Below are 72,089 nucleotides of genomic sequence, written 5' to 3'. Positions count from 1 at the left end.
TCACTATGGTGAAACATTTAGGCGGTGGCAGTGAGGACACTCTCAGCAAAAGAACCTGTCGAAGTAGGGAGTGCCAAGCCAAGTTGCCCCCCCCCGGCGGTTCGCTACAATAACTGCTATTTTGTGAAAGTGCGGTGTAGTGCTTCTGAGAGGGAAAACGTAAATTATTTTATACATAGATTGATATTGAGCATTGAAACTATTTCACAAATCCAGGAAGTCATGTGTCACACTTGAGGAACTCTGGATGTATTTTTACTATTTACTATATCAAACATCTTATGAACTCTCGCTGAATTAACTGCAAACAAAGCAATGTTACGTTAAAAGAGTTTTGCTCAAAAACACTGACTTTGACAAGGCAATAACCCATTGTAAACACAATGTGACTTTTTTCCGCATTATTTCTCGCAGTAGCCCTAAAACAACAGGTCAAAACAAAAAAATGAAGAATCAACTTGTCTCTAGAAGTAATCTTGTCCCGTGATATCATGTTTTGAGAACTGCAAAATAGGCAATTTAAAACTGATTCAACAATGTGGTGTGGCATAGACAGAAAATACTGTAGGTATAATATCTGTGGCGACATTGATCTTCATTTTCAAAGCAGAATCACTCATCAATAAGAACTAGGAGCACATGTTTACCATTGCTAGATGTTAACAGAGCAACGCTAACTGAGCTGAGCTGCTCCGTATCGCTCCTCTGAGGTTGTAGATGATGGAACTTCAATGAGATTGAGGTTCATTCTGTGGTCTAGTACTGAAATTAGTAGGACGTACGGAAGCAACAGTCACCAGTACAAATGATGACGGTGAGTAATACTGCGTCCTTTAGAAAGCACATACTATGTCATTTTACCAATAACTCATGGTGACAACTTATTGTCTTAAAATGGAGCAGTGTTTACATTGTGTTTATAATTGGAATCTGCCACGTGTAGAGTTGATGTGCAGCACCAGACCCTGTGATGCGCGGACATCCTTCTTCATCCGCAACAGTAACATGACATTTTTAACACTGACACTGTCTTTTCTTATATACCTTTTTTGGACACTGGGGCACACAACACCACACTAATAATCTTGGTCCGCAACATGGAATTTTCATACCGTTACATCCGAAGTCAGGCGTCGGTTACTTGATCCAGACCCAGCTCCATTTTCGTCTGCTGCATCTGGGGAGGTTTGTATGACGCACTATTTAAGAGAATAAACAGATTGTCATTTTCACTTTTGCCACAATTGCCCAGCCATAAATGTGACACGATGATGTCTCTTTTCTGATGCTGTGTTTAATATTTGTCACAAACCTTCCTTGATGTTGATACGTGAAGTGGACGTACCCGCAAACAGAGTTCAAGATAGTCAACTATAACGTCTCCGTCATAACACGTAACCTCTGACAAAGAAACTTTTCTGAATCTTCGCTACTAAAATAATCTCACCAATTTCTGGTTTGCCGATCCACACAAATGAGCAGGATGCTATTCACGCACTGCAAATTAGAGCTGATTTGTTCAGGGATTTTGTGTGTGTGTGTGCGTGTGTGTGTGTGTTTTGTTTATGGTCCTTTGCAGCGTACGGTGAGCCAAACTTTGCAAAAGCAGCCTTTACACCGGATCAGAAACATGTGTCCTGACCTTTCCAACGAGACCTTTCATTTATTTTCTAATACAGTTTCCCTCGTGAGTTGCTCTGTTCTCATAGTCATAGAAAAGGTCAAAGCAGCACTCGTGTCTGATGTCTGCCCGGTAAATTAGCTGTGTCACCTTCGATTTCCACACAATCACATGGCACTATTTCTCATTCCACTACTTTCAAATCTTGTTTTTTTTTTGGTCCTGACAAAAGAGTGTGGTGTAGTGAAACATGACCAGCAAAACAAAATTCAGAAACATATATGGACATAAATTAGAAAGCAAAAGAAAAAGCTACAAATCGTGAGATGGTCTGATGACTGAGAAAAGAAAAGTAAAGTCGGTGAAGATATGTCAAGATGCATTGTACACTGCTGAAAGGCTGAAGGCAATGACGGTCACATTTCAGGTGATCGCAATGACAATGAGGTGTTGCCATGACTGTCAGGCTTTAAGAACGCTGTAGTAAAAACAGGCTTAAATGAACAAAGACAGCATTTCCTCTGTCTACCATAATATGGTCGGACTTGCTGACATCTTGTAACAGTGCAGTGATTGATGGAAAGGACAAAAATGCAAGAACAAGAAACATTTCTTGATATTCTAGAATTTGCAGCGTTTACAGTGGAGAGTACAAGTGTGGGCATTATTTATATGTACTACTTCCATTGTCGCCTGGAAAGATTCCATTTCCTCCTTCTATCAGGACTCAACTCGTCTCCTGCGAGAGAGCAGGGGTCACCTTTTCCATCATGCACACCGTCTATCCCCTCAACAATATCTGTTCTCTCCGTCAAAGAGAGACAGAGATATTGGGTTTGTACCACCCTCTTGTTGTCGCTATGTTTATAAGCTCTCCAAACTATGAGCGCCAGGGATGAGTCTTTCTTGCACAGATAGACCCCTTGTGGTGCTCAGGCACCATTCCTTTATCCTTGCATGGGAAAATTTCATTCCATTTTTCAATTGTTATGAAATGTATTTTGGCACCTGACTGCATGTCGGGAGTGAGCGCTGCAGACCCTGCCACCACCACTAGGCCACGGCACGTCACATGGGCTACAACAATGCCGTGATGTCTCTTTAAGCTGCTTTCAGTGATTCAGTCAAATGTCGTGTTTCACAAAGTGAATTAGAAATAATTAAATAATAATGTTTAGTAATAGTAATAATAATAACAACAACAAAAATACTAGTAATAATAATAATAATATCAATAATAAAGCCCATCAATAAAACATTAAACAAATTGAAAATGGCAATGTGCTGTTATTATGTCCAAAGGCAACAACATCATTTCACATCATCTTTCATGGCTGCATGAGACACTTATTTCTCTGCATCTAAGGTGCATTTGTTTGAGCTCTGCGAACAGTTCGACTGTTTGCTGCTCCAAAATGCCATCCATGAATTTTCTTGGTTGGAGGTCTGATACAAAGATAAGTAAAGAAATATATGAGGCTGAGTTTTAAAATTGGGGTGAAGACATCACACTACTTCATGACAAAAACGTGTCACAAAGGATATAATAACATCTATTGTTTTCTCGGTCCACGTCTTCTTTGGAAATTGAAGTGCAATAGTTTCATTTTGGATGAACCAGAATCCCTGACACGAAATGTTCTATTGTAATGTCAAAAAAAAAGGGTATCAGGCAGCCATAAATCAAGAAGTGCAGTGCAAGCTCAATTGTATTGTTGCAGAGTAACACTCTGATTTCAGTACAATGTGATGAAATGACCCCCTTATGTTGGAAAACAGCGTCTAAGAGGAGAGGCTGGCGTTTAGGTGGGGAGGGGGGACGCCAGAGTGACGTTGATAGATGATGCTACCTCAGATTATGAACACAGAATTAGCACATTAGAACATGTATGATAAATAGAGCAGCTACCAGTCAGCGCCCGAATCACCTCAGAGAACAGCGAGACAAATCGACCCCGCTCATTTCAGTTAGACAGAATATGTTTACGGGCTCCGAGGGAACATCCGACGACCGAGTGGCTGTCGTCACAAATTAAAATAAATACATGCAATGTCATGGCAAGGTAACGGCATTCTTAGTAAGTATAGCTGCTGAGACTGAACTGCTCTTCTCTCAAGCATGACAAATTCTATCGGGTCAAAAAGAAAAAAATACTTGTAATTACAGGTTTCACTTGGTACTGTGGAAATGAAGAGAGAAAAAAGGATTTTCAAAGCAAAATGCCACAGCCTGGTCTGGGTATATTTTGGCTTCAAACTTAAGGTGCGAGGTGAGTTATTTAAAATGTAAAAGACATTTCGACTACAATGGTAAAAATCCAGACCACAAATATAAAGTTTATATGTTAAAGGATTCACTTGCCTTATTTTTATTATTATCATGTTTTATCAGGTTTTGATCCCAAAATAATGGTGACGATAATAGCATTGATCTGCAATAATTTGTGGGACAATTTTGCTTTTTTTTTTTTTTTTTTTTTTTATCGTGACAGGCTTATTACCCTTACTGCAGCAGTAATATGAATTTGAACCGCTAAGTCATATCATAATGCAATGGAAAGACCTTGCAAACCCAAAAAAATCACATTACCTTGTCTTGCCTTGAAGTTTCCTCAGAGTTTCCTATAACATGAATGATAACATGAATTAGAGTAGAGGTAGACAACTTCAGTACAAGGGTTACAAATTCCACCTCAATTCCTGTTCAGCTCATCTTCATGCTTTTAACAGTTATGGGACTGTAGCAGTACCGGATGTATCATGTTGCATATGCAATAGATACATAGATTTATCGGGCTATGAATAGTAGATGATCCGATCATTTAATCTCTAACATTTGTCAAGTGTCATTTGAACGTTCAATCTTATAGTCGGTGATGAAATGTGAAATGACGGCTTGCCTGAATAACTAGCATCACTCCCATTTGTCACAGGTTTCCTTCCTTCTCATTTCATTCAAACCGTACTCACCATTGTTCAAGAGTAAAGCTGTAATTTGACTGTACACTTGACCTCATGGCACTACTTTCCTACCGCGACTGCAGCACAAAAGCGCTGTTATGAAAACAAGATCGTAGTGTTGAGTGCTCAGTGCAGGGTCAGTTTTCTGATTAAAAGCAGGCTCAACCCTACTGACTGTTTTAATTTGAATCTGTTTGCCATTTGAATCTCTCCATTGATTTTCCACTACTGGTGATTCACTGACTCTGGAACATCACCAAGAGCTAGTAGACAGAACCAGAGGTTCGCAAAGAGACATATGAGCAATCGGAACATGTGAGCTAGTTAATGCGTCAAAGTAAAACAATAAATCCGACTCCCAATACTACATTATTGTGTTGAATGTAACTTGAATATCTAATGAAAATTGTGTTCACATATGATAGCGAGTGAGTGAGTGAAACGGATGTCAAAATGACTCCAATACATCATAATACACAATACAAACTGCAGACTTTATATTGATACTGAAAGATCTAAAGGAAGTTGTTGTGTATGTGGTGACTCTGGGATCACTTTAAGACAAAAAGCCTTGTAGAGGGACGTGTACTTCCACCTGTTCATCGTCCCCACACATTCTCAAGACATTAAAATAAGCTAAATAAGCCACAATGAGGATAAAAGCAGTGTGAAAACTTTGACCAGTGCTCCCACTTGTTGAAGTGTTAGACCAGCACGCTGTTGGTGAACTGTTGGTGTGTGACCCACTTCATAGCTCACGTCCACTTACTTCTACGTGTCATCCTTTGCCTCCATGAATCAACAAACAGATAAGGGAAAAGAGAGAGTCCTCTCTTTTAATACCCATGGATTGAAAATTAGAAATTCTTGAAAAGGCATGTATTGAGCAGATACATAAATAAAATAATGACAAAATAAAATAAAAAGGAAATTTAAGAAAAGCAACCATGTTCATACTTTGTGCAATGAAATCCAAATGAGACTGAGGATTATATTTTTGTTGTTTTTCAAACAACACTGGTTGCCTCTCTTATTGCGTGTCTTACTGAAGGTTGACTTCTCTGCATCAGTCTGTATCTTTAACAGAAGAAAACACATTTGAGTCCCACTGGTGACTTGAAGGGAGCTAGCTGGAGCAACGGGCAAACAAAACCAGCATTAATTGAGCATCAGGGTAAGGACAGCTAGCACAGACAAGAGTAACACTAGCCACAGCTAATGACAAAACAACCAACATTAACTACCTCATCTGGTCCGCCTGCCCGATGTAGTGTGTGTAGAGTGTTACCATCTGACGTTGTCTTTTCAGAAGCGCTCACTCGTGCTCCTGTTAAATCTATGTGAAACAAATGTAAGGAGAGATTCCCATACACTCTGTACAATTCCCAGATTGCAACATGAAATGTAGACTATATTAAAAATACAGTGGGACCTCGGTTTTCGAACGTCCCAGAAAATTTCGCTATTTTTTTGTTTCTGATTTCGAACAAAAATCCAGAACTGGAACGCCCCTGAAAAAATCTGGAAAAAACATAAGGTGCGCGGACCGATCAGCTGACCCACGACGCGCTTTTGTTTTTGTGTATAACGCAGCCTCTGTATGCAGACGTGTCCCATTAGCTACATTTACTGACTGCTTTTTCTTCATATTGGTAGAGTGTCACAGGGGAGGTGCTCGCCCTCCACACCTTCGAGGCTGGAGCGCACACTCCAGGGTTTGATGTCCTGTTGTCGGCTGGAGCTGGGACAGGGATGAGGCGAGTCTGGGACAGAGCGTGACTTGGTTTATGACTTTGTCACAGCCAAACTGCACAGAAGCGCACATTCAGAGCTGGACACGCACCGGGCACCTCTTCACTTCTGGAGAGACGTCACTCACTCGGCAACCCCTCCCACATGCAGCGGCCACACACATAGAGGAACAGCGCACCTGCAGCAGACACTCTACATTCACTCCTACAAAAGCCTATTTTAAGGCTTGGAGCGCATTATTTCTTTTTCCATTCATTGTAATGGGAAAAAATCGATTCAGATTTCGAAGAAATCGCTTCTCAAACGGGCGTCTGGAACGGATTGTGGTATCACTGTAGTTACAAAAATTAAATTCTCAACCATCTGCAATCTAACCATGTGCGCATGCCCTCACCAGGAAATGTCAGGCATGCGCATTATTGCACGCAACAAAGGTTAAAAGTTAACAGTAAGACATTTATGCTGTATGTGAAATTACTGACTAAAAAAGAATTATTTCGGTCGGGCATGAATTTCTATCTTAATGACTCATTGTTGAAAGCTAAAGCTAGTGATATATCTCTGTGAATAGTTGTTTTGTTGGCAGTAGTCACCTGTCCTAAAGCATAACAACATTGAGCATGTTTACTCGAGGGAGGCTGAAGTGGGCTTCTTTAGCTTCAAGTACCGCTCCAGCATGTCTCTGTAAAACAGCATATAGTAAGGTTTCAGGCTCCATGGACCTGTCTTGAGTGCAGCCCCAATTATGTGTGCCAACACGTGAAAAACACTAAGATGTGTGCGAAAGCCTTGTAGGTGAGAACATGTTGAGTGTAGGCGCCGACCCCCGTCACCCAGAGAGACTCCGACTCTTCCCTGTTACTGGCCCCTTCTCTCTCTGCAGGCACTGAACAAAGAGACGACTCAAACAATGGATCACTCTCTCAGAGCTGAATGGCTTTGCGGGTCAAGCACTACACCACCCTCTCCCCCCCACTGACAGAAACATAACACACACTTGCTCAGCTAAAGAGATCCTGAACCTACCAGAGAAGAAATAATGAACACAGCATTGACGTTAAACTGATAAAACTACCGGGATGGCATCAGCTTGGCAGACAACTCACCTTCTAATGGAGCCTGTTGCAGGCCCTCTCTCTCCCCATGTTCATCCAGGTTTACTGTACACTGTTCAGGCTCCTGTTGGTTACAGCGCACATAGCTCAAATGCTAAAGCGCAGCGCCATGTATGTTGATGATTATAAGGACAATAAAACTTTACAACTTAACATTTACAACAAGCAGAGACGACGTAGTGAAAGCAAGTTTCAAATCGAGAAAGGCTCAATTTGTTGAAAAGGTAGACACATGGACGAATGTTTGTCAAAGGACCAAATACTAACAGCACTTTCCGGTGCCTCTGAGAACATGCAGATGCATCATTTTCTTCCTGCAATTGCAGCATGATCCCATTGGCAACGCTTGTTCTGATGAAATACCAGATTATCGAGCAAGTGGACCAGTGTTCCAACCACGACAGCATACATTCACCTGATAGCTTTTCCAGCACTGTGCACAAGTCTGAATCAGCCGACAAGCAAGTCACATTTCTCTGCCTTTCTGTCGACACGTATGCCTGCTGCTGAGTCAGTGGTCTGCCTTGCACAGCTCAGGTTTAAGTGAAGCATTTGTCAGGCGATGCAAACTGAAATTGTATTTGTTAAGCAAATTGACACATCAACTGCCACATGAGATCCTGTTTTTCAATGAATACACTTACTTGCAAGACTTCTCGTGAAGGCCCCGCCCAGAGTTTTGCATATTTCAAAGTCAAATATGTTAAAAATACATTTGCAAATTACCCTCAGCCCTTCTCTAAGCTTTCTTCTAATACCGTACGCATGTTTTATAAACGGTAACCGCTCCTAAACATCTGCTGAAGGCAAAGGGATTATTTAAATGTCATGGAGGACGTGAAAGTGTAGTTAGATTAGGGCTTGTTCAGAGTCAACTTCGATAGAGAGCTAATTGTTCCCACAGGGACAATATAAAAGATCATCACAATAATTCAGTAAAACCTTCCTCCTCTTTTAGTGCAGCTCCCCATTCAACCACTCCATTGTGTGTCAGGTGTATTCGAGATCCCATCAGCGTTGTATATGGCTGCCAAGGCACTTCTATGCGGCTCAAGCGGTGGTTTTACAGCCTGCCGTCTGTATGGGCAGCTGAGGCATGCAAGCTGTTCTGTCTTTCACCTATGCTCATTGCCCCTCCCCCAGGTCAGTGGTCAAACGTGAGATGACGCGAGCCCTCACGGGGTGGGAAGTACTGCCCAACAGAGTACAGTAATGAACGGGTGAGGACGTATCCTTCAATGTCAGTCCATTATTCTGTGATCATTGTTTGCAATTATGTTAATGCGTCCATAAAACGCACCTGCGCCAACCTCATGATTCTTATGTCGAGAAAAAAGCTGACTTAAACTGACAGGCAGAATTGCAAGAATAACTGATAGAAATGTTTATGAGTTATCATACCATATGGACCTATCCTGTCTTATCCACGTCACAAATGTTGAAGCTCTTCCCTCCATGATGCAGTCGCTCATCATGATGCTCACGTTATCGTTTTATAAAGTTCTCCCTCATCTCAAATCTCATGAGCAAGTGGTTACACCAGTGAAGCGCAATTTGATGTCACACTCCAGGTCAGGTTTCAACAGGGACCCATTTCACTGCTGCGCTCCAACACCACACTACAAGCTACTCCCTGGCTCTGAGAAATTTTAGCCTTGCACGGCGGCCAATGAGAGCACTCAAAACAAAGTTCAACAGTGACTATCAATCCTGCTAAAGTGACCGACAGGAGACGGCTTCCACTTAGATTTCAGAGCAGACTATTGCTTGCTTGTTGTGTGCCACTAGACTGGTCAAAACAAGCGCCGATGCTGAGGCGGAAAAGAGAAGGAGAGTTTACCGATACAGACGGCGGTGTCGCATATGAGCTTGAGAGACATTGTGAGAACATCGTGCAATTCAGAGACTACACACATGAAATCTGGAGAAAACGGGGAAAAAAAAGTACCACAGTGTCAAGCCAGGACACATCCATGTCATACTGCAACCCATCTTCGTTCCAGCTTGGGGGATCGTGTGTTGCATGAGGGAATGTGCAAGGTAGACTTTTGGAAGCTCTCTTCACTGAATTACCCTCGATCTCTCGTGCTATATATAAAACCCATTATGTGGCAAGCAAGTCACCAAGACTGAATCGTGCAGCTTTTTGAAGGGCTTCAAATAGCGACTGAGACATTGTTACATGTAGAACGACAGCAGTGCCTTGCCATGGCTTACTTAACAACTTTATTTTTTTGTGCCGAAGGCTTCAGTACACGACCAATAGTTCACTTCCCAACGTCATGGGATTATGTCCGTTTTTTCCACCATATGTAGAGTGGCCTGCAGTTTGAACCACAATGAAAACATGAGTATTTTCAATATGTTAGAAGAGTTATTTTACTGTTATTAATATCTTCGATGTTAAGCAAAATTTACCAAGTGACTAGAATACCCCTAACCAACTTGAAAACATATTGCATCGTGGTATCAAATCCAATCCAATATGAATCAATCCCAGCTGCACAAGTGAGAAACTGAAAGACTCTTGTAAATCATGTCGGCTCTTACTGAGAAATAACACGCTTGGAAGGGTGTGAATCAGCGTATCGTACATACGCAATTGCGAACGTCTACCACAACTTTGTTGAACAGCCTGGTGCTTTCAGCTAAAGAATTAGGCATGATAACAGTAATATTAAAGCTGCACACAAAACAATAAAAGGTTTAGCTATTTGTTATTAGACACACAAAAGAATGACGTGTGAGTGTTGTCACATCATGTAGAATTTGGTGCTCATTGACTCGGTAGGAGAATCACCTTTATCATTTCCACCCGCACCAGTTCCTTGCAAACCGACATGTTCAACCACTTCCTTCCTCAATCCGCTGGACAATGTCCCATTTCCTTGACCATTACCAAAAGCTAATGTTTCCCTTTGCCCTCTCCACTGAGTAATTTTTGCCGTCTAACTTGTCACTAACCTTTTTCCTTCCCTCTTTTGTTTGGCCTTTGTTTGGCAACAGCTGTTATCATGGATTTCTTTTTCTTTTTTTCCTCTTCTTTTTTTTTTTTTGGTCAGCTGTGATTGCCCAGGGCAAAACAGGAGCAGATGGTGTTTTGCTATGCATGAATGGAGCGTTAGAGGAGTTGGATTGAATAGGCCAAGATTTGAATGGTGTCTACACAGCACCTGCCTCTTGTAGCAGCAGGGACATCCTAGTGACATGATCTGTCTTGGCTCCGATGCAGTCGTACGGGGAAGAGAGAAAGACACAGAGGGGGAACCTTGTTGGGCACCGTCCATATTTATTGATTGTCCCGCAAGTCTTGGCATAATGTGGTGTACAGTCCGTTTGAGTTAATTGGATGTGACACAGCGTGCACGTGTAATCTATCACTCCAGTCGCCTGGTGCACTTTATCAGTTTAGTTGCTATAGAAACATGTTGGCTCTGTAATAGCCTATATTAACAGGCTAAGTAAGTTGCAATAAAAGGCAATTTCACCGAACACAAAGCCTGTAAAACACTGAGATCATTCGGGGTGGTGGGGGGAGACTTTATTTTAATTCCTCCTTTCTCGTTCTTGCGCCGAACAAGTCCAAGTAAAAAGGAGCCGTTATTGTTTCCACGCAACGCGGCGACATCTGTCAACCTCTGGGGCATGATGATCTCCCACAATAAAGAAAGCTTTTGCAAATCGCTGACAGCCTGCTGTGTAATTTCTTCCACTGTTTAACCCAGAGAATGAATGCTCCAGATGTGTTTGCTCGGCTAAATACAGACAATGCTCAATAAAATATACACTAATCTGGAGTAAATCTCCTCCTTGTGTTTTCTCTGCCGTTATTCCTTTGCTGACTTTAAGCCCCAAAGAACACTTTGACATTGTTCTTGATGGAATAGAATTGCTGCTTGACAGCATATATTCCGCAATGCTCTGCACTATTGTGTCTCCACCACAGGTTGCATGACATGCAGTAGTACCTGTTTTCAACATTTTCATACTATTGCCTTCAATACAAAAAACGTATCATGGTAGTGACTATAAAGACGGAAGTACCACTGTAGGTGGTGTTGGGTGAGATGGCCTCATATTCAATATTCAGTATGACTCAGTATTTATCATTTTAACCCTTTAGACGCCATAGTTTTTGTCAAAGAAATTTTCAACCTTGATATCACTATTTCAAAAGGCTGCAGGTTAAAAATGGTTAGATGTTGGCGGCCATAGTGAATTACACAGCTTTTACAGATCTGGTGACTCTTCTACATCTCTGAAGCAACAACGACGATTGCTGCACATAATCATTGTCGTTTACAGCAGGACCATGAACACCACGGCGGCCTTGAAGTGTATTTTCTTCCAGGGTTTGTACCACATCTGTTGACATTTCTGCAGTTTCATCACATTCGCACTGAGCAGTGTTTTGTTTCGACAATGTCTCCAACACGTACTAGTGGACTGCTCTAAGTGAAGTTACAGGTTTCCACCATGTACGTAAAGTAGTAACTACATTAGGCTCCATATTTACTGCCAGGCTTGTTTAAATGCTGCAATGTTGCCTGTCAATATAGTAAAAGTTGCCAATAATATACAATAAGATACAACATAATAATAATCGTCTGGGATGTGGAAGCCAGAAGCTGAATTGATGCAGGGTTACAGAAGACTCGAGAGAGAGGGAGAATAATCTATTAATACAATAATATAAACACAAAGACGGACTGGAACTATAAATTGAGGATGTCAACTCCAAATGTTGAGTGAGGAAACACGAGCAGGGACAGGGAGAAACCTGAAACAGAAAACAGGCAATTAATAAGAAGCCTGACTAAGAGGGACAACAGAAGATGCACTCAGAGGTTGCTCATGAGGCTCAAATAACAAAAGGTGAAAGCCAAAAGAAAGTGAGTCAAGGCAAAAAACACGCACCACCGCAGCAGACAGCAATAAACGAAAACAAAGGAGCGAGATAAACTAAGGAGGCAGCTAAGAAAAAAACATCAAGCACGCACAGAATTTAGATGTATGGAAACACGAGAGGAGAAAGGGTCGAGAGAGTTTACCATGAGGACGCAAAGCAACCATCTGGCAACCCGAGCTGGGATCGAGGTGTTGAAATCCATGTGGGTTTGATTCGCAAATGAGTCCCAGCCGTGATGCTCCGGAAGCTGGAAACAAGCAAGGAAAAGGAAACGTAACAAAAAAAAGTTTTGAAAAAGTAACAAAATGTAAGCATGAGAGAAAACACAGGACATGACAATAATCTCAACATCATTTCAAATTTGTGTCATCAACTTTTTTAAGGAACATTGAATATTAACCAACAATCAGTACCAAAATAAAATAAATATCACAATATAGCGCAAAAAGTTGATTAAAATAAATGCATTATGAGGAAAACCTTGCTGTTTGCTAGAAGTTGGAGATGATAAAAGAGATCAAGTGACTGACACTTCTTCATCACACCCAAATCTATCACTTTTGCAAGATTTTGTCTCTCTATGAAATAAAATCGAAATGGTATTGTCGATGTGTTGCACAGTCCAGGACTGAACTCCAGGACTGAGTGATAAGAATAGGCAGTCGCTCCCTCATCATGAGTCTACTTTGCTTGTAAAGGTGGGGTCTTTAGGAGGACCATGGAGCCCAGACAATGCACTCAGCTTTTATGTCGCCCACCGTCAAAATCCAACACACTGCTGGCCCTAGACCTCCAATAGGAGACGCCCCCTATGCTGGGAATAAGTTCTGTAAACGGTTGGTTCACTGTGTGCTATGCAGGGATTGAACAACTGGAAAACTTGTTGATCAATTTTAGAAATTGAATTGATGATGTAATTCATTTACATAATTTAGGTGCATGTAACACCTGGGCCATTCCTGCTGATCTACAATGCTTATTAAGGTCACCAGCATAACCACTTTGCTTCACACTCTTGGGTTTATTCCTGGCACAAGTGAAGATGAGTTACGTTCAACAAAACGTTTCAGAATTGAAAAGGCAATTCAGGGTAAAGCCATTCGTCATCTGTCCTTAGTGACACAAACAGGGCTTAGTTTCATATATTCAATATTTACAAAATGTATATTTGCAAACATCATGGTGGATAATGTGGTGAAACTCCTCTCAATACAGGAGATACTATGGTAATTCATTTCAAAGACATGCTTTGTTTGGAAAAATACATTTTCCATGCGCTAAAACCATTTTCCATTCAAGGATTGGATTTCAAACTTGTCATCATGACATCACTATGACCATTGAGGCCCTCTTCGACATGAATTTTCCATCTAAGTCTTAAACAGTTGTTTGGGGGCAAAAATGTCTTTGAATCTCCAGTACATCTGGGAATCGTGCTTTCTTCGTCGAAGCAATATTTAGAGGTTACTATGTAGATTAATGGATTCAGAAATGAAATTGCAGAGCATGTGGAATGTTTACTGAATTATATACCTTTTTGTTAGCTGTAGGTGAGTGGACGACAAGATGACAAGACAAAATCTGTAACTCTGAACATACTGTGAACCATAATGCTAAACACATGAAATCATCAGGATCTAAGAACAGATTTTCCTGTCTTCAGTTCTTTATACATTTTTATATCTTGGGGCTTGACATTGTTACAGCGCTATAATATGTTGAGAGAAAAAAGGATCAGCTTCAGCAGGCAATGGAGAAGATCAGTAAAGCAGCAAAATAGAAGTCACCAAACAAACATTTTTTTCGTGGATGAAAAATGTGCGCCCATCGGCGCAGCACATTTATTTATTATGTCGCCATTAAAAAAATCCCTCCTGTCTGCTTTAATCTGTTCACATCTCATCCAGCCATATTTTAATAATTGTGTTTGTGGTGCGTTCTGGTCTACAAGTCATGTTCACGTAATGACATTTGTTTTTCTCATTATTCAGAAACAAGACCTTGCAAAGTCCCGTCATGCGAAGAGGACCGTTGTTTGCAAAGTAGTCTGTCAGGGGTTAAGATCTCATTATTTTTCCCATAACAGCACATGCACCAGGGTGTGTTGCGATGAAGTGCTAAAGGATAGGCTGGAATATGTTTGAAGTAGGTTTCTTTTTGTATGCTGTGCGATTTTCCTGGGTAGGAATGGCCAAATATGCCTCTGTTTTCAAATTACGGTTCAATTCGCCCAAACAGCATAAACAAAAGAGTCAGGACAGGGGTTGGATATGAAAGTGAGTGCTTCCTTGATCACACTCTCCAATAACATCATGACTGGTAAACAAAACTGACTTCAGTCGTAGACCACCCTGTAATTGCCTACATTTGTATGATGCATCACAGACTGGTTTAGTATCTTATTTATTTCTGACATTAACATCAACCCTTCAGTTAAACTGCAGGACTTTTACCAAGTCATCTAGTTTGAGGAAGTTTCAGATAAACAGACATAAAAATGCCTGCAATGACCTACAACAAAAGTGACAAAAACCATTTGGTCTTGCCTTGAGATGCTTATGCTTAGTTGTTCGCATGCGTGAGGATGCACTTTTCCCGTAACAGGTTACCATGGAGAGATCCCAGACCACAGGGGAAGTTCTTAGCCAACACTTCACTTGTTCATGACTCCAAACTTCCAATTCTGACAATGGATTTGAATCTACAGTGATCTGCTTCCACTGCTGCTGCACCTCAGGGAGGATGCTAGCACTTAGCCATTCACCTCCAGGCAGCTCTTGAAGGGACACATTGAAACATTGAAAGCCACCAATATTCCGCTGATGCTGCAGTTCTTTGAGAAACATTGGTATTCATCAGTTAATTCACGCATGAAGCGAGTACAACAGTTAATACGGAAGCAATACAGAAAATTACCTGCCGTGGTCATGTGATGCGAGGTTCCCGGTAATGCTTGACCAGTCAGCGTTGAGAATCGATCGTCTCCGCAACAGAGTGTTCCTTAGCCTTTAATAAATAAATAATATGACTCCAAAGCCAAATACTGTTTTTTATTAACATCACAACAGTGAAGAAAAATCGAACTTGATAATTTAGCAAGAACCTTTCACGACAATAAAAAGACGGACAGCAAATTGAATTTAATTGTTTTATTCGAAATACAGTGGTACCTTGGTTTTCGAACGTCCCGGACTTCAAACAAATCGGAGTTCGAACAAAAATTTCGAGATTTTTTGCTTCTGATTTCGAACGAAAATCCAGAACCACGCGGACCGATCAGCTGACCCACGACGTGCTTTGTTATTGTGTATAACGCAGCCTCTGTATGCAGACGTGTCCCGTTAGCTACATTTACTGACGGTTTTTTCTTCATATTGGTAGAGTGTCACAGGGGAGGTGCTCGCTCTCCACATCTCTGAGGCTGGAGCGCACACTCCAGGGTTTGATGTCCTGTTGTGGGCTGGAGCTGGGACAGGGATGAGGCGAGTCTGGGACAGAGCGACACTTGGTTTATGACTTTGTCACAGCCAAACTGCACAGAAGCGCACATTCAGAGCTGGACACGCACCGGGCACCTCTTCACTTCTGGAGAGACGTCACTCACACGGCAACCCCTCCCACATGCAGCGGCCACACACATAGAGGAACAGCGCACCTGCAGCAGACACTCTACATTCACTCCTACAAAAGCCTATTTTAAGGCTTGGAACTCGTTATTTCTTTTTCCATTCATTGTAATGGGAAAAATCGATTCAGATTTTGAACAATTTGCTTCTCGAACGGCTGTCTGGAACGGATTGTGGTCGAGAACCGAGGTTCCACTGTATAGCCTTTTTAGTGCCTTAAATATTGTATGAAAATCGAAAATGATGATTTTGACTTTGCTGTAGAAATAAACACACCAATGATGAATTGCATCTGGATCATCAGTGAGGTAGTGGTAGCGTGTGAAAATATTTCTACTGGCCTCCTTATTTATGCCGTTTGTTTGTTTGGAGGCGTCGTCTTTGGCGCTCCATTAGCCTGGCGGGTCAAAAGTTCTCTAAGCAAATGTTGCAGTCGGTCAGGGAGGTAGGTAATCCATCCCGCCCAGAGCCCCTAAACAAAGTTCAACTGAAAGGTCAGCAGTTGTCTTGACAAAGCTAATCACCACAAGGTGGAGAATTCCTCAAATCACAAGTTGGACTGTCTTGTTTTTCATGGCCGGCTGATGCGTCCAGACTGACCCACCGACTGGCAGCAGCAGCAGCAGCAGCAGCGTGGGTCTGACGGTCAGATGGTCAGTATGAGCGGGGGCTTTTGTTTTGCTCTCATTGTGTCTGTGCGCTGAACAGGAAAACAACAAAAGGAGCAAATAAATCATTAAAATACTGAATCCCTTCCACATCAAGTGTTCAGGCGACTGACCGCAGCGGGGAGGAGGCGCGGGACAATTAGGTCACCTCATGATTGCATTACTCAAATGACATATTAATGTCAGAGCCGCCTTAATGCACGTCATCAGCCGTGCTTAATGGCGGGGGGCAGTAAGAGAACAGAGCGCTGATTTATGTTGGGAATCCAGCGTCATACCTCGCGCTGGAAATGTCTAGCTGTAGTTGTCAAGCTCAACCAATCCCCATTAAGGGAGACGGAGTGCACCGTTCCTGCCAATGATACGTGTGCGTGGCAGTGTTTTGAAAAGATACCTAACCTTTTTATTGCCCAGTCCCATAACTCCAACCCCGACTGTGAGATATTTGTACACACGGTGACCGCTTTACGGAGGGGTTATGGAATAACAAGGAGCTCCATGCATTATTAATGGGCTCTGCTGTGAATCTGTTCAGAATAATAACAGCTATTTCCCAGAGCCTCATTATTGTGTGTTTTTAAAGCATGTGTTTGGTATCCATGGACACGCTCTTTCCAACATTCTCCTCCGCTGTATTAGGATTCAGGTCACGCACGGCACTTGCTGTTTTTAATTTTCATTTCATCATAAGCCCTTTAAGACTGTTGCCAGTGCTTATTTGCAGTTTTCCTGCAGACCTCTTCACTCGCGCCTCTGACAGGACAGATGCTGCAATTAATCATGGCGGAGAAACGGGCATCCAGCTGAAGAGCCGATGGCCGCAGCTGCCGCCGCCCGAATTACAAATACATTGCTGAAATTAATTGAAGGCAAACCAAAAATTGAAAATTCCATCAGGCAGCTGTCACCGAGGCAAACTCTCTTCTCATTTGTAACTAACATTAACTGAATCTTTAAATGTCTCAGCTGCCTTTGGAGGAAAAAAAAAAAAAAAAAAAAAAGCACGCCACCCCCCAAACCCCTTTCTGGGCCAGTGGATTCACAGCCTATTGTGAAGATATGATAATTATTGTTTGCCTGCCGTCCCTCCCCCGCTCGCCATATTATTCAAGGGAGCTCAACAAACCCCTGGGGATGTCTTGGAAATGAAGCGATTTTGGAGAGAGTAAGAAAGAAGGAGAATCCTGCGCACTGGCGTGTGAGAAGGAGACTGTTATTGAGACAAGTACCAGTTACATGTTGACCTTGTCCTGTATCAACACCCATTTGACACACCCGCACAATGCTCTTGTATTCAGATGACAGCAGGAAGCAGATGACACCAGAAACGGTTACCACCTACACGTACAGACCTTAGTTCTGCGAGTTGATTTGAAATCACTCTCATGCAAATGAGCTGAAAGCATGGCTATGTTGCAGGGGCACTGGAATTAAATGCCCACTTTCAGTTGTTTTACAGAGTCCATTTAGAAGCAGTACATTACACATGATGCTGTTGCAATGACCTTAGCAGCTTAAAGCACTTTTACTTAAGTGACAGCCAAAGGCCTCTACACGACACCTTCTTGTTACGTTGTCACACAGCACTTGTTAGGAAATATTCAAATTCTCAATAGCAAATAAGTAATTGGTTTCCAGCCATCAGGTTAGATACTCTTAAGACAACAGCGGTTAACACCGAAGTCATGCTGGTCTTTCTGGTTTCCTCTGTTTCCTTGTTTTTGATGATTTTCGAAGTAGCATTACGCTGTTTGAATTGGTCCAGGCAGAAGGGGGCTTACACTGGCGAATGCAAAATCATAAAACAGTGAGCATTTTTCATGTAGTAAGACAGGAAAAAAGAAACCAGCAACTATAAATACGGAAGCATTTTATGTTTACACATTGCTAAGGAAGTGAGGTGCCAACTATACGTACTTAATATGGCAGTAACTACAGCACAAATGTATCAGCTCTTAAACAGCTACCAAGTTTTATCTAAGGATTTAATACAACTCAAGTTACAGGGCCAAAACAGTAAAATGAAAGCATTGTTGTTCTTCACTGCTGGATCTTTGGATGAGAAAGTGATCTGCACATTTACTTTACAGTTTGAAATATTTAAATAATTGCTCAGAAGGATGATTCTATCAAATGATACTGAAAGATTTGAATATATGCGGAACGCAGTGTCAAGTTCAAGGAGTCAAAATGTAATGTGTTCACCACTGGCTTTTTCTTTCTCTGGGAAGCGCAAACATACACCCATTTTTCCAGTTAAATTTTTGACATTTATTGTCTCTGCTTGGCTAGAAAACCAGAAAACTTGAAACCCTCAACTTCTCATAGTCTTCTTATGATCTAGGTTTGGTGCACAATAAGTTAGCAGTGGCTTTGTATCCAAACACTTGAGCTGATGTTAACATTGTACATGAAAAAAATCAACAACCGGGTTTGTGATCAATAAGTTTAATTCTGAACAGAGACACAAAGAAATATATAATACTTCATACAAAATTATGGCTGCTATCATATTAGTGATGGAATGTCTCTGGATTCGTCCTCATGACCGAGCAAACATTACTTCCTACAGTGAGGTTCGTACACGCTTAATTCTATCCACAGTTTTCTGAAAGCAGGTGGTTTGTAAGCAAAATACAAACAAAATGAAGCGCTGCTATTGTAACTCATAAAAAAGTATAAAAGAGCAGAAAAGCACTATGTGATATATCAATCCACAGGTCATTGAACAATGATTTCATTAAAGCCTCACATATTAAAACTTTACAACAGGTGATTTATTTTAAAAGAAATGTACAACTTTTTCTTTTTCATGTCTTCTGTACAGCTTTGAAAAAATACCTCCCGTGTGTGTGATGGTTTTTTTTTTTACTTTGGCAGTACAATGGACTCGATGTGATCGTGTTATAGTTGTTTTTTTTTTTTTTTAAACAACGACAGCATCAAGTAGCAGAGTAAAAATACACAAATTCCGCTGTTTTTGATCCTGAAATTTTGCATTTACCATAAAATATCCCCTTTGTTACATAAAATAAAAAAAACATAATTTAATTGTTAAACATCTGCAGTAAAAACAAATATCTTTAACAGTTATTTTGGGGGACAGTTACACAATTTATAGGAGCAAATAACCTGGAGGAAGGTTGGGCCTCAGCTTTCTATAAAACATCGACAGAAAATTACAGCAAAAGTTTGACGTTGTGATGACAAAAATGGCCACAGTCCCATCAATCATTCGCTTCAAAGATCCTTCACTTCCAGCGAGACTTTGTCTGCTTTTGTGACTTTGATAAATGCGTTCAAATATCATTTCTCTTCCATTCTGTGATGATTCCATCCAATATTTCCTGATACAGTGGCAGGTGAAAGAGAAGCAGTGTCTCTCTTGACTGTGGATGAGTGGTGAGTGGTACGTCCAGTTCCCGGATCTGCAGAAAGCATTTCACGTCTCTTTTTCTCGGCGCTGATTTAACAAATGTGGCCTCATAAATAAAGCTTTATCATTAAATAAAAGAGTGAAAGACACCGTTCACCCAGCCAGTTCAAATTGTCAGCTGAAGGACTTCACAAACAATCACTGGGTGCCGAGTCCATAAGGCTTCTGTCTTCACTCGCAGCCTATTTTATAGACACAAACCCAGCAAACGATTACACCTGTACACATGAGTGCATATCCGTCTATAACAATGGACAAGTTCTTTGTATAACATTCTAAAATTTACACACTTCTTAAGTGCAACTTAGAAAAGCAACAGGAGCTGATGCTTTTATTCTATTCCTGTTCTTTGAGATAGGATCTCCATTTGGCTCAGTAGATGCTGACCTGTGACAGGACCTGGGCGTGGGCCTGGATCTGAGAGGGGTGCGGTTGCTGCGGAGGAGCTGGCTGGGGGCTTCCAAGCGATGCCGAGCCTCCTACTGAATGGGGAGTACCAGGAGAGTGCTGGGGCGGCGAACACTGTGACTGATGCTGCTGCTGCTGCTGCTGTTGTTGCTGCTGGAGATGCTGCATTTGCTGCTGATGCATCTGATGCTGCAACTGCATGTGCTGCATCTGCATCTGTTGCTGCTGCTGTTGGTGCTGCTGTTGTTGCTGCTGCTGCTGCTGCTGTTGTTGTTGTTGCTGCTGCTGCTGCTGCATGTGATGCTGCTGGAGCTGCTGCTGGAGGTGATGCTGGAAGTGCTGATGCTGCATCTGCTGCTGGATCTGCTGGTGATGCATCTGCTGCTGCTGCATCTGATGGTGCTGGAGGTGCTGCTGCATCTGTTGCTGCTGCTGGAGCTGCTGCATCGCATGCTGCTGCATCGGCGGGCTCATCTGAGACACTGCCGTGGACTGGGCGCCGGCCACCATCCCTCCTCCAGCACCCATCTGGCTGAGCATCTGCGGTGACATCCCAGAGGGCATGTTCTGGTGAGAAACTGTGACCGAGGTCACGATTTGGCTGCCCCCGAGTCTCATCTGCAGAGGTTTCGGGGCGATGGCCCGTGGTATGGCTTGCTGGAGAGCTTGGGAAGCCGACGGCATGGAGGGGTGCTGGCTAAGTGGCGAGGGCAGCACCAGGCCAGGGGAGAGGCTGGTGGAGGCCAGGGTTTGCTGTACGGAGCGTATGGTTTGAGCCTCTGCTGATTCTGCTGCAGCCTGCAACAGAAATAGATACAGAGGGGGAGGTGACCTCAGTGTTCCGGTTCACCACATTGCTCTGTGCTACACATGTAAAAAACCAAGCTGTTTTTGCACATACTGCATTTATAAAACTCTCATCATTACAGCAGTTGCTGCTGCTATTAAACATTGACGCCATCCGTGTTAGGCACAGTACTAGACAAAGACCCACGTGTGACTGACTCATGAACGTAAGTGGAATTTGATGGGGAAACTCACCTTTGACACCAGGCTCGCACGGTACGCTGCAAGTGCCTTTAAATATTCTTTTTTGGCAGCCTCAGTCTTGCTCTTGTAAACCTGTGAGGAACAAACACGCCTCAGTATTTTTTAAGCAACGCATCCATCATTTTGTGTTTCTTAGTCTTTGGGGTACCTGCTTCTGCTCCTCTCCCAGACCATCCCACATAGACGCCACAATCTTGGACACTTCCCCGAAGGTGGCGTTGGGATTCTGACCCTTGATGGCGGCCTGCGTGTCTCTGAAGAAGAGGGCGTAAGCTGAAACTGGCTTCTGAGGCTCATTGGGGTCCTTCTTCTTCTTCTTCTTTGGGGTCTTGGGTTTCTTGGTGGGATCCATGGGAGCGGGCCGCTTCTCTCCAACCACCTGCTGTGAGACACAACGTTTAGGCGATACAGGGAAACTAGTGTGAGGTTGGGAGGTAACCGTAACCATGTGATCCGCCTTACCCTGTTTCCTTCGTCCTGGTCATCATCGTTGACAGAACTGGAAGGAGACGGAGTGGCCGACTTGCTGGCAGGCGGGGAGGGCGACGTGTGGGTGACATTGGGTCCTCCCATGTTGAGGCTCAGCTGTGCATTAAGTTGAGTTTGATTGATGGTGGTCAGCTGATTCCTGGACATCATCCCGTTGTTGCTGTTCATGCTCATGATGGACTTCATCAGCATGGCAGAGTTAGGGGGGTACTGGTGAAGCTGATGGCCGGCTCCAACATTCTGTAACAAGAAACTGAACATCAATACAATAGAAGCACATTTCAAAAATACGTGTATCCCGGAGACCCTGAGCTGAGTCAAACGCATGTCTTATCCGGGCATCAGGGAGGAAATCAGGTCACTGGATTCTGAGGATTGTTATGTGGCAGATCACATGTCACAACGTCCGGCCTCTTAAATGTCTGTGTCACCAAGCGTGACAAATTATCTTGACACAGGGGCAGCCAATAATAGATGAGTCCACCAAGGACAGCCTATAAAGAGTCTATTGTATGGAAATCTCTGACCCTGCTTATACTAACAGAAGAACGCAACCATACATTCTGATCGGCACACACTTCTTTTTGGACCTCATCACTTTCAGAGATGGATTGTAAAACTACATCTTTTTTTTTCTATTTTTTTAATCGTAAACACATCATCGGAAGATCCAATAATTTGACTGCACATGTCAAATCAGGTCAGCGTCAGCAGGGTGATAACAAAAGTGTGAAATATACAGGGTGCATCCTGTTTCATGAATTAAAGATGTTTGAGAGTGAGCTCAGCTATTGGGGTCATCGTGTAACAAGGTTTGAATAAGAGGTGGCTAAAGCTTGGTCATAAATGAAAAAGATGAGATAAGAAATGTGAGTCACGATTAATAACTTCTTCATGAAAGTAGACTTCCACTGCTATTGAACACCTTTTTAGGTCAGCCGTATTAGCATTTTGTCTTTTGTTTCAATTTTTCAGACTATATTTCGATTAACAATATTTAGAGTAGCAATGTCAAGGTTATTGGTATGTTGCTTAAGTCCCGATGCCATTGTCAGATAATAAACAATCTCACCAGTAACATGTTTGGCTGCAGACAATTGCAGAAAATTGATTCCGCAATCTACTTCAGAAAAGGCGAGAAACCTCCCTTTTACCATCCAGCGTTGGACTTGACGACATTTTCTTTTTAATCTCGACGTTCTCCAGGTCAAATATTTCCAAGCCGTGAACGTGTTTACATTTATTGTGTTGAGGATGAAATTACGCGGACTGCCAGCTCCCCGGAGAGGAGACTGATCAGCGAGCCAGCGGAGTTGACATGGAGCAGAGGAGGGGATCTGAACACAACAGAAAAGGTGATTTGTTCTCCCCGGGTACTTCCATCTGGTATTCAGCAGCGCAAACTCAATCTCTCTCAACATCGACACATCATAAAGCCATGCGCCTGGCGTTATTGAAAGAACCTTATGAAGGCCCGCCTTCCACAGCAACACGGTAACACTGTTTTTACAGAAATATATTACATCTCCAATCCAAGTTCCCTGCCTATCATAAATATAATCTTTGAACTGTTGCTGGATTATTATTGTACATGTGAGGAAGGTGTGCAAAACCACAAGAAGAGGTTGAATTCATGGTCCTTTACAACACAGATTTTATTAGAGAAAAGAGCGACATACTGAAATTGTAAAAGGCCTATTTATAGTCAATGTTGCACACGTATCCGTATCCGGATATCTACTTCTGTTGGTGCTCTGCTTCCATTTCGTCTATATTTCATATACGTTTAGTCAAAGCTTACAGATACTGGTGAAATGGAACGGTATCACCAGAAACCACTGTTGCTGTTGCTACCCGATACGTAGCTCGAATGAGACACAAAGAGGACGTAACAGTGACAGATATCCACCAAAAAGAAAAACACAGAACGCCGCCAACCCAGGGCTGGCGGAATTTTGACATTTGCCGAGTTGGTGACAACAAAAACACTTGTTTTCAATCATGAGAGTTTGACTTCTCTCCAGTCGGCAGGCATCCTCATCCTCACGTGGTCCGTCTCTTTATATGTCCAGAGAGTGCGCAACTAGGGTTCCACCGGAACCAGACTTCAGTCATTCTGATGTTCTTTTTGGGATTTTTCCATTAAAAAACACATCATGTGCTTCTCCATCTCCATGATGCGTTATGTGTTATCTGTTTATTTTTATGTTGCTTTCGTGATCCTGACGCCCTACATCTAGCTCCCAGTTTGTCCAATATTCTTCAGCCATCTTGATGCATCTGTATCATTCTATCGTGAAGTCCACATCAGTTCTTTACTGATCTGATCATTCAGCTCTTGCACAACATATACTGAAGAGCGATCAAAAGTTCCCAGAGAAAATCAGCCTTTTCTGATGAATTTTTGACTGAGAAGCACATCCTCTTTAAGACCAGCACAGAACATAACATCCCTTGACTATCGTGAGGGTTGGCAACATCCTCCACCGTAATACAGGAACCAAATGTGAGGCCAATTGAAGCGTGCTCGGGCAGTACTCTCTTAGACCCCTATATTTACTCTTTAAAAAAAACGAACGGAATCATGTCGGTGTGGTGATAATACACATAGAGGTTAATCTGAAAGGTCACCACAGAGAGAAGGTCATCCTGCCTTTAATATTCTGTATCACAGCTGAAAGAAAAAAAAATGGTTGGATGGCTGTGAACTACAACTGTCCAACACATGCCACACAAGAGATCATGTTTTCTACACCCCAAGTCATTTGAGAGAACATTGCCTGTACATTGACACGGAGAGAAGAGGAGAGAAGTAGACATAAATGTTTTAGACATAAATGAGGTTACTCTCACAACGATCAAAGGATGGCTAAATGATGAAATATTGGAAAGTGTGTTTGATCTGATTCTCATATTACACACCTCTTTGGCCTGGTGCTTTCATTTTTGAAAACAATGCTGCTTCACACACACTGTTGTGATCATACTTTTATGGTTTAACAGTGTTGTTGTTCATTGCAGTCTTCAGCATTTACAGAAAGTATTCTCCAACATATTACGCCTTTCAGATCCAGAGGGGAGATTGTTGTCACGTCCCGGAGCAATAACAAGAGTGAGACCAATTCATATGTCTCTCTCATATGCAAAAGTGTCAATTTTGTCACAGCAGCAGCAGCATTAGCACTTTAACAAAAAGAGAACATGTGAAAATAGCTGCTAATAACGGTGGCTGAAAAAGAAAGGATCTTAGGTAAGAGTTCCCTTTAGTGTGAGTATGAAGCTGTTACAAGGATGTTTATTCCCTCTGCCGCCTCATTTGCATTTTAATTGCAGCATTTTCAAGACTCACCGAGTACGGCCGCCTAGATATTCTGATAGGAGTTGTAAATCTGCAAATAAGTCCTTATCTTAAGCACACACTGGCCAGATGTGTCCCTCTTAGTCCGGCTTTTGTGTGCACGTCGAGGTGTGTTGCTGGACTGTGATTGCATGTTGAACAAGATCAAATCAAATCTTGCATGAACAGAGGATTTAAAAATGGAAATCCTCTAAATTGGGAACCACATTTAACATTTTGTGGTGGAAAATCAAGTAGTATTATACATAAGCGTTATCTGGAATCTGACTCGAAATGAACGCACAAGACGAACGCCTATGGCAAGCACAACCTTCAATTAGAACTAAATAAAACTTTAGCCACTTGTTATATTGACGCCTTGCAGCCAAGTGCTTCTCTTACATCTCAACAGTCATTAGCTCTGAGGAAACACGGCGACCTTCAACAGAACATTTGCAAGATCAACAAGAGCATTTTTAAGAGACTTCTTTCAAAAAGTAAAAGCATTGTTTTAGCTTCCAAAAAGTGAGTGTGAATTAAGACACACTGATTCAAGTGTTACTGAAGAGCAGTGCGTTTTGTTAGCTTATTTACATGCACTTAATAGTGCATCTAACTTTTTTACAGTCACCAGAAATCTAAACAATATCTAACTCTACATGGTTGTTAAATATAGTGTAAACATTGACTGTACCAACCCCAGCCAACCATGAACTTTTACCAAAATATTGATCAGCAGCACTAATGGCCGCATACAATGTTCACTTAAAACTCTTAAAACACAGTATCTCTCCCTGGTCACATCTCTTCATGTCTTCCTTTGTCATCTCAGGGGAAATCGTCCTCTACTTTTTACCTGATATATTATAGGGGTGTACGAAAAGACAGACATGCTCAAATATCACAAAACATAGTTGAGCGATATTGTATTGGTATTTTTGATGAAATCACAATATTTATGTGATACTGTCTTGTTATTTAATTTCAGCTATATCAATATTTAATAGATGGGTACTAAGATATGCTGCTGCATTTACGACATGTCATACTAACAATATCAATCTGGAAATTGGAGATACTTTTTCATGATTCTTTCTTTTGTTGGCATGCAAACAGTAACTAAAAGTCTGATTGGACTGACGTCATAACAATAAACTCCTTTTATTTACATAATATTGTACTGTATTATCAGATTTCCCCCTTAAAACGATGGCTCTTATAACAATATTTTGTTGTCAGTCATCTCCACGACTAGTCTAAACCACCTGGCCTCTCTCACTTGTCTCCAAACGTCTCCACATAACATGTATACGAATCTATACAAGTCTGAAAGTACCATGATTGTTATCAAAGAAACGCACAAAACATTATTCAAGAGAGATTCTGTAGAGCTTCAAATGGAGGCAACCTCTTAAAACACACTTGCTTTCGTCATTATTATTGCTTCAATCCACTCGGCAGAGCAAACAAGACACTCGGTAGCGAGTGAAAATTGCCCAGCAAACACCCCCAACAACGTGTGAAACAGTCTCCACAGTACATAGGGAGTAATAAACACAGCAGGTGAACATTGTGCGCTCACAAAGAGTGTTGATAAAAATCTCCTGTCAATGAAAGCAGTCTCGAGTGTGCTCCTGAAGATATTGGAAATCAGAATTTGGGGAGAATTTGTGAACACTAGGGGCCGTGTACTAAGCTGTTACAAGCTGAAAAGAATGTTAACAAGTTCAATTTCCATTCAATCAATGGAAGAGCTGTTGGAAATGTTCCACGGCAGGAGAAGGGTAAAATCATCTATATGGTAATTATACGGATGAATCCCTCAGTAACTTTCGCCAGCATGAAAGGTCAGTCCTATTAAAGATAGTTTATCAGGGCTCTGCACATATTCCTATACCAGAACATCACTTTATTTTTTTTACCTCTTCCATTTTCAGCAACCTGCAGAAATCTGTTCTTAAGCCAAATGAGAAAAATGGAATTTAGACTGTGGCTATAATAGCAAGAAGATAAATTGTTTTTCTTCACCCTGCCCTGTTGCTGTCAAGCCCTCTCTTTCCCCATCACTTGCGCACAAACTCAGTCCATCAATCTCTCCAACCTTTCACCCCATCTAGGAAAAAAAAAAACCTTTTCCACTGACCTCTATCATTGGCTGCGATGCATTATGGGTATTTAAAACTTGTCCAACATGACATCATTTTATTTTTCGAAGCTCACAGAGAAAAGTAAATTACAGAATCAATCATGCGGAAGGTCAAGTCGAGACTTCATTACCAGTATTGCATGCCTGTGTGAATATCTTTTATTTCTGACTGACCCAATATGTCACCAGGGAGGGAAAAAAAGAAACAGAGTGAAGGGAAAGAAAAAAAAATCCACTCTCTTAAATTGATGTACAGCTCATGTCAGTGCTTCTTGGCTTGGAAGGGAGATAAGAGGAGAGAGCAGAAAAACATGCTTTCTGCAACAGTGCTCACATTTTCCATTTGATTCAGGATATAGTCAAGCAGCCCGGTGAAAAGTGAAAGTGCTGTAGTGAATCTATGTAAGATCAGGGCATATCCAATCATCAGAAGAAACAACAAATGTGCTTCAGTCCTCGCAGCGATCCCAACACTCACGTCATATATATATTAGTGATCACTCGCTGCAATTCTTTTCATTATAGTCACATGCGACGTGCTGAGGTCGTTCCACTGAGAGTGTCTACAGTGGATCGTGAGCTGGAGAAGACTCATGGTCCGGCAGCTAACCAGCTCATATGCGTGCAAAGAAACCGTGACTCTTCCCCAAGTGTTATGCAGATGACTGGCCCAATTCTGCTGCTTCCATGGTTAAGGTTTGGGGGAGTTCTCTTTGCTCTCTGCTTTACCACTGGATAAACGTGAACAACATTTAACATCTCATCGTTTCAGAGAACACCTTTGCCTGGATGTGTTAAAATCGCACCCAAAGCCATATGTGAATAATTGACACTCTGTCATAAACTAAAATGAACAATAGATTTTCAGTGCAAGGATGAAAAGTTAGATAAAGGAAGCGCTCGGCCCAGTTTTCATCACCATTAATTCTCCTTGAGGATGCCACGCCACTTCCAAAGCACATATAAAGTCTTAAACACCAAAACTAACACAATTGTGAGTCAATGTTGACCTAAAATATAGTAAAAAAATGGTTTCTCAGTTAACATATTCCTAGATAGACAAGATAATGCGGGACTGATTGTTGGGTGGGACTATTCATATGTTTTGTGACATTGTGAACCGGAAAATTGCAAGTCTCACTCACTCCAAACTTCTCGTCATGGTACTTTCAACAAACTATGCCAACTCAAAAATGCACATTTTGGTCACATCTTTCCCATCTTTGAATGTAGCCATGTGCCAGAAAACGAAAGTACGTTGAATCAATAGAGTTTTTCTTTTGGAACACTACATCTCAACCTCGTCGGAGGTATTATGTTAGGCAAATACTTGAATTCAAACAAGGATAAAATGGCCCATGATAAAGACAGCCAGGTCACGATTCAGCGAAACACATTTGTGAAGGGCTCATCTCCAGATAGATTGTCAAATTCAATACCCCAGATTGTATGTAGCGCACAAATTGGATTTCATCACATGCTCGCACGTGACCGGTGGAGGCACCAGGTGTTTTTTGGAATCAAACCCAAGACCCTCGCTGTGCAGCGTGGTGAAGACATTGTGAATAAAGCTCCAGTACTACTTGGCACTACTGAGACTCGATCACAAATCAGGAGGACACATGCTGAGGGACAAAAATGAGAGTCAGAAGCTTGTTAGGGGAGCACATTAAATAAATAATGACTTCAGAGTCAGGCTTGCCAGGCACATTGCAGCTGAGAAAATGTATTTCTCTTTGTAGAAGCCCGGCATCTGCGGCCAATTTGCAAGACACACACTGAACATTATGGGAGAGGAATTAGCAGAGCACTTGGCAAGGCAATGACATGGAAGAAGCTTTGGGAAAAAAAAAGCAGGTATATTCACTGGTTGGGTTTCTCATTAAGTTCCGATAAGAGAGCAGCTTCACGGAGAATGAAGATTGCACGCCAGCGAGCGAGTATAAAACCAAGTGTTTGTGTAACATGCAGACGAGATGAAAAATGCAATTGCAATATTGCATGGTTTATTTGTTTGCCCCTGCAGCCATAACAAATAACAGAATATAATCATGTATATAAGACTGTCATTCCCTTATCAGCACACTGAGGGAAATGACAAAACGCTTCTTGGGGGGCTCATAAATCATCATCTCAGGGTGATGAAAACACCCTTGTTGCTTGTCTTGTTTGAAAGTTTGTCTTTGTAGACAAAATAAAACGACAGTTGATTACTTGACTCTTTGGGGATCAATCACAGTCGCAGGAAAATAAACGACCACCGCATGAGTGACAACAAACCGGCAGGACGTCGCTGAAAGAGCCGAGACCTACATTTCTCCTCACAGCTTTTAATAGAGTCTCAGCACAATCAGAGACATGAGCCATGCAAATAGCGTTAAAGAGGAATAATGTTTGAGAATCAAATCTAATCCTGCAGCAAGTCATGAGAACAGCCAGGAATGTAATTGTGTCAAGGTTCCGTTTCTTCCAGATGTAGAGAGCTTAACTGACCATGAAATGAAAATTCTTTAGGCAAAAGCCTTCTGGGGCTCACTTACTGTATTGCACTGGAGATATTTTTAAAACTGCAATTATCTTACATGCCAGAAGCATGGAAGCAGGAAAGAGAGCAGTAAAATTTAATAGCGCTGCCGACCCATATGGAATGTAAATAAATATCCGCAATAAATGAGCAATTGAACGACAGAAGTGGGTCTTAAACAAATTTCATTATTCACACAGTTAAAATGGTAATAACACATATTCCGTGTGGTTCATGAAGCAAATGCAGACCCAATATAACCATCGCTTCATTCCTTTTGTCCAATAATTGCTCGGCAGGACAGCGAGTCAGTGGGTGACATTTCTATTTTTCCCCCTCACTGCTTCTATGATTGTGGCATTTGAAAATGTCTTTTCAACCAGAGACAACACATCCTGCGCACGTAACAATATCAACAGGGGGGACGATTCATCATCTAATGTCCCATGTCTGAAAATTTGAATTATCTTTCCAACCAGAGCCGGGAGATATAGGGAGAAAAAAATAAATCACAATCATTCTTACAATATCAATGTATATCATGGACTAAAATAAGTCACTTAAGTGTGATCTGAAGTACATCTGTGACTGTAATGGAGCCACTCGTATTTTCTAGTGTCACGTGCTCACATCCCTGGATTAGACCGATTCAAAGAAGCATCCTTCAGGGTTATGATTCAGTAGTTTGTACAGCTCTTCAAAATCCACAGGACATGTTTCTAGTTTTTCAGCACATGAGCAATGTGAATAGACAAAGGTAAAAAATGTTCGATCAGCAATGTTTGTTGACAAACCAGCATGCCCACTTAGCATGTGAACGGCATAAACAAGGCTAATATCATACCATATCATATCATGTCCACAATAAAATAGGCAGACAAACAAATGCAACTAATCCACAACTGTACATCAAATCACAAAAAAGAACATATCGATGACGTGTTACATGGGAAACTGTTGAATCAAAGGCATGTCGAATCATGTATGTGTTTTCTGCAAAAGGAGTGCTGGGAGGTGTGGAGAGGAGGCGAGTGGAAACACTGTGCTGCACTGATAGACCTGGACCTTTCTGCTGTCCCTTCATATTTCCGAGTACATCATTGTTGAAGTAACACAGCTGCGAGGTAAGCCTCATTTGCTTGAGACTCACAACGATTTGACACTAATGAAATATATACACAACCCAGACTTTATGACGGCTGCTGGCTAAGAGGTGCGGAGCTACCTACAAGTTATTTTTTTAAAATTATTACTTCAGTTCTGGGCGTATTCTCGCCAGTTGACTGGAGCGGTCTAAGCTATTGAGCTCAAATGAACAATTATTTCAATTATTCCTTTGTGTTTGGCCAACCAAACCTGGACACTTATCATTTCCCTGACATCGCCATCCCTATGGATCTGACTGCTGTAGCGCCACCTTTGCATCATGCATGTCACAAGTTACATTTCGTAAAGACAATAGTGACAGCAAGCCAGCAGCGGCCCTGGCTGCAAGCCCGCCATGTCGAGATAGAAGCCAAGACCACGCTGAGACCAAGTGAAGTGTACAAGCGCACTATATGTTATGGACAGCTCACAACAGTGAATTAATGTATTTAACTGCACATTAAAAATAACAAAAACATTTACACCTTCTTTCTATCAACATCATCTATCGGTGGTTGAAATATGTAGTGAGTGTTTACAAGCACTGCAATTTACATAGTTAAATTAAACAATTACTTTTCATAGTCTTCCAGATGCATTTGAAATTGACGCAACATTACATTTAGCTACCTACTTGTTTACTCTTAAAACTGTCCATCCTTTTGTGGTGTTTTAAAACTGTACTTCAAGTACAGCAGAAGCGAGAAACACACATCAAGACAAAGTAACTCTTTCTTGAGTTTACTTAATTCTTGATGTTTCTGTGGGAAATAAACTTCTGACATTCACTACTCTGGTTCACTCTTGTTGACTCCATGATCTATTCTCCGATGAGATTAAAATAACACCTAAATCAACACCAATACCCTTGGATTATTAGCATTCGTTCGCACAACTTCTCTTGACTTCAACATCAATGTGGCTTTTACAGTCAGGGCGTAAAACAAAAGACTGCTAGCATAAAGAATGTATGTATGAAATAACCTTTCTGAGGTCACCAAGTCCTGATTAAAACCAGATGCATGCTGGTACTTTGCAGCTCAGTTTACAACATCAGTGAGAAATGTTGGTGTTGGTCACATCCCCCATGTGATCACTGACTGTCTCGAATTTGCTGGAGAAAAGAGAATTGAATGTGCGATGGCTGTGTCACTTTGCGGCTTTAATGAAGGTTGTTGTGGCTGATTGATGGGGGGGCTACTGATGCCAAGGAGTCGGAAGCAAAACCAAAGTCATTTATAGGGGGAATGTGAGTGTTGTTGATCTGCTGTTAATATTCTTCAGGTAACTAGGTAGGTACACTTCATACACTGCGATTACTCACCACTGACTGGCCATTGCTGAGCGACATCCCTTCTTGCTCCATCATGTTGCGCGAAATGGTAATCGACGGCAGTTCCAGGCTTTGAGGGGGGAACTGCGGGATGAAGGGACCCCGGTGTTGAGTTTGGTGCTCTGGCATTGCTGGAAAAGGTGTGTCAACTTCAGACAGCCCCAGTCCGGACTCGGTTTCAGGTGGAGGTGTAATAGGAGGAATCTCAAACTCCTCATCTCCCAAACTGGGCGTGTGGAAAGTCTGTCAAAAAGAAAATGGAAATCAGAGAATAGGCAATGGAAGTCTGTAGCTCCCCAGATGGTTTTGGGTGCTAGCGGCTTAAAACCACGAGGGATAAGTTTCACAATTTCTTTAAAGTCTGCTTTCAGGAAAAGAAAAAGATTGCCCAGTTGCTGGAGTAGACGTCCAAAATATCAAGCAGCAATCATGAAGGCAAGAGAGAGAGAATCCACTATAATCTCTGGAATGGAAAAAAAGTTAGGTTGAAGTGCAGCCGAAATGCACGTCAATGAAAGATGCACTTAAAGAACATTTTCAAAGATTACTACAGCTGGCCAGAAGTGTTTCTTTTTGTTCCCCAGCCCGCTCCTTTAAATCTGCTCATCAAACAGCCTAATCCTTCTGCCTTACGAATTAAAGCTTTCGGACACACTTAATTTGCTTATGTGCCTTCGAAGAGATGGGTCTGTTCACTTGGGTCTTGTTTTCATCTGTACACTGTTAAACTGTTCTCCGGAAGACTAAAATATTCATATCTGCAGCATGACGACATGAGCGGCAGGTCCAGCATTTAAAGGTCCACTGTGTTGGCGGGAAAATATGAGGGGAATTGACAAAGGGATTATTTAGAAGTGCGTAGCCCGATTTCTGCTTGGGTCATACTGGTTTTTCATACACAACCCGGTCAAGATGAAACGTAAATCTTTCAGTTTTGAGTAAATCACCCTTGGAGTTTAACTGGAACTTACAATTTGGGTGTGTTACAAAAATAATAATACTTTCAGTCATGAGCAATTTTAGCAGCTAACTTCCTAAACTGCATCCTGTTGTCCTCCACCAGAAGAAAACAGAGTAAACGTGCCAACGCAGCTCTTAATTAAGGATTATTAATGCCAGCCTTGCTTGCGTTCGCACACAAACACTTGAAACTAATTTATTACCTACTCTGGGAAGGCATCTTTACAAGCGCTGATGAATTTCAGTGATAACCGCGGTTAATAGAGTCTCTCTGCCTCCGAACAGTGCTCCAAGTCTCACTGCTTGTTCCGCCCTATTAGGGAATCGCTTCACCTCTCAGGTCATTTCTTTTTTTTTTTTAGGAACAAACCATGAGTTTATACATTACAAAGATGTTTCTTCTTTAGCCAATCATGCAGTTGATACCTGTCACAGTCTGCAGGTAATGGAATGGATTTGCTACAAAGCTGCCACTTCAGCAGCTCATATCCAACTGCTGTGTTTCAGGAAGTGTTTAGTGGGAGAATAACACTTAAACATTATAGCCTCACAACCCTGCTTGTTTGACAACTGCAAACCACACGCACTCCCGAGTTTTACATCTCCTAACGACATCATATATCAGCCACTCCCATTTTCACCTGTGCCACACTTTACGCTTGTACTTCAATATCAGGAACCTAGTATAAGGAATACTTTTCCTTTCTCTGATTAAGGTTGAGCTCAAAACAGTATCACACAACCTTGATATAAGTTTCTGCTATGGTACAATAAGCACCAGAATAAAATGCTATTCACAAAAAACAGCTTAATATGATTCAGAAGGGACTTACATTTAAAGGTTTGTTTAGATTGTTTTAACCAAGACTGAATACTAAACTACAGTAGTAGACATTGTATACATACAATGGTTGACATAGTCAAACCAATTGACTACAGTTATCAGTATCTTATTTTGCCACACCATCCACAAGAGGCAAGTGTCTTGACATCCTTTAGTGAGTGCCAGTTGCTGTATTGCTTTGACAGAGTCCAGTGTAAATCAGCACCAGGACAAGCTTAAGGGGGCTCTGGCCACAGATTACTGGAGTCATGATCCACTTGCGTCACATGTGCACCCTGATTATCCTTCTGCATAGTTCCAAAAAGCTTCAGCCAAGTCAGTCACTCAGGTTGTACATTTGTGTACAGGTTGTGCGGTGAACGGCTGATTGCACAGTGTGGATGAGGCGTGCAGGGAGTGTTTATCTTTCCACTGACAGGATCAGAGTTCAGAGATATAAAGGAAGAGGTTAACTGTGACAGAGACACATAGTTCTCACGGCATGGACACATTCAGTACACATTGACGTTAGGAAGGTACAATGCTTGTATTGGTGGGAACAGAGATACTTCTGTATGTTTTGAGTAGAACCCTATTCTGTATTTGTTGTACGTATCCTAACAGTTGTGTCTCATCTTTTTGGGCAGGACTGCAAAGCACATATATCTAGAGGAGGAGAGTACACAGTCTGTATCAGTACTTCTATCAAGATCAAGCTTTTGCCCTTCTGAGCAGGTGTACTTGCAACCTCTCCATCTGCCACCGTCCAAGGTGACCTGACATCGCATCACTGCACTCTTGTTGTCGGACTGAAAAATTAGTAGTTATGTAAATGGATAGTGGTGAGTATGAAGCTAGTCCTTCAAACTGAAGGTTGAAGGTCTTGCAAATGTTGAAATGCTAGAGAGAGAACGTAAGTGGGCGCCAGTAAGGGGCAGGGGGACATTGTTTGTAGGATCAGCATTTCCTCCATAGTCTAGTGAAGCTAAGGGTTTATATGTTACAGGTGGAATGATGGCTCTTCGAGAAGTTCAAGCGCCAGGTGACCAAGACTCTCACAGAGACGATCACCCCAAGTTTGGAAACCTTTCATGGAAAAAGTCCCTGGCTTGGCAGTCGATAAGTAGCAGAAAGTGAAGAATGTTTCTTTGAAATAAATACTTCTGACACTAATGCGGTGTTCACAGACCTCATTTGCATAGATTCACAAAACCATCTGGTGAGCATTATGTTTTTTATTTCAGCAGTCTAATGTATTAAGTGCATGAGAGCCTCTTTACAAGATGAGACGGAGAATGTTTTATAAGAGTGCTATATTCTGCAGCTGGCACAACAATCAACTTCATGGCAGAAAGTTAAAAAAAAAGACCTTTCAGGCAATATTCCTCAACCATCAATAAGTGCAGTAATGTAATTCACAGATGCAATAACACAGACCTGTTAAAGGCAGCAGCATGCAATTACTGAATACGATAGGACCCCGAATCAATAGAGGCAGGATCAGGGATCTGGTTTCTAATAACAGATGAGGCTAAGTGCAGCTACTCGAATGACACTGTGAACCTCCTAATACGCCTTATTTTAAACTTGGATCATTTGAAGGCCATTTCTACATATTTATAGTTCATTACGTGTCCCTAACATGATTGGAAAAGTAAAGTGATCTATGTGAGTGGAACACAATCTCAGTGTACTGTATCGTTTTCACTGAGAAAGGCAGGCACGCTTTCGCTGCTAGGATGTCAGCTTCAGCAGGTCATCTTATCTGACGTCTGAGTGCATAAAGATAAAAGATACGTCATCTAGAATTCAGCAAAGCTGCCGTAATGCTCTTGTCCACTCCACCAGTGAGTCATTCACAATTTACTGAGTGATGGTTGCATAGTGACTGGTAATGTTTCATATTACATTTTACAGTTGCTATATATTAATTATCACGTTCAACTCCATACGAAATGTAAGAACACGAACAGATACATTTAAAGACATATATAACAACATGGGGTCCGGGGCTACAGGCAGGAATCACCGTCAACACTCATGAATAACAAACAACACACACACTTTATTTGTTTGTTTCTGGTAGTATTTTTTCATCATACTTCAACTTGAGCTTCTGCTACCACACTCCAAGCGAAGACGCCATCTGTGCCTGACCACTCAAAGCCTTCACTCCTTTTGATAAAATGCAAATAAGCTAAGTTGCATTTTTATGACTATCAAGGATGACCCTGCCCCCCAAATTATTCCAACTCTTCTCCCCCATCCCAAACAAGTCTGCGGACCCTCACAACAGGAGGTAACGGATCTTCACACACACACACAGGCGTCCCCTCAATTCCATACAAGCTATGTGCCTGTATGGTAAGTGAGCCTTACAGTTGCTTTTGCGTCTGTGTTCCTCAGTAGGTTCATTAAGACACCCAGCAGGGCAATTTGGACTCCAGTCATTTCTCCACTGAGGTGAACGACAGCTTCATACTATGACGACTTGGGCATTTTTGGTGCTTTTCTCTCTAATGACAGAGCAGCAAAGAGGGTGGAGGGGGAATAAATGGCTAAGTTTAGCTCACTGTTGGGTCCACTATGCCACTGAAGGGCTGGATGTAGAGCTCCAGATGCTATTTTCTTACATGAGCTCTGTAAGGTTCTGTAACGATAACTTGTCATGACAACTGATGTGGCTGGAATGCTTGAACACTCAACATCACAACAGTAAGATTACTAATCCATTAAACAATACACAGAATTAATGTCATAGAAATGCTTCACAAAAAACTCATTTGCGAATATTTGGCTTTGAACAGTGTTTTTGTTATTCATATTTGATGAAGAACAAAAATCACACTACTACTACTACTACTACTACTACTACTACTACTACTAGTAATAATAATAATAATAATAATAATAATAATTGAATAATTGCTTCTTTTTCTTGCGGTCTGAGCCCTGTGGCCTTGTCTCATCAAACTGATGAAATCACAGGCATTTTCTTTACCTTAAAGCTCTCAAAATGCAATGTTTTCGCCTGCATGTTCGCAGTTCTGCCAACACAGCCGATCTCCTGCAGGACCAGAGAAGCAGCAGCTGAGACTGGCTATGTTGTCGGAAGTTGGGATGCGCACATTCACGTAAATGTGATCGAGTTCATGATTCAAGTCCAGAGTGTCGAGTTTGGTTGATGAGTCGTTCTTGATGCTGGATCAAACCTGTTTTTGGTAATTCATTAAATTAACCTCTTCCTTTTTTAATTCATACAAAAAAAGTCCCAGGTGCGAGACAAATATAAACGTTGGGTGAAGAGTTACGTAAAGAATTTGAAACAGGCATATTGCCAGACTTAGTTTAAAGGCCGAGTGGAGTTGTGAGTGAGCAGCAGGCTTAGCTAGGACTTTGAAATGGGGCATCCAAAGTTAAACATTTTATAATGTTCCATCAAGTACACATTTCAAACCCCTTGAGACATGATTTATAATGCTATTACCTGAACTTCTGAAGCAAAATACAAGTATAACCATGGTCTATGTGATTTAATACTCCAGTCAAAGTCGGTGTTCCTTAAACACAACTTAATATTAAAATAAAAAAGTTCTATTTTTTTTCTAGAGTTACTGAATCTAAGCTTTTTCCGCTAGCTTCCTTTATTAACAGATGTGACAAAAACATGCTTATCTGGGACATGTTTCTGAACAACACAACTCTTTCTTGTAGCTTAATAAAAGACATTTCAATAACAAAAGAGTAATAAACTCACGTCTCCAGCAGCAAGCAGTGCACCATTGGCCTCCGTCATGTTCATGTAGTTGTTGTTCTGGAACTGCAAATGAAGAGGGAAAAACAACAATCAGCTCAGCGGTTTTAAGATACCATCGTCTCCATCTCGAGTTGCCACCTACAGAATGGACGCCTGTCACTCAAACAGACAGTGGACACTTGGCTGGGGAATGTTTACACACCGGGTTAACCCTTCTCTCCGCTCACACGAGAGTGCCCTGCCACTTTGCCATTATTGTGACACGACAAGAGGCATGTGAGAGGCCCGGGCCAATTCACTCCAGGGAAATGAGAATCTGGTCCAAGCAATTCAGCTCGTACGGGGGAAGCAATTAAGAATATGTTTGCATCACAAAGAGAAGTATCAAGATGCAGTGGCAGGTTATTAACTTTGAATAACCTATGGGAGAGTAGCAAGAAGTGTTTTTAATATGGTTGCTTTTGGGGTAATGAGATATTCTTAATCCATGTGGAACACCATCATCTCCATTAAAACAGACACTGTGGTTAAGAAAAAGAGAAAATCACGGCTTTAATATCCCATGTTCAATAATACACTTGCACTGTATGAAAGTAATTAGACCAGTATCGGCAATTGTCCACGGCCTATTTATTGGCATTGCATGAACAATAATGAAAACAATAACAGGAAGGAAACAGGGATTTGTTTCAGCAGTTAAAAGCAAGAAGCAATTAATAGTGTTCCTCTAAATCACAATTATTTTCTAATTCCTGACGATGCAGAAACACAAACTTTTGTTCCTGATTCTGCTTTTTATCTCACTCAACATATATATTTGTTTGAAATATTGTTCTGTTAATTGAAAACAAATTAGTATCATACAAACTTTTATTTCAAAATTTCAAATTCTTCTGCTTGTGCTGTGGGTAGCCAATTAGCAATAATATAAAACTTTGCTCCCAAGTTCCCTTTTACAGTTGTCAGTGTTTGACATGTTGGCTGGTCTTTCCGGAGGTTATCAAGTTTGAATAGTTGATATTACCCCTAAAACAAGTGTCAACACCACACAGTGAAGACTTAATATGTCACTGCAGAGCATTGGTGTGGTACGAAACGCTTTCACGCACACACACACACACATACCACAAACCCACACATCGCCTGCTGGCAAAATGGCAGCCACTTCCTTTCTTTGCAGACACAACCATGTTGACAGGTAGGAACAATAGGACACAGGATGAAGAATTACGGGCCAGCAGCTGGAGCCGCCAGCACAATGCATCTCTCTGTGAGCTCTGATCCAAACTACACGACTTTGAGGAGAAAGAATCCCAGCGTCTTCATGAGCTTCTTCAGAAACCAAAATTCAATAAAAGACTGCAGTGATCCATTTTTTTTGTGGATATTAAAGTATGCCTGCTAAAACATTATGACTTAAGAAGCCTAATAGGAGAGAGGAGAGAAAATGACTCCTAATCTTAGCCAAACAATGGCAGAGGCAAATGAAGATCACAGCAAACTGAGAAGAGCATTCATACGTTTCCACTCCCATTGTGTGTATTTTTCTTCTTCCTTTCTTTCAAGTGGTTGGTATGGCAATGTAATTACAGAAAGAACTGCTGCTAATCAACTACGAATAGTATCCTTTAATTAGCCCGTGCCCTGGAGAGAGAGACGGAGAGGACGAGGGGAAGCTGTGGTAACGCTCCGATGAGAAGTGCAGATGCAGAAGCAGGTGCTTTGTCAGGCCTCTGGTCCCCACTCACTGGAAGTTGCCCTACTAAACCATATCTGTCTCCTATACGACACAAAAGGACTGTTGTCTCAGTTATTTCATTGCAACTTTGAGTCTTAACATGGCAGTTACATCAGACAGAGCAGTAATTAACCTAAAGCTTATCTGTCGAGTGTTACTCTCTTCTCCCTTTGTCTCGGAGTTAACACATTGAAGTCACAGCGATATCCTTCTCCATTTCAAGCACTTGGAACATTGCTCTGATTATTGGATGAGATAGAGTCCTTCTTCTTTGTGCCCTTCTACTTGATCTATAGCAGAGTCTTCCTCTTCTCTTGGCATTTCCCATCAGAAGGCGCCATGGTAACACAGCCTGATCCACCTTAACCTATATTGTTAACTTGCTACTTTTGTCGCTGTTTAGGACGACCGACTGACACGTGATGATTCAAAGTGAAAGGACCACCACCCTATGACGTGACGCCAAACACAACCTCTGTGACAGGAAACTCATCGGAAGGCCAAACTCGTCTTTCAATTGAAAGGCTAATGAGTCAACCCAACACAGAAAGCTGACTTTAGTGACATTCTGCGATGGAAGACCACATCAAAATGGTAGCTATTTGATGCATTGGGAGATAGAATGTGTGGGTTAAAGAGAATCTTGCCCCTAATAGCTCATAAAGAGGGCGAAAGAATACTTTGTTTGAGAAAAAGGGTACCCCCAGTTCCAGTCATACATCATCACTTATCTATATAATATTTATGTTCATTTTAAAGCTAGTCATACGTTCATGTGCAGCAGAGTGGGGCCTCTATACTAGATTTTGAGCCCTCTCCATTGAGATTTCCCCCAGTGTATGGGGAGTTTTCTGCTGATTTTATCAACATGCTGTAAAGTGCGAATCACAATGTTCCCCCAACATCACCAATGCAATATGCGGTTCATCCAAGTTATCACCTTGGAGAAAGCAAAGGGACTAGTTGTGGAATACAAAAATGTTCCTTCCATTCCAACAGATCATGTATATATTTTTGGCTTTCAAAAAAATATCAAAAGTTAGACATGCAAAACCAAGTATTGACAAGAGAAGCACTAAAATACGCCTATCAGATGCAGCCATTCTTTTGTGACATTGAAATAAAGAATGAAAACCACAATCTTGGTAGTGCTGGTCTCAATGACTTTTTAATCTGCGTTGTTGAGTAAAAAGTGCGAACCAAATCATGACCCCAAAACCCGACACTGACATCAATTACTTCCCATGTTAGACACCGAACAGGCTAATGTGGCTGAGGACCATAAATCAGGGAACATGTGGGTGAAACCAGCCACAGAGGGAGAACAAGGCTTGTAAGCACAGACATCGATCTGGATCACATTAGCTTCATTAGCCAAAACACAATCAACTTCAACCCAAAAGCTAATTAGTGGTGTGGAATTCCCAAAGCCCCCGTCTCTTTGACTCATCTTCTACCGGGCCCTCTCCTCAGAGGCCTGTGAGTAACATTTGAAGAGAGCTCCCAGGCCACTTTTACAATCTGCACCATTAGAGGGTCCTGCGAGACCAGGCGCTCTGCTGTCCTTGTTTGGTTGCACCCAACCAAGAGACATTTGGACCTGGTGCTCAGCGCCGATTGAGTCAAATGCCAGATGAAATTACGTGTGATCGGAGAGGGACCACGCAGCTGAAGGAAGGAGACTGAACCAAAATGGGTCAGAGCAAACAATGAGGGCTCTGTAATTAAAATGATGTGACGAGCAAGACAAGAGTTGCGGGCAAACAACCATGTGGGCGCCACGACCAGTAACATGAATTAACTGCCATATGAGACAAAACACTCGAACACAGGCTCTTTTAGTGGATATGACGGCGCAACAGACTGTAGTACCAATGACACAATTTTGGACGGTGAAAAAACGTGGGTTGGGTTTGTCTCACTGAAATTAGTGGATTATTTTTTGCAGTCAGATTAGATTAGATTAGATCGGGCTGACTAGGTTGCAGGTTGCATGATAAATGAAGCGCTGTCCAACAACTGGGGTCTCCCACCTCTTGCCCCAAGTAGCTGGGATAGGCTCCAGCGCTCTGCCGCAAATGTAAGCCGAGAGCACACCTTTCACTGTGTTTCATGCATTCTTGATTTGACACAACCAAATATCTTATCTTTAAAGACAACACTGCCACCTGTGTTTAGTAAGGCAGAGAACGACAGGCTGCAGTAACCAGACTCCTCTTCAAGGCGCGGCTAACACTGGGGACACATTGTTTTTATTTCTCTCTCTGCACCAACAGCACATTTCTCCAATAACTCTTTAACAAGAGGGAATTAGGAGCTTACATGCACCCTGATCCTAATGTGAAAAGACTCCACTCTCTGCATGATCGCTGCCAGACAGAAAAACCCTGCAGTCAATCGAACACGAATTCTTATGTTTTCCTCTGACATACTTTTCTACAGCAATTTGAAAGCAATGAGCCCCCCTTCCCACAAATCAGTTGGGGGAAGAATTTTAAAAACATCAACACTGCTCAAGTCTTTACGATTCAGATTTTTTTTTAAATCCCAAAGAGGGAATATTTGTAAGAAAGAACCTCCAGAGGGAAATAAAGTGTTTTGCAGCTATTACAGCAAACAAAATTATTTCAACCTCAGGGTGAATGCAATATTGCACCAACATGACCCCAGCTCACCTGAAATATGATGGAGTAACAGCATCGATCTTATCAGTAAACATGAACTGCAGGATGAGGAAAATTCATGGAATATTTTGCTGAACCCCCCTAGACAGATCCGCTAACATCCCTGCATGCATATAAATGACGGATCTCCCTGCGACTGTCTAAAACTGCCTTGTCAACAATGATTTAATGATAAGAGTGTTAAAAATGCAATGAAAAGCGGCACTACGCCGAGAATTCTCTGTCAAAAAACACAGTTTCTCAAATCATTAGCATCATGATCTGCAGGTAAGATTTAAAAGAGCTGGTTTCTACTGCAGCGCTGTCCATCAGCAGGTAAGTAAATCTGACTTTCTTCCCGCTCACTCAAAACCACAGAGCTAATTCAATCAAAACCAGAGGCTTTTTCCAGAAACAGATCAACTGCTGACACGGTTTTTTTTTCCCTTTTAACAGTTCAGGTCGAGCTCAGTAATCACAGCCCAGCATGTGTTCTCTGGAACATGACGCTAATATGTTCTCCAGCGGTTTCTGAGAAGAACTGCAGTTAAAATCTTCTCACCAACTGGGCTTCTGCCCAGTGGTGATTTGCACTGTTAGATTTCATTCAGACCAATGTCTCGCTTGGCCAAACTCCAAGTCAAAGAACTATACGTTATATCCAATTTCACATAAAACAACTTTTTTTAAATACAGTTGTGCATTGATGTATACTACATTTAATTTCAGGAAAAATAAATAATAACAGTCGAGTAATTTAACTTATGATGCACAATTCTTCTTTCACTTTTCGTTAGCATCCAACATACATTGTCAGATAACCACCGCTTAGTCCAGTTGAGGGTTGCAGTTGAACAATCAGAAGTTGTGGTTCCAACAGATATTCATGGCATGACTGCACCCGATGGACGATGTTCTGATCTGAAGATGGAATCAATAGGTAATTCAGTTGAAACCATGACTGAGAGCTGTAGCCCGCTCTCGAAACACCAAATCCCCAACCACAGATGTGTGTCACGCTGAAAATGGCACGACAAATTGCAGCCTTATCTTGGTTCTGGATCAGCCCGAAGACATGCAAGGAAGAGCAGTGATTGTGTCATCTGTTACATCACATTGATCTCAGTAGGTGTCATTACAAATGGATTTACTTCAGTAAACATACATCTGGAGGCACAATCGCAGATCAGTCTTTAAAGCCGAACTCCTGGGGAGTTGGACTTGCAGTTGTTTTGGCGAACGTAAAATTGGAATAAGGAGTACCAAGCCTGAGAAAATGATCAACAACTGATCTGGGGTCTGCAGTAGGTCGCATACCAGTCACTGGCTCCGTCCAGCTTGAAACACACTTCAAAGATAAACTCTGGACATGCCATAAAGAAATGACACAACAAAAACAACTTTGGATGTGACACAAATGTGGCTGAATTGTTTTATAAAAGCTATGAATGACACAAATGTGGCTGAATTGTTTTATAAAAGCTATGAATGCCGTAATGAGCAATGCTTCAAACGATATAGTTTTAAATTATCATTGGTGTCCTACTGTCTGTATCGTAGAGTCTTGTTGCTAACTGTAGGCTAGCTGGTGAAATGTGGTATACTGTTGGTGGACCTGATTTTATCCAGTACTACTTATTGCTAAGTAATTGAAATTTGTCGTCCTGCTTATTGTTAAGTAGGACTGGGTATAATCAGGTCTCTCACAATATACTACCACAATATCTGGCCCACAATAATACCGCAATACAGTTATTATTGATATATTGCAAGTAATGTAATGACATCACAGTGTCTTATTCAGAAGTTATTGACTGAAACCCTGCACTGAAACCATCTATGTGAAAAATACTAAACACTGTCAGTCAAATTCACATGAATGGCCAGTTTGCACTCACATATACATTCCATACAGAGCCACTATTACAGGCAATTGCCTTAGAGTCTGACTGCCATTTACAAGCAGCGCAATTCACCTCCGTGACCAGGGGTGGCGGCGGGAGATTCAGTCCTTCTGGTTCACCTGAGCTGTCAATAAAGTGAGAACAGCTGTACACTCAGTTTGCGTGTTCAAATTCAACAACCATCGAACAATTGTCCCAAAAGATCAGAAGCACAGTTTGGTTTCAGGTATTAATATCCTGAAACATCCACACGCGGGTGAGTCTCGACTTGATCAGCAAGTGGCTAACAGCACTGTTTACGCGGCTGGTATCACGTTTTTGTATTCACCTCAGACAAAGACCAGAGGACGCAGCATCTATTTATCGTCCGCCACTCTATTGTCTGTCCTCCATGTTCTCAACTTCCCCATTTCTAAACAGTGCTCTGCCGCAGTATTCATGCCTTTTCATGCAAAGTGGTGCCATTATGTGGCGTCTTTAACAACCGCTTTTTTGTGAGAGAATGCTTTTAGAACTGCTGTACGTTTACTGTTTGAACATCAATACTTGGTGCGTGAGTATTAATAACGCAGGGTCTGACGAAATCTAGTCATATATCATAGTATTGATATTTTGGCACACTGCTATTGCTAAGGTAGTAAACTCCTTGTGCTTTAAGTTAACTAAGAAGTCGTCATAGAAAGCAGTCAATACGTTGCACTATTACACATAAGGACATCCCAAACAGTTGCATGCTTAAATTTGACCACATAATACAGACCAAAGCAGCCTCAAAACATGATATTCCATTAACTAAAAGGCTTCTCCTTAATTACACACCAATAAACAAGCCCACAGTGATGGCAATAATGCGCTCAGTTGTCACAACAGTATACAGGTCAACATTGAACATGTTTTTTTTTTTCCTGCTGCGTTTGTTCAGTCCACTCAAGAGCAAAATCCTAAAAGAAAGAACTGGCTAAATGGGGTTCCATCTTTGATCTGGTGGGGTGCAAAGCCATTGGCCAGAAGCCACAAAGGAGCTTAGGCAGTGGAGAGGGTTTCAGAAACATGGTGGAGGCTCCTCACAATAGCTCTCCTTGAGGAAGCAACGTGAGAGGGGGTTTGTTCGGAGGTTATTTTCCTGCTTTAACTGTTAAAGCAAGTCTGCACACTGTTTACTCTATGCACCATTAAACATGTTCTTGTTTAAAGTGATATTAGTTGTCAACAACACTTACAGCTGCTATCATTATTCATTCAGAAAAACCAATCGACGAAGATAAACAGAGGGAAGTCTTTTGTGAGTGCATCTTCTTGAAGTTTCAAAGATGGCGATGAGCTCTGGGACTCTGGTTTCATAAAACTCTCTCCAGCAAGTGAAGTCCTCTCTTATTGCTTTAGCAGCACAGATGCTTTTTCTATTCCCTCTGAGCCATTACTGGTTAATACACTCATAATAACTGCCTTTGGGAATCTGCATAGTCAGAGGGTTTTAGGGATGAAGTCAAATGATCCTCTGCTTCCTATCAATTAATCACTGACAGAATAAATATTTAACTTACTGGACTGAAACAATCCCATTTACAGTACAAACAGAAAGCCAAAGGCCCTTACAAACACAAATGTGAGTGGAATATACAAGCTATCATGAAAATGTCTTGATTAATTGACTTCTATGTTTAGCTAGGGAAGACGAACTGGAAACTACAGTTGGCAATACGTGCAACTGTATTAAAACCATAGACCTCAGAACTCATATAATAATCATACCAAACTTAAATATAACACACATTTTTTTGTCCATTTGTATTGTCATTCAAAAAGCTAGTTTAGCTGAAACAAAATTATTTGCCATGTTAGCAAGGAAGCTAATGTACACATGACACAATGTCGCACAAGTTGTCGATTCGAAATGCTACTTATTTTACTTCTCTAGTTAGGCCTACTTTCATTATTGAGCAAATGTCAAAGAAAGATCATCGTTCTGCCATTTAACACCATTTGGTAACTGAGCATGTTAGCATTCAGACAGATAAACAAGAACCTCTTTATATATTCATTTATTATTAAGTGTTATTTGTAAGACTTAATTTATTCATGCCTTTGCAGTACCTAAAATGTGCAGCATAATTGAGTACTTTATGAGTTAGAGCGATTTTCTTGGAAAAAGCATTTTTCTGGCCCACCAGTTGCAAAACTCTAAATTAGAACGCATAAAACAAAATAGGTTCCACACTAATATGATTCCACTGTTCCCTAAAAGTGTCTAGCCTTCACATTTGTTTTCTTCCAAATGGCTTCTACACTTTCTTCTACACTTGCTTCATGATTGCCTTGCATACAACGAAAGGTACGGTATGTGTGTATAAATCCAGTTGAATGATGAGCGAAACTCTTTTCCCTCCAGTTTATACCGGTGCACCACCTGTGTCATTTCTGTTTCTCCTCACACAAACCCAGTGTTAGCACAAAAGCCAGCCGTTGTTCAATCTCTATAAATCTGAAAAACACAAACTGCTGAGCGCTGACTCATATATCAGTCTATTATATACTACAGGACTGACTGTATTAAACAAATGGCTGTGCCTGCAGCTGGAAAAGAGAGGCAATATAGTGAGAGCACGGGGTTATTGTCTAATTTAAATCTTGGCTGCTTTCCCAGAACTGCACCACATTCCAAATTGTGGCTGTGTTGCTTGGCACTACTGACAGAGGTCCGTCTGCAAATACTCTGGGGCACATCTCCAGAAATGTCTCCGGACTGACAATCAACAAGTCAGATTAACAAAACCACTAAGGTAGATTTTGTGACGGCAGAACAACAATACACTGATTTATTTTTCTTCCCAGCGCTGGTTTCGATCACGGAACTTGAAATGACTCGGGTTCTGCGTGCAGACTAATAAAGCGTTTGTTCCGTGTCAGTTCCATTATGAAACAGCAGCTGAGGAAGACATCTGGGTGAAGGCAAGTACGGAACAGTTGAGGAGGCTTTTAGACGCAATTAGCTATTTTGAGAGTTTTCTGCTCAGCACACTATTGTCCATTCATCTGCTGGATTGACAGCCCACCAGGACATCATTAGCTGCCTAGTTGCAGACATTGTTTTTCTTGTGACAGCAGCCATCACGCTAAGTGCCTCATGTTTTCAACTCCAAATGTCACTTCTACTTCAAAAAAACAATGCGAGATTTAGATATCTACTTTGAATAAGCACCATCAGCGCGTCTTAATATCAGAACAGTACAAAGACCATCAACACTTTCTGTTAACAGCGACAACCAGTCTCTGATATATTTCTTTATCTGCGCAAATCAGTCAGAGAGAGACGACTGAACACCTTGGTATTAAGATCCTTTTAAGTGAACAAGAAAGATTTAGATCATTAGCTTCTCCTCATCCACTCGTGTCAGTTCTTTCTTTGACCTAATTTTCCAACTTCAACTGAAGCATAGAATTCCCAGTCTGGCATGACATACACCTCGGTTCAACATAATCAGCAGCTTCTATTATTGAACATGCACAAGTGTTGAAACCTGACTTTGACTTTTGGTCAATATTTGGGTCAAGAATCACAAATGACAGAGCCTTGTCTTGAACATAAGCACATACTTATGAATTCTGTTATTTTCAACATTTCAAAATGCAGGCTGCTGTTATGAGAACTAAATTTGACGTTTTTTTACGTTTGCCTCTTTAAAAGAACTTTTGTAGTACACTGTGGGCCTGTGTAGTAGATCCTTATACGTGAGGGCCATTCATGGAATAGTTGATGGAAGTCCTTCATCTTGACTCTTCATTTAGTAGAGCAATATTTCTTCTTCAGGTTCGGGGTAAAAATCCTATCCTGTCTTTTGAAATTGGAATTAAATGTAATCGGACACAAATGAAATCAAATTAAACAAAACCAGACCATAAGGTCCTCCGGTAAGTTTCTGTGCCGCAGCTTTGCTTTTGCTTTCCTGCTGAGCAGAATTGTTCAAATTTGAAAGGCAAAGAGGATTGAATTTGCATCTCCACAGCATTCTGATGACTTAACCATGAGTTGACAAGGCAGCATTCTGAAACATGGAAGAACAACACTTCATCCTAACTCTGGAATCAACAAAGATAACTGTCGGAAGTGTTTATCTATTTGACGATTTTACATCCCTACTTCTGATGAAATCAATTTCAGCTGAAGAGCGATAATAAAAAAAAATGGATTGACAAATATAGTGATTTGTCTGAACTGCAATATACAGTTATATCTATTCTGTTATGGAAAAAAATGTTTTCCCCCATTTTGTCCAGCTCATTGTACAGTGCAAGTTCCAAAACTCAACATACTTGACACCAATTCAGCCACCTTTTAAACATGCTGAGCTACGGTGTAGTGAATTTAACAGATTTAACAGTGCCACACTGTCATTTAAAATGACAACCCTTTAACATTGGACATCATTTTAATCTAAATCCCACAATGTATATGGCAGGCCGACAAACAGTGTATTAATTAGTGGACTATAGTGGGACAGCTTCCTTATTTAAGTTTGTTTGTTGCATGTAGTCAATAAGCTCTTAAAGTAAAATATCACCCAGGATCAATACGTCCTTAGAGACGGTGGTCCAACAAAGAGCCACGCTGAAGATACTGACAGTTGTAGCAGCTTGATGTCAGCGAGAGAAGCACAATTCCCACCGTTAACTTGTCATCAGTTAATTTACCTGCAGCCAGAGGGCCAGATTGACTGGACACATAGGGAGAGTTAATCTCTTCATTCATCTTCGCTAAAGAGATCGCCCTAATTAGCTTGACACATTCACTGACAGCTCTGGAGTACTTTCCTAAAACCCAGAGTCCTGCAGCTTCTAAATCCCAGATACATTACAAGAGAGAAATAATAATGGTCTTTGTTTCAGTCTCTTGGCTCGGAAATGCTCACCACCATCACTGGGTAGTGGGTTGGATGAGAGTTAGCTTAGAGAAATAAAGGCAGCCGAGTGCACTGAATTTTTTATTTTTTTAAGTTTCATTCTCATGGTCACATTTTCGTCATTAGTTACCTGTGAAGATTGGAATCTTCTGATCTGAGAAATTGTTTGGCTTCACAATGTAGACTTGGAAGAGCCAAGTCACCCCGCCGTGATCACCTCTTCCTTCACAGCTGTACCCCATTTTTTTCATTACTCACTCTGGCCAGCTGGGGAAGTATGTGCCGAACTGTTGTTTGAGACTCATTGAATGACAAAGAAAACGCTGTTGTCAGCAGTCAGCAGTGACAATGGGCTGCGTTGTTGATCAACAGCAAGGCTGTTGACAAGGCTGAAAAACTAGCCGTATCTTGTCAAGTCACTTTCTTCCCAAACACTGACTAGACAATTCATTTAATTCATAACCCTTCATCTGAAAGCTCAGATTTTTCAGCCAAACAGACTTCAACCTAAGGCAGAGGCAGGAGAGCCACAGCCTCCTTACACACCAGGAAAAACAAACCATGTATATTATCTGGACATTGTGTGAAACCAAACGTGCTTTCTTTCGGATTTAATTTATGTGCGGAAAGATAATTCCTGCACTTTATAGCAACTACAGTTTATGGATGAACATGAAAGCAAATGCAAACTGCAGCAAAACTTTTTTTTGTGGGCGTCTTTCATAGAAGCAGCAACAGTAGTAGAGTATCGCCCGGGACAGTATGAAGCTCAGAGCACACTGTAGGGGGGGACGCCACAGACCTAGCTTGGGAACAACGTCACTATTTGGAGCTTGGGTCTACATAGGATTAAGAGTCCCTAAATCAATTGAGCAACTGCTAAATGATAAGTCACCAACTTCCTACCTCGGGAAAAAAAAGGACCACACGGGTTACCTTAATGGGATTGGCACAATTAACCCTCTCTCGTAATCACAATGTGTGAAAAGCAACCCAAGCCAGCTTGTTACCTATTACATTATGCAGCCATCATTTCTAATTATAAACAGCTATCTGCGCTAAAGCCACGGAACAAAGATCCATAATAAGGTTTTTTATTATAATCCTGTATCCGTAATGAAGGGATTAATATGTCAATCCTGGATTTGGCAAACGCAACTGCCAAGAAAAGCGAAATTCACCATATCATATGTACCACAACGCACTGAAACCTTCACAGAAAATCTCCTTTCATTTGGAAATAATAATAGATGCTGCTTCTTTCGAAAAACACACAGCTAATGCTCGGGGGCACGATTTGTCATTGTTATTCAGTGCTCGCTCACCTACAGTTAAAACATGATCCTTCTGGATTTTAATTAAGCACCAAGGTGCCTCCCAGGGGGTCCTGGCTTGGCAAAGGGAACGGCTTTGATTTATGCACTACTTTGTTGTTCCCGCTTGAAGCTTGCCTGTTATGAGCAACCGCATTGATAAATGAAAGAAGCAGGCGATCATTCGTTGTTGTTAATTACTTCCTGTTAAGAACAAATCCACCAATAAAGATTAATGCTTCAGCCTGAACATGGAGGTGTTGCCCCTCGTCAGTCTTCACCACACCAGAATATTACTTGTTACATTTTTCATCTGGTTTGTGTGGAGGAACAAAGCACTCATACACCCCCAACACACTAGATGGCATTAGTCCTATAATATGTTTAGTTGTGGTCTTTCATTTTTATAATTTACGATACTAGAAGACATTAATTTGTTCTAGTTAAGGTATGGTTTTGGAGTTACTTAGACATACAAGTGCAGAATAAATGATTGATTATCTGCGTTCACTCTACTGGCCCACAAAAGAACAAATTATTGGCTTTATTTAGTACTTCAGTTTGCTGCCTTTAAACTCGTCCTCAAGACAGGAAATCACATCCTGTCGTTTGCTCAATAAGGCCAAACAAGTCAGGAATTTTACCCCACTGAAATGGTAACAGAACATTACACTGGCTTTGATGCAGAACACATGAAAATAAAGTCAAGGCCATTTACATATACATAAAAAACAACCACTTTTACCGAGTCAGTCAGTTAGGCGAGCTCATCTCCAAAGAAAGAGCCACATTTTAAGTCCATGAATTTTCTTGTTTTCTCTAAAACAAATGAGCAAATCAGGTCACTAAAAATCAAGTTCATGGGCTTAATACAATCCAAACTATAAACCTCATTAATGCACTCAGATTCTTATTTTCTCCCTCAAAGTAATAAAGAAAAGCACATGTTGCTTCCCCATTTGTATCGCATTACATTTGTTAGTCAGAGTTAATAACGTTTCCGCTCTTTCTAGAGAAGCATAACTTGTATCATATTGCATGGATGGCGGCCAACTTCTAATATAAAATCACCCAGGGGTACAATATGCAGCATTTTTAATAACAGCACACATGGCCTGCAATAACTGATGACAAATACTCTCTAGTGATATGATATTAGGTTGTTAAACTCCAGTTCTGAGGGTTTTCATTAAAACCTTTTTTTTTCCATGATGAGATTGAGCTGCAGCATAAAAATTTACAACGAGAACGTTCTAAGTAGGCATGTCTGATCATTTCAGGTGGAAGATATTTGTGGTCCGATGTCAATGTTGAAGCAGTGTTCTCACTTTTAACATACAAGCTTAATGTAGCATCACCTTAGCATTACATGATAATTTGATGACAGCAGAGATGGCATGGCCTGAAATAAGATGCGTATATCAGTAAATCAGACATCCCTAGTCGTAAGTGACACAACATTGCCATTCATATTTTACACTCTACATCCTCTTTCTTTACTGTCCATCTGAGCTCTGGGAGAGGTCCAGTCACAGTCCCCTATTCGGACACGATGGAGCTTATACTTTGCATACACTCTGTAACAAAGGTGACAGTAGCTCTGACCAAAAGAACCTAAATGACTGGAAAGGACAAATTCAGAAATTATACAGCAGGAAAAAGGAGGAAAGGGTGCAACTAGTAACAATGTGACAAATGAGTACATGAAGAGGAAAGAACTAGAGTGGCAGATCAAGAGGAAGCTCACTTGCTGAGGTGACTTCTTATTGGAATTAGCAAAAAATAAGTCAGGTAATTTATCCATGCTGCAACAAAGAAATCAATTTGGAAAGACTTGAAACTAGTGATTTATTCTTTCTGTTCTAATAACTCACTCACCAACACCTCATCACTGATTTCAATCAGATGCTGCAAAAAAGTCACTACAGTTAGCTTCAGCAACCCTCATCTCAGAGCTTGGAAGCGTTCATCAAACTGCTTCTGTGTCTCATTATTATTTTAAGTGTTCTATTACAGCAGGCTAACCTTGGCACGGAGCGTGTTTAAGAAGTAAACATGTCTATCCCGGGTATTTGATCGAAATCGGAGTGAAAACAACCAAAGCAAATCACAAGTTTAGTATCACTGAAAAGCACCTCGGCTGAAATAATAGTCGGTGGCAGTCGACTGAGGGAGATCCAGCCAAACCTTGATCTAGCTGCTACATCTGCGACTGCACACTGTGACCACATGTGAGAGTTCACAAGCCAAAAGAAACAGACATCACAATAAACAAGGACACGCTGCGAAAAGGCCTCCATTTTCACTCCCGAAACATCACAAGTCCCCTCGACAAGTAACATCAGATGAGGATACGGTGAGTGGACGTTTATATCAATTACTCGTAGAGTCAATGACTCATTTGGACTAACTATACTTTTTTGACAACCTCAATAACAACGAAGCACATACCCTATACAATCACCCATACACAAACAATCCGTTAGTTATGAGCAACACTCATCAGCGTCTCAGCTCACCTGCAGAACCACTTGTCTGAGTAGATTTCAAACTTCTGAAGGTTAATATTCTCCTTGAGCACCAGCAAACTAGCCACTGTACAACAACACAATGAAAAGATCAAATACAACTGCTAGCAGAGATCAACTGCTCTCTATTTGATCACGCAAATCCAAAATTAATTTAGCTGCATTTATTTACATTTCCAGCCCAACAGGTCTTATGTGTATTTGCACACCTGCCTCCATTGTCAGTTTGTCATGTGTAGCTTGGCAACACAAATGCATTATGGGAATGTGTAGCAGAGGAGGAGGAGGGGCGGCTGGAGTGTGGCTACTGCAAATAAACATTATTAAATCTGTTATCCAGGCAGCCGGAACGACTGACATTAGCTCTAAAGTTGGGCAGATACACTCGGAGTGCACGTTTGACCAGCTCTTTGTCAATTATCATTACGAACAGTGGACGAAAGGGAAGTTTGTTGCATCTAAATTGAAAATTGATATACTGCTATCTGATGCACTAGTAGTTTTTTTTTTTTTTTTTAATGAAACATAACAAAAACATGACACTGAGTCTCCTGAAGCTTTTGAGTTCACTATTATGAGTACTTATTTTATTTGATGTATTTATGCAATTGTCCTGTGGTTCTATTAACATGTCAATAAAATGTTTAGACTAGGTTTCTAAGCTTTTTTAAGAATTCCTCCTTTTTTTATGCCAGCTTTATCAAAAATGGTCATGAACACTTGACCACGCAGTAACAGTACCGTGACAAGCCAACTCCCAGCACTCATCAGCAAGAGCCATGATGCACTGAAATAGCTCAGGCTGATGGACGTCAACATTATGACTGCCAAAGGTTCAACATAATTCAATAAACGCTAATCCTGTTGACCGCTAAGTGATTGTCTGATTGAGTTTGACGACTCTGCTTTTGAGTGAGCAAACAACAGGCTACATCACAGAAAGCTTCAATAAAGTCTGGTCAACAATTGGTGAGAACGTTACTCGGATGGACGATAAAACATTCTAGCTCTGAATGCTCCGTCAAGGTCAGAAAGACAAAGAAGAAAAGACTGATAAAACGTTTGTCTTCATTCTTATTCATTATCTTCATAATTATTCCTGTAAACCCTGCAGAGAAAAGCCAGCAAACAAAATGACTTTTCAAAAAGACATGATATTGGTAAGAGCTGTAAGCTGCTTGAACGTCTTGTGATGCTTCCAGAAGCCGTTAGCAGCAAAACAGCCTGAAAATTGATGTTTCAAAGACTCCATGAACCTATCAAGAATCAAAGCAGAGGTCTATAAAAGATCACTCTCTCCTCTTGATGGAAGCATTGAAAAATCGAGGAGAAGAAAGCTGCTATTGGGGCATGGCACTTACGAAAATCACTCAGCTCCATGTGATCGACTGTTTGAAAATGGTTTCGTTTGGAGTGAAAGGTACAGGACAGGAAGTGCGTTTTCGGATGTGGTTGTTAACCATGTCGCGAGCCAAACCTAATAAGTGCAGTGAAAGGAAAATATAACAAGCTTGGTTGCTGAAATCCATTGGAACGAGACGGGACATGAAAGGATTTGGTTAAACTGCTGTATCAAAAACCAAGTCTGAATCAACCAAAACATCTGAATCTGCAAGCAGATGCCAACCCTTAACGTTGATTGCAAAGGCAGTTTTCAGCAACCAGTCTCATTTGTATTCTTCCAAAGGTCCAGAAGCATGTGGAGTCTATAAAGCAGCTACAAACACTCAATTACCAAACCGAATTTCCATCCAGTCGGTGCTACCTTAAAAGTAGCATAACCCACATTCATGTTGGCAGCGATATTACAGCAGCGTAATTCACTCTCATGCACCGACAAAGCGAAAATGAGATGAGCAGCATAATTTATGACTTGTTGATTAAATGCATCTGACACGTTCAAGCTGTAGCTTCACACAAGCTGCACTGAAAACTGCTCTCAGTCAGCATGGAAGCATGCCGTTGGAGTGCTTTGCAACGTTTGCGTAGGTGCTTGATGTGGAAGAGGCTGAGTGAAGAGATCATTAAACTTAAGTTTGGGCACGGCATTTCGGATTTATAGTTTATCCGGACAATGACCTTGCCTCAAGTTTAAACTTTAGCCAAGATGCAGTACGCAATGGTTGATTTTGCATAGGCGTGGTGTGTAAATAGACTCTATTAATAAGTATCGAAAAGTGCTTTTTAGCTTTTGATTTCCGCCCCACAATAATATTTGTGCTGAGGTTGTTCAAACAATTTGGACTAAAGGATTGTTTGTTAAAAATAAGTCTGTGCCTGAGAAACAGAGACCCACAATTAGTTGTCAACTGGAAAAGTTTTTTTTTTCATCCCTTCATCACAATTTATACTTCTGTTATGTGTCACATTTATCGATCACATATCAGTGAAGCCAGATATTCCTCAATATATCTCAATTCATTTTGTATCCCAGAGCCTTGTTTTGCCAGTAAAAAGGCGGAGAATGGAGTCAACTGCAGAATAAAATAGAGTCCACTCTACGACCATAAGGAATATTGCCTTGGGAAAAGAGGTGTCATCCATGTGAGACTCAGATCAGATTTCAGACAGTCACTTTAAGAACTGACAACCCTACACTTCCTGGCAACAGCATTTGGCTAGATTAATGGAGCCATTTAATTGATAAAATGTTCTCATTCCCAAGACTATTTTCAAATGGACTTTTCTGTCCCAGAGTGACGCCGAAGTGAGTCATTCAGGTAAGGAAGGTTGCCTTCATCACCAGCATAAGACACAAAAGTACACTGCAAAACACTTGCTATTTGACGTGTTTGGAATGCGAATGGGTTGAATTTGAGGGAAATTACTTTAGCAAAAAATAAACAAGCAGATCAGCTGCCCAACAGTAGCAGTTATGATTATTAACACTTGGGCCTAATACCACAGTCACATTATTTGATCAACAAATGTAGTCGTTTTTCAAAGTCAGTGAGGGTGTAGATGGAGTAATATAAAATGCTGCGGAGAATTTATTTTTACATCTCAACTCTTGAAATAGGCAGGTAAATTACATATTTTCATTATTTTCGACTCCCCAGAATACAATTAACTGGTTATTATCCAATAGGTTTGTAGAACTTGAACAGCATCAAATACACTTAACTAGTCCACAAACCACTCAGTATGACAAGCCATGCCCCGCAGGTCCACAACCCGACTGTTGACTAACACTTTTAGAGCGCAAGGTCTGTGTAAATGAACAACGTGGAGTAATGTTCAAGGAGATGTAATGAGGTAGATTTATGAGCAGCGATGGCAGGATTACAGAGGGTCTTTACGAGTGCTGATCTGGGTAATGGTCTATGGCTGTCCAGGATTTCAGAGCCTCCATCACACCCACCTCGTAAACAAAGCGAGACAACCTGCTCTCGTGATTCTCACGGGCCATTGGGTTAAATCATCAGACTTTCTTTGCCAGGTAACTACAGAGTCCTGCTGTGCAAGAGTCCGGTTTGACAGCAAAAAGAAACCTGTCATAGCTAAAACAATCTGTGGTGACTTTCTTTTGAAGTGTACATTAATGTATCAAAGTTGAAGTCAGAAGTTGGGTCAAATGGTGCTAAAGGATCCCATCACAGCTGTTAATGGGAACAAAACAGAGCTATTTAAAGGCATATCTGGCAAGTCTAGAGAATCCCTGTGTTTTTTTTGGAACTGACACTGATGCTTGGAGTGTGCCTGGAAGAAACCAAAGGAAGCGTGAACATGTGGGAAACCATCGTGTGTCAAACTCAATTAGACAACTAGACAAAACCACAAGATATAAGATACACCATCACTTGACGTTGTCTGGTGGCCTCACCTAAGCTTTTTTGGGCTGATCAGAATCAGACTCCAAGCCTCAGTCTGACAAATTATTCCAAAGGACACTTGATTATTGGAAAAAACATTGTTTGCTCTTTCTTTTAGTAGGTTCCAGAAGATATGGAGATACTTGGTAAATATTTAGCTTAGTTGCACGATTAATTATCTGTGACTTCACAAGGTGTTTCATCTGTTTGCTGCGATGTCAAATATAAGTTTGTGTACTCAGTTTAAATTAGCAACGATCAACATTGACTCACTTCACTGTGTCAATGATGGAACCTGTTAAATAGTGTCTGTTGGAAGAATTTATCCACAACGTGATCCATTTAAGAGGGATTAGTAAATATTTAACACAGGATGCAAATCAAGAGTTTGTCATTGTGTATGAAGTATACTTTCAAATGTAAGGACCCAATAGATCTTGAGGCTTTGATGACGAAAAGAGTACCACCAGTGTTTTACTGTTAAATTACTGGTGACTGCTGTACTGTTGTGGTGAAGAAAGAGCCGAACCAAAAGACAATGCTCGTGAATTACCGGACTACCTGGGTTTCTACTCTCTCTGATCAGACTTTAGGGTTGTGACCTAAAGGCTTGGACTTCTGATTGATTGACAGTTATGGTGGCTGGTCAGATGCCTTCCGAACCCTAGTGAGAGAATTGGTTAAACAAAAAAGTGTTATTTGTTGTTTACATGAAATTCTTTCTTTAGTTAAAATAGAATAAACCACGTCACAAGACGTCACTCTGATCATAGTCTAGTGCGTGCACTCCGCTTTCATCCACAAATTTCGGCATTCAATCAACCCCCCATTGTAGTTTACACCATTTCTCTGCCAATGCATCTTTGCAAAATCATAGCCACCATTGATTTCTGCAATGCAAAGCTGTTCATTAGCAAACCGCGAACATCTGCTCCGTGTGGGCACAGTGTGATCAGTGTGATCACTGATAACACTTCCTGGAGCACGGCACATTTTCCCATCCTAAAAATACTCGCTGGGAGTGTTTAATAAATCCCTTCAACTGCAGTTTCTGATAATTGAGAGACTTAGCATTTTAACAATTTACTCGCACCTCGGAGCCGTATCCATCAGCTGTCAGGCTTAGAAAAACAGACCCTCCCCCACCCCACTCCAAACACACACCATCAGCGCACACAAATTTTAAGTTGTGTTTGGATATGTTTAGAATGTGTGTGATGAAATGGCACCAGCTGTGTACACTGGAGGGATGCACAGGGCCCCCGCTAGAGTTAACCCCTTCCCCCCCAGTCGAGCAGACAGACAAAAGAAGCAAGCTCGCAGCGGTTTGGACACAATGAGAGTTTATTGTGCAGAAAGTTCAGTAGAGTTCTTTACTGAGGGTCCTTGACTGTGTGCTTGATACTTATCCCGACACATTTGTGGGTCAACACCAACTTTATAGACCGTGACAAGACTTCACAAGTCATTATTTTCACTTGGTCCTGACTTCATGGACACTGAAGTGAAGGGTTAACAAGTCTCTGGAGAGCATGAAGGTACATTTTGTCCCTTAACTTGGGAATGGAATCATAAACTAAGGTTTACTGAGTGCACATGTCCGACAGCCAGTTCTACTTGCCCTTCCACATAATTTCTACCTCCAAAAAGCACAGTATCTCATACTTAACTACATCATTACTGCCACATCCTGCGTTACGTTTTTCTGCTGTTGTGGCTAAGATGACAACAAAAAACTGTAAAATTATAGCCAGTTGGAAACTTTGATATTACATCAACACATACATTTTTGCTTCCATTATAAACCATCTTAGCTCAAATGTACTTTTTACAATTTCTGCATTCACTAATGTCATTCAAGTCATGTAAAATAACTATCAACCAATATTTAAGTTTGTTTTCTCCACTTTAATTCCTGGTTAGCACCAGTTTTGTACGTACATTTTTTTTTGTGATGTTTTGACTGTTTCGCATTAGTAAGACTCAGCAGATGGATTGGGTGCTGGAGGTTGTTTGTTTTGTACTACCTCAGCAAAGCACTTAAAGTTGCAAGATCTTGCAAGATCTTTTCGAAAAAAAGAAAGACATCTCGTCCTTCCACTGCAATGTTTCAAGGGTTCTAATGATCCCATCTTGACATTTCAATCATATTAATAATTGGTTGACTATAGTTATTGTTAAGTTAATCAGGTGTCTCAATATTATTGGATTTCTACATCTCCAATTCTAAAAAAAAAATCTAATAAAAACAGGAGTTCAAACAACTAGAAAATGGAAATCCATTAGGGTCTAAATATTTGAGATGACATCTGTTGTGTTTAAAATATTATGGTTGTAGTGTTATGCTAAATAATGTGTTAGGGTACATATTAGAAAACAAGCTTTGAGTCTTTTCTACCCCATACATTTTCTCCTCTACTGTATCATTATCTCCACGTCTAGTTTATGTCTCTTTCTCAAGACACAATACATCTGAAGAAACAAGCAACAATAACACCTCTTCATTTCCACATCCCATTCTCATTTCAACATAACTGTTTAAACTAGTGGAATACACTCCACCTACTAAGTGTTCTTAACATCCAATTGATATTCTGCTAATCCAACAAGGGAACTTAATGCGGGGAAAGTTTGTTTGAACATTTATCCACCAGAAGTCTATCAGTAATGTTTGAATTTCCAAGAGCGGCACGGGCGCAGGTGAAGACTTCGCATTAACATCTGTTAGTCATTTCTCAGAGCCTGGAGGGAATGAAAGCTTGCACTAAATGGATACTGTATCTCAAACGTTATTAAATCCTCAGGAAAAAAAAAAAGCAGATGGCCATAAATATGGGAATAACACTGCGTTTCTTTCATGGAACTATTAAAGTCAATCACGTTTGACTTTCAGAAAAGCCAGAGAACCCCAAAATGCTTCTTGTCTTTAGTTAGTGGAGCTGAGTGCTTTCTCAGAAAACCACATTTCTTTAACAGCCTCAGATTGCTGACATAACTGTGATTAGGACGGAATGAAAACAGAACGCTTCAACACACGCAGCAATTTATTCATTCTAAAGTTCCCTGACCTATAAAAAGGCAAACGCTCGTGGGTTTTCACATACTGTGACCAGGTGTTATGAACACAAACGTTTTTAACGACAACAAACACGATGACACAGTGATTGAGAGGCTAAAGTTAGTTTCCTCATCCAAGGAAGAGCTCTCATATGATTTCTTCTGATGTCTCCTCTGGAAGGCTTGCCTGTGAGTAAAAACAACCAGATGTGGTGGTCTGCTTCCACTTATCACAAAATAAAAAAGTCATCTTTAGACAATGTTGTACGTACAAGCAAAAACACGAGCACGTCTTCAACACCAATCACCTGCTTTAGATATGCACTCTCTTACAGGCCTCCTGAAGTCTGAAAGTAGGTATACAGTGGAGGTAACAACATCTTTACTACAAAAACACACTCGCATTTGAGGATTAGAGACTTTGAATGAGCTGAAACAACCTGGACTAAATTAACCAAGTCACATGTGACAAAGGTAAGTCAGAGCTCTTATTGCACACGATGAAGCTCAGGGAACAACCACAATAACAGCATCATACGTGACACGGTGTGTCTCCTGTTTCAAGTCCTTAACAAGCATTTTTCGCATCTCTGACATCTTCATGTTCCTTTTTAACATTACAGTTCTGTTTTCATCTCCAAGCCAAAAAAACAAGACGCTTCATTAGCCATGGCTCGAGCACCTCATTAAATCTGCACCACTCGTTCTGATTTTCTGTAAATTTAAAAGAATCTCTGATGTTTCAAAGTGCCTCTGGGACCTTATTTCTTTTCCTCCCTTGCTCTGTATTGCTCTCTCTCTCAAGTCATTAAAACGGAATATTTCCTCAGCGAGCATTGTTCCTTTCAGTTTACAAATCAGAGCTACAAATCCAAGGAAAGTTCAGATGGATGCCACGAGGATTTATAAATAGATAAAGCGCTTGCATGGCAGGTCGTTAGGATGACTTACTGCTCCGCAATTTTACCTTTCAAAGAGAAGACTCAAAGAGTATTTGAAGGATGGGAGCAATAGAAGCCTATTTGTTCACCACAGAATGGTAATTCTGATGAAGACCCAGGATGAGCGAGCACCTTCTCTCCCAAACCTCTTTATGTTGCAGCCAATTACTGGTAACAAGTGAAAAGTTTCTCTGGAATCAAAGCAAAGTGGCGAGCATCTCTCCGGGCTGATGGAGACATGATGAAATTGGGCACATATGACAACTTGGTCACACGGCGGAGAGCTGATGAAACAGGCCGACAAAGCTGGTAACAACTCCATGAGCCATTCCGGGCTCCGATTCTTGATCACTGAAGCAGCAGAGAATAATCCAGGGGAGCGTGGTGTGAGCACTTGTAAACTGTTTTAAAACCAGCGGTCACGTGACTGGTTTGAAACAGTGCAGTATAAATGGATGACAGCTGAAACGCCCACATCGCATTCAATTTGCAGTTGTGACGGCAGGTGGAGTTAATGCCGGCGAGGAAAAACATTTATCTCCTCAGGGTTTCTTACGTTACAAATACATATTAGAAATGTAAAAAAAAAAAAAAAAAGGCACCACTAACATGAACCAGCTGTTTGTTGTTGTCACTAAATAAGGATTAACGACGGTCTTTAAATGGAATGTGAAGCTGGTTAAGTTCTAAAGCAATGAATATGAAATGAGAACTAAATAAACCTTTGTCGTAGCTGCAGCGGACACTGACAGTTGTGCAGAGGAAGAGCGGTATTTAACATTGAGGGTATGATTATGACCGATTTCTGCCAAAATGTGATTCACTTGTACATTTTCATGCCGGCTCAGAGTTTGGCAGGACACCTTAAAAAATACCTTGGATAAGTTTCAGAAGAGGATGTGAATTGAACAAGCTGGCAAGTGAAGCAGAACTGGATGAAAACAATAAGCGGTGCACAACTAAAGGTGACACTTGTTCAGAGAAGACAAGCGTCAGGGGCAAACAGCGCCCATCAATGACATCATTTCACAAGTTTGATAAACTCATTTCGACTTCAACAAGCAAAGAAACAAGATCTCGTTTAGTTCCAAACACGTGGGTGCAGTTAAAGTGGTCATATGTATGTATTATACGCCTTAGAAGACAAAAGTCAGGGCAAACTACATAGACTCCCAATCACCGCCTTTGTGTCATTTATTTTCTTACCTTGTTGAAGTTGTAGTAACCCAAACAATGCGCGAAATCCATGTTCGGTGGCTCTCCTGGGATAGAATTCCCACTGGCAGTCGGATAAAATCGTACATCCATGTTGAGTGAGGGGGGTCGCGGCTGCGGTGCCTCCTCTGCGCGGTGCTCTCGGTTCTCCCGGCTACAATCCAAGCGCTCGAGAGGGACACGGAGGAAGGTGTGCAGGCTAGGTGAAGTTCCGATATCCGCTTTCTACACGTGGTTCGGGCGAGTAACCTCCGACGAAGCCCACATGAAGGCTGGACAGAGCCCGGGAAGCTCACGGAGCAGCGGCCGCTGAGTGCCCACCATGCAACCCCGCACCCGCGGATGTCCAGCACAGAACCGCGTCCACCTTCCGCGCCGAACAAAAGTTACTGATGAAAACACAGCAAACTTCAAATGCACCTTTATGCATCCAACAGCGACTCGCCGACAAAGTTCTTCAAGTTGAGAGCAATGCAGCTGCGCAGGTAAACGTACCTTAATAGCTGCTTTGGCGGACAAATGGACGAATTAGTGAGAATAATGTAGTTAGGAGAGAGTCATCCTCAGTTCAGCCTCCTGCTCTGCCGGTTGTAGGGATGAACCAGAAGAAATGTGTGCAGCGGAGCTCCTCCCACAAACACAGCAAGCCACGCCCACTCCATCTCCAGCAACCTGGCTGCTGGTAATTAATGAGGACAATTAGCTTCATTTGCATGGAGAGTTTTGAGTACAGTTATCATCATTTCAGTGACGTGTAATGACACAAAGCTATAAAAAACGGAATAGAAATATTATTTAAAGAACATTTTCTCTTCAACAAATTGAGGAGAAAGCGCACATGATGTGCTATAAACGTGTATTAAGGAAGGAATAATTCATGAAGATAAGGAGAAATACATATATGTATTTCCATTTTTTAAAATTGTAATTAATTTTTGTTGTTTGATCCATTGCTCATGCTTTGTTGAAAAGAACTGTAGTCCTTCATTTTTGTTCTGTCTGTCAACATATTAACACGACAGAATATCATTGAAACAGAATTGACGCAATGACCTATGAGACAATAATGATGTTTAATATTTCTCTTTGTATCTGTTTTTTGTTTCCGCTTTCTCAACATGTACATACATACTGGGTCACATCCTCTCTACAAACAACGTTGCTGGCACCTGGCTGGAATTATTGCAAACCTGGCAAGCTGGCGGCGTACAGTCCTTGAACATATTTGATTTACTTTTTCGGCATCTGTGGAGGGTTGCACCTTGAGAAAGTGGTTGAATGCTTGCTGGAGTGGATGGCACGATTAAATAATTTATTTTCAATCCCACATCTTACACATACAACAACAAATCCTTCATTTCAACTTGATTCGAGGGATCAAAAAGGTGCAGAGAGAAGAACTTCTTATAATTTCTGCATCCTTTTTTGTGTTCCCTTTTTCCAGACGGGTTTAGGTGTCTCTTATTGAAAACCATTTTGATTTCCAGAGTCCCATGAGTGAACTTAAGTGTAAAAAACAAACAAACTAAACAAACCTGGGCAGGGTTTTAGGAAACAGGTATGTCTTACAGTGACATGATCCTTGTATTTGATACCACCGAAACACCTCCTACACTCTTTAAATTCTCCAAGTAAAGCCAGGGCCTCCAACGCAGTTGCACGTAGCCCAAGACATCTCTCAGAACCCAGCATGAAAGTAGTTCCTCATGACTCAAGACACACGAAGACCATGGCAATCACTGTCAATGATGGCCACCGTTTAGAAATTCAGTTGAGTTGGATTCATCAATCACCTTGTTTAGTCATTCATTCATGAATTCACTCATTCATCCGTATTACTTTACTTCAGTAATGATTAATCTGGTTGTTCTTCAGCTGTCTGAGTGACTAAGGAACCACATTTCTGCCACATGGAATGCCAGATGTAATGCTAGAAACATTGTTAATAGTTGAACAATTTTCTAACTGACCTTAAAAATGTGCTCTGAATTTTACTGGTGTCCTCAATCCAAGTTTTGGGCTTTACAAACCTTTTAAAAACAAATCATTAATTTCAAGAATCCAGATCTGTCCGCATTCTCACCATTAAAACAAACAAACTCTAAACAAGCAAATACACATTGTATTTTCTTCTGACAGAAAACATGGTCCCTCAGCTTCTTCATCCTCTCACCATGTTCCCTAATGAGATGTATTTCTTTATTCTGCCAGTTTACAACACGCTTGAATTCCACAGGGGTTTAAGCAGTACTCCCTCTCTTTTGAGATTTGCTATTTGGACTCTTCTGACCTGCAATGTTTCATCAGTATCCCACACATTATGAATATGAAGGGCCTGAAATTCAAATGTGTTATTCATTAGTCATGACTGATGCCAGGGGTAACACAAGTTCAGAATGGACACCTGTGCTGTGGTGGAGCTTTCAGGATGACGAGGCAAACTGTCATTTTGCCTGGTTGACTCAGTTAGAGAAGTGAAAGAGGACAGATTGCCTTCTCAATTTATTGCTCTGGGCACTTTATATTGGAAATGAAGTTAGTGTTAATAGAGAATGCATCTATATTCAGTAACATTCAAACTCATCATGGCCATCAAGGAATACTCTGTTTTAGTTCTCTGTACATACAGAATGTGCTGACCTGGGTCCCTCATTCGTGGCTGTTAGCGTGCAAACAGTGGTGGAAAAAAACCAGGGCAAGACTACTAAATATTCATTTCATGATGTGATGGTTTATTTCTTTGCAGTTGAGTTTTAAACACATCACTCATTATCTGTTGTTGCAGAGAATGTTGAGAACTGATATTGAATATATGTACATGTGTTTGTTTTAATGTATTTGTTTGTGTCTGTGTAGTGCAGCCACACCTTCTGAAAGACATGATAATACTTGACATCGTGTCAATTTTTAAGGGTGTCCCAAAAGCTTCTTTTGCGACTGTAGATGTCATACCATAGCAGAAGGTGCTTGTCTTTGTCCACTTCTGCACCGTCTTTATTTCTTATTCTTATTCCCAAAATGAGGACAGAAGTGATCCAAGGACACCCTGGATAGGTGAGTGGTCCATTTGAGGGCACACAGAGATAGTCAACCTCTCCTGCGGACTCTCAGTATTCTTGGACTTGGACAGTGTTCTTGGATTCTTCTGGATTCAATCCCCGCTCGTTGGGAGGCTACACCACCAATATGTGAGTCAACCCCAGCAACATGGAACTAGTGACAGGCACATCATTCAGTAACCTATAATGAAAGGTTTTCTTGCCTTTCCTTCCAAAAGATACATGGTTTCCTCATTGCTTACACTGTTTTACAACTCATGTAGTTCAAGTCTGATGGAGCTTGTCACTGTTTCTTTCTGTGTCTCGCTGTACTTCATTTCCTATAGTGTTCAATGGAGGAACAATGAAAACACTTTTAAGTTTTTAACTGGTTGAAAATGAAGACATCAGCGAGCTAAAACATTTTCATGGAATCTCGGGTCCTCTCTTCAAACAAGCTAAATGCAAGCCTCCTTTGGATGATTGTTCTCATCACCTCATAAAAAAAAAAAAAAACTCTGGTGCAATAACCTACGTTAATCTAGCTCTGGTGCAATAACCTATTTTATTTATTTTATTTTTTATTTTTCAATTTTATTTTTATTTTTAGATTATTTTATTTTATTTTATTTTATTTTATTTATTTTTTTATTCTCTGTGAGATGCTCTTCCTGACTGCATGCCCTTTCTTGCCTCTATTGCTGCTGGAAATGTAAATTTCCTGGAGGGAGTCATGCCAAAGGGATCAATAAAGTCAAGTCTAAGTCTAAGTCATCTGCCTAGGAGGAAGTCAATTTTTTCACGTATTCATCTGGACTTGGTGGAAGGTAAGTACTAGGTTCCCTCCTAGTTCAAGAACAGCCAGGAAAGCATTTTGCATCATAAGCTTCAGAGAAACTGCTCAACACTGCCGCAGACCTCAAAGCAGAAAATGAAGGACATTGTTCTGATTTAGAAAAAGCTGCATCAGGTCAACGACCAATAAAAGAAATTGAAGTGGTTTGTTCATCAGTTTAATTTGTAAACTAAATCTGGCTGCATTTCCATTACGCTGTTTGTCTTCCCCTGATGCCTCCTAGCACTGCTGCAATGAGACACTGTGCGAGTGAGACATTTGTTGGCATGTTCATGTACAAAGCTTAATCAATGACATGCAGCGCTAAACTCCACTGTGTTGTGCTGGAGGAGATAATCCTCATTTGAGCTCTCTGCAGCACTTGCTTGGAGATGGTCAACAATCCACAGCCGTCGCCAAGAAATCTACTTTGTAATTATGGACACATTGATGCATATGCAAACCAATTTTCGTCATGTTTCTGCTAGATACGGCCTCTTGCATGCATAACCAAGTGCTGCCTTCACATGCCGAACACACCGATACGCCCACCTAAACAAATCTCATTCACTCTTGCCTATAGAGGCACATAAAAACATCCCACGCAGACTCCCACACGCCACATATCAGATAAGCAAGCTTCAAAACATTCTCACTTCAGCCTGGTTATTGGATGCTTGGTTTTCAACGCAACACTGGCAAGCGTATGTGTGTTTCTCTCTGTTTTAACATTGTCTGGCAGTGGAATTAATTTCCTTTCTGATAGTTGGGCATCTGAGTCTTGGGCAGATGAATTGTGCTTTGCTGCCATATGTCATTTCCTCTCAACATTGGAAGCATGACAACAATTATGCTCGGCTGGCTCCTGTTCAGATTCAATTAAAGCAGAGCAGAGTAATTATACAGAGGTACAAAAGAGGAATAAATGCAAACAATTAATTTCACTGATCATCTTTATTTGGTTTATGAGCCCATAATGAATATTGAGTGTGTGATTCCGTCATGTTGAGAGCTTCATCGGTTGTCAGGTCATTACGATGGGAGCTCTTCTGGTTTTGAGGCGTACAAAGGCAATTGAAAAGTGGAACAGTCACATCCGTCTGTTAGTCCATCATCCTCAGAGATTGAAAATGTGTTGACACAGATTGCAAGATACTCCACAATAAGCAGTGTTGACGACAAATCTCCAGTTGATGCAGCAAGATGGCACATCCAGGAGAAGACAGTGTAACTAGACCATCTCACTTTAGCCAAAGGGGGAATACCTTCTTAGATGCCTCCAAGAAGGCACTGTGAATAAAAAGGCATGGTCATTTGAGAGGCACATCTGATGTACAAAGCAAAAGGAAGGCCATCTACTTCAGTGCTTTAGTGGGCATAGATCAGGATTCATATGCAAGCTTGTTTTCTTTCTGTGTTTTTTGGAGATCTGAAAAGGACTGGGTCACTTGGACACCACTAAATACCGTCTCATATTAAATGCCACCTGCCTGGTTGAGAAGCAACTGTCTGCACCATTCTGACCTGTCGTAATTTCATTCATAATGACATTCGTGGATAATCTACAATTGAGTATCTTCATGTAGAAAGGGTGTTCCAATCTGCCAGCAGAGAATTTGTAGTGGTTTCATTGGGGCCAGATTTGTTTTTGGAAGAATTTCACGGGCAGGGAAACAACACTAGAGGGTTGTTCCTGTGGTGAATAAGTGAGCAGCTTCTTCCCTTGAATTGAAAACACATCCACACGCACTCATCCCTGACAAATTTAAGCCTGACACACTCACACTGATGAAAAGAGGCCTGCAGCAGGTTGGCAAAAACATGGAGGAATACCTACAATCGCTCCCGCAAAACCATGACAAAACAAAGCACTGTTGCCGCAGTGTATCTGTGGTTTGTTGAACGATAACCTCATACATCATACACCTTTCTCCAGACAATGTATGAGGCATGTTTATTAAAAAAAAGAACACCAATTACAGAATGAAATGAGTATTCCTATCAACAACTTATCATGTCGACCAAGAAGCAAAATGTTAGATACATTTCTGTGTGGCACTCTATGTAATAATGCAGTAATTACAAAAAAAGGAGGAAATTTGGTGAATAAAAGAATCATCTCTCATTAAATAATAATTATTGAGATTACAATAAATAGCAATATTATAGTATGCCCTCATGCTCATCCAATGGGCTGGTACTGGAACAGCGCCAACACTTAATCTTTGAAGCAACTCAAACCCACCTACTCCCCTGCTTATCGGCTACACCTGAGCTTTTTTTTTTTTAGTTTTTCACAGGAAAGAGTAATAAGTAAACTTTGTATTGGAAGGGAAGTTGTTTTTGCAAAGAAGAATGAACTTGTTTGTGGACAATCATTGTTCACAATGAGACTTTATTGTACATGCTGTATGTACATTAGGTTCAGTCTCAAATCTGAATAGAATTTTCTGCCCTGTTTTCTTTCAGGATATGTCGTTCTTACATCATTTTTGAGTTCATTCATCAGTGTCCCTAATTTAGGTAAAGTACCATGTCACTGAAATATAAAAATGTAATCCCCACATATGTGGAGGGGGGAACCTAAATGTTTAAACCTTGCTTTTGGGCTTCATTGATCATTGGTGAATAGCAAAATCAGTAGGGTTTTTATGCTTCTCCTCACATTCTACGTCAGGAAAACACATCCTCACTCCCATGGCATAATATACAGAAGTGGACTCCCTGCACCTTGCATCTGGTGTAACACATATGATCCACACCCCACCTGTTTTATGGGAAGGAAAACACTTATGTGTCATGCAACGCTGCTTTGGCGTCAGTACAGGATGCAAAAGTCCATGTCCCAACATCAATATATTATGCCATGGGAGGATGGGCAAGACCTCTCCTTCTGACTTCCTCTGGCTTTGGTGAGGGCCACTCACCCACACAAGTCAGAGCGCATTCATATATTTTACATATTGTATGCATGCACAAGTAAAAAAAAACAGATTATTTCACATTGCTAATTTGATTCCCATTTTTCAAGATGTTTCCTTTATTTTTGGCAAGAATGTCTTCTTTCTCACTTTTGTTCCCGCTCAGCTGGACACAGTGTTGGCTATAACCTGGCAACATTTACCACTCTGGTTACTGCAGGTGCCAGTTCCCCTGAGTTTGTTTGTTTGTATGCTTTTATTATACTGAATAAAATCAGTGGTCACTGCAGAGGTGCTCTTACAGGCAATCTAGTACTTGCACAACAGAATGTCTCTGGCTTGCAAAGTGTGTGTGGGTCGCCACGGATTTCGATAAATGAAACATTTGGAAAAGGCATTTTTACCACACATGAAACATTTGCAGCACAGATGTACATTGTGATTGAAGGTGGCCAAGACAACATGTCCAGGCCACTGCTGGTTGATGACATCATGCTATACATGGCTCATGGTTGTCAATACAGTACAGTGAGGAACACTCAGCAATGATGCCCATGCAGTCGCAGTGGATGCATCACTTCCACTATGGACTGAGTTGAATGGACGCGTACCATAAGTAGAACAATAGGGTTATTGAGTCCAGTTACTCCTATTTCAGTCTGTGTGAGGGTACTTTCCAGGTATCAAATTGGTAAGATATTTCTGTTTATGCACTGAACTGCGTCGGTGCCATCCCTGCTTGTATGGACTCATCCCATTACATACATTAAAAACCCATACAGTGGTCCAAAGCGCAGAGCCACGGTGCACACAAAATGTCCCAGGCACAATAATGACAATCACTTCCCTGATAGAATAATGCTGTCGCAGCAGGAGACACCATGTTTACAATGTTTCTAGGAACCCGATAATAAGCCGCTTGCGGTGATATTTCCTAATATTATTGGTTTGCAGAGTCGAAACATAATGATCAACTCAATCAGAACGGTATTGACTCAGCCTAGAGGCTTACATGAAGAACATGATAGATGCTGGAAATGTTATTGATTCATGAGCGCTTCCGGTATTTTCCTGATGTATTTTTGGTTTTTAATCAGGGCCACATCGTGAGTACAATTATTCCGAGCTCAGTGTTCAGAAATGGTCCCGTGTCCTCAGGTGATCGAAAGTGTAAAGAATACTTCTATTGGATAATGAGTTTGGTTTTATTACAGACAATATTGGCTCTGAGCGTGGGCCCTGCTTCGAAATCTCTATGTCTTAAGCGTTTTCCCGCGGGGTCTATTTCCTTGTGCATGTCTCATTAACGATAAAAGAGATAGGCATTAAGTGTAAAAGAGCCCAGTATGTTGTATAACTTCTGGTTTGGCTGTGCAGATATGCTTTTTTTTTTTTTTCAACACACGCGGCACATAAATGACGGTTTGCACAGCCACTCCTGTGGACAACTGATAGCCCTGGATCTATAAATGTGTGTGCAGGAGTCCAAATAGAGCACTTCATTAGTGAATATACTTTCCTTTTATTTCCTTCATGTGAAATTTAATGACTGTTTGGTTGCCGAATGAGCAAATAATGAATAACATCTGTGCGCACGAGAGGCACGAAATATGAAGCAGCTGGAAACACTGCTAGCTATTTTATGAGCAAGGCATTCTGAGGGTGGTAAGGAAAAGGAACAGCGCACTGACAAATCTGTGGGACACTTCATTATATTATTCTCAATTAAAATCTGTCCTCAGCAGCATTAGTCATCTTACCACTCGTCATTCATACTAATTAGTGCTTGCCTTGCTTGCCACATGCTGGAAGAGGATATTTCAATATCCCATTAAGCGATTCCCAGATATGCCCTTGATTGACGTCGCTTTAAACCCGGGTGGTAATTACATTATATGCCGCGGTTTTCCCTTAATAATTTCTGATTCGCTGGTTTCATTTCTGTTGAATGTATCAGCGCTGCAGAGAGGGGGAGCAAGCGCGGTGTAAAGCATGTTCTGCCGGTGTGGCTCTTTCTATTAGCAGGAGTGCTGAGACTGATGTATCAGTGACACATAGTCACATACCAGGGAAGTATACTGAAGGGCTGACACTGCCGTCAGTCCTGTACCTTCATTGCAGAGTTGACAGAGCAGTAACTTTGGAAGAACAAAAGCATCCAGGTGCTTCATGTCGAGAATTAATGGGATTCATACTGGTACCTGGCCAAGCTGGAATTAGCTGTGATGTTATGTGCATCAGGTTTTGTGCCAGATTTACCTGCTGGCTGGCTCCGTTTTGGGGAAAATAATCATGTCTAAAATCTCACTGATCAAAACGTACAAACGGATTCCTCTGAGTGAAAATAGCATGCCATACCACCAAGTGGCTCAACATACCCAATCATTTAAATGCTGCCTTTCATCCAAAATATCTATCTGTGCAGCCCTTGATCAGATTTCATATGGCGCTCAGTCATAAATGTATCATTGGTGGCATGCCAGTGCTTTCCCAGCACCAGAAAATGAAATACATAAATTAGTGAAATTGCAACTCGAGATTATAAAAGCTGTTTTTACATGCACTCTTCTGAGAGTAAAATGATGCGCTGGTCACCACCAGTATGAAGATCTTTGCACTTTAAGATCTATGAAGATCTCAATAGATGTACTCAGTCGGCCATGACGCGTTCTTCATGCAAATCTTTGTTTGTAACAACAGCCTCAAGAGTGTTCTTTTGAGTGCCTCAAAGGCAAAACATGCTAATAGCATAACATTCCCAAAAGAAGAGCACATTAAACCACAGCACAGCACGAGGCAGAAGCACTGTGCGTGGGAGGACATTTTCCGTGTGAGGGGAGGCATTTGGGATGTGTGCATGAGGTGCTACGTATACCAAGATGTACTTAATAAATATAGCACCTTATGTGACTATGACTAAAGCGCATGATCATTTCAGGTGCTGTATATATACCAAGAGACACAACTGAGGATATAGAGGGAAAGAAGTGCCACCCAGTGGCTTAAGTGACATAAGGACCATCAAAAAGTCAGCTGTACGATCGGTCGGGGTGTCACAGGTAAAAGGATTTTTTTTACATCAATGGAGGAAGAGCCAAGGACTCCGGTCCTTGAAGTAACAGTGATGCGACGTATTGTCTGTTTAGCAGCCGCGACACTTCCAAA

The 72,089-nt window shown here is 41.2% G+C and overlaps 1 protein-coding gene across 3 annotated transcripts; it reads right to left on the bottom strand.

Moving 5' to 3' along the window:
- Positions 1 to 19,114: 19,114 nt before the first annotated feature.
- Positions 19,115 to 62,727, bottom strand: tox3 (TOX high mobility group box family member 3). Of its 3 annotated transcripts, none has more exons than XM_053865448.1 (8): positions 62,626 to 62,727; positions 62,122 to 62,519; positions 38,062 to 38,124; positions 32,513 to 32,764; positions 22,009 to 22,275; positions 21,695 to 21,925; positions 21,538 to 21,618; positions 19,115 to 21,294 (listed from the first exon to the last, which is right to left on the bottom strand). In XM_053865448.1, the coding sequence occupies exons 2-8, from the start codon at positions 62,221 to 62,223 to the stop codon at positions 20,461 to 20,463; spliced, it is 1,830 nt and encodes a 609-aa protein (XP_053721423.1). In that variant the 5' UTR covers positions 62,224 to 62,519; positions 62,626 to 62,727; the 3' UTR covers positions 19,115 to 20,460. The 3 variants fall into 3 exon arrangements, with proteins under 3 accessions (XP_053721423.1, XP_053721424.1, XP_053721422.1); XM_053865449.1 differs by having other exon boundaries at positions 62,122 to 62,497; positions 62,626 to 62,724; XM_053865447.1 differs by having other exon boundaries at positions 62,122 to 62,719.
- Positions 62,728 to 72,089: the final 9,362 nt, after the last annotated feature.

The sequence above is a fragment of the Synchiropus splendidus genome, chromosome 5 (assembly GCF_027744825.2).
Source record: "Synchiropus splendidus isolate RoL2022-P1 chromosome 5, RoL_Sspl_1.0, whole genome shotgun sequence".
In the NCBI taxonomy this organism is placed as follows: domain Eukaryota; kingdom Metazoa; phylum Chordata; class Actinopteri; order Syngnathiformes; family Callionymidae; genus Synchiropus; species Synchiropus splendidus.
This window is presented reverse-complemented; position numbering and strand designations above follow the sequence as displayed.

What these genes read in the sequence shown, in the direction of transcription:
- tox3 (XM_053865448.1), bottom strand. Translation starts at nt 62,223, where the DNA reads ATGGATGTACGATTTTATCCGACTGCCAGTGGGAATTCTATCCCAGGA. An exon ending in ACCAGGACGAAGGAAACAGG is followed by an intron (nt 21,926 to 22,008) that starts GTAAGGCGGATC and finishes GTCTCACAGCAG; the next exon opens with GTGGTTGGAGAGAAGCGGCC. An exon ending in GTGCGAGCCTGGTGTCAAAG is followed by an intron (nt 21,295 to 21,537) that starts GTGAGTTTCCCC and finishes TTTCTGTTGCAG; the next exon opens with GCTGCAGCAGAATCAGCAGA.